At 45.3% G+C, this 72,089-nt stretch overlaps 1 long non-coding RNA gene across 1 annotated transcript; it reads left to right on the top strand.

The window, feature by feature from the left end:
• Positions 1 to 13,292: 13,292 nt before the first annotated feature.
• Positions 13,293 to 69,589, top strand: LOC147731523 (uncharacterized). The gene is made up of 2 exons (XR_015308644.1): positions 13,293 to 13,359; positions 68,473 to 69,589. It is a non-coding gene; the product is annotated as an uncharacterized LOC147731523 (long non-coding RNA).
• The last annotated feature ends 2,500 nt before the right edge of the window (positions 69,590 to 72,089 follow it).

Raw genomic sequence — 72,089 nt, 5'->3', positions numbered from 1 at the left:
TTAGATTATTAATAATTATTATTGATGGTGTTTTTATCTTTCTGGGGTCTTTCCCATGGTTGCAGGGTGAAGTTTTTACTTGGGAAACAGCAATGTTTCAGTTGTCTTCTAAGAGTTAATGTTCCTTAATGCTTTAAATATTGGCTGATAGTGAGTTTCAGAACTTGGTGACTTGCACTGAAAAATCAGTACCTCCTGTGGGTTTCTTATGGTAAGGTAGCATGATGTTCTGCAGTGTACGTTTTGAGTGCAATGTCCTGTTTTGTTTGTATTGCTTAAACTTAACGTGTAGCTATAGTAGTCTTTTTCCATGGGCCTTGAGCATTGCCCTTTTAGCTGTATGTATCCTATGGAATGATTGTATGGCTGGAGTCATGCTTTGTCTTGGGTGAAGGTGGACATTTTTTGGATTAGTTGTGTTTTGCATATGATGAATATGGGTGCATCATTGCCTTCTCTGGTGATACAGAAAAGCATAGAATTATTTATTCAGGTTTGGCAAGGCGGTTAGGTAGATGTTGAATAATGGAACCTCAATGATGGACTCTTGAGGGACGCCACAGTTCTTGGTGTTAAGTGCTGATGTGAAAGGTGGTCGGCAGGGCCGGACTGGCCATAGCGGGCACCGGGCAATCCCCCGGTGGGCCGCACGGGTGGGGGCTGGTTTTAGGCCCCTGGGGGCCGTTTTTGTTACAGGGCCGTTTTTGCAGCATAGCTGCAAAATCGTCCCTGTACCAAAATTGGAAAAAAAAAACGGCCCGGCAAAGAGCTTGGCGCCACCTCCAACCCCCCCGAGTGGGGAAGGGGGGTGGGGGTCGGACGAGCACTTTGCCATGGCCGGTTGTGGTTTCCAGTCCGGCCCTGGTGGTCCGTAAACCACACTTAGTCTCTGAGGTAAGAATCAATCCATCTCATGATATTTTCATATATTCTAAGATAATGGAGTCTTTTTAATAGTGTTAAGTACTGAACAGTGTCAGAGGCAGCTGATAAAACCAGAACCAATAAGGCGCCCACTCCTTTCCTGCCCACTGTGAGTTTTAGGTCATCCCAAGAGGATATGCTGACTGACCTCTGCCAGGTCTGAAGCTGAACTATTGGTTTGGCATCAAGTAATTTTTTTCTGTACATATTGAGAATTGAGTAAGCACTGCTCTTTCAAATATTGTTCCTACGAATCGTCCATTTCATATAGGCCTGCATTTTGCTGGGTCAGCTGGGTCAAGGCTTCTCTTTTTGAGGAGTAGTCTAATGGATGTGGTTTTCAGCTCATGTGATAATGAACTTCGTTCCAAGAACTTCTTGAGTAAGCTTCTAGCTATACAGTTAGTGGCAAGTATATCTTTTTTTTTGTATTTGTTTTTATTACATTTTCGACAGAAAACAGAACAAAGGCATGGAATGCCAACATGGAGCCAATTGTAGCATACATTAAGTACATAGTACATATGTCAACTCGGAATTTCATATCCCAGCACTCGTTGCATACATTAAAAACTTGACTGACATAACAAAAAAAAAATAATAATTGGGGTCATAGTTCAAGGACGAGAATTATGGACAATGGTGGAGGTTATCAGGGTCAGCGTATCCAGTCTATTACTCATCACTGCAGAGATCTCCTGACTCAAACACATAACACACAGGGGATGCCAACTCTCGGTCTTCTGAGGTAGCATCGAAGTACATTCTACATAAGTCTATGCAGTATTATTACATTTCTGACTATATCTCAACACATCCTTCATCCTGCAGCGTCTGATTTGTGGACAACCGTGACCATTCCAAGAAAGGCCCCCATATATCTTTCGGGCGACATGTGGAGGGCATTTGATCCCAGAAGAGGTTTAACTGGGTGTGACCATAAGTCACATCCCTTAGCCAAGCTTTGAAATCAGGTACTCGCTTTCTACCCCAGCGAATAGCAACTTGTCGGCGAGCATAGAGTAGCAGAAGGGCATGCAATTGCGCTTTTTGGGCACAGTGTCTCGCACATATCCCAAAATCCCCAGCATCGGAGATGGTGGGTCATCTCTACTTATTATCTGATTCACTGCATTAAATATTTCACTCCAAAACGAATGCAGGTGCGGACAATCACACGCCACATGCAGAAAAGTAGCCTGATGCTGCCCACACCTCCAACACCTAGCGTCTTCTCTCAACCGCTTGCGATGAAAACTAACTGGCGTCCTACAATATCTATGCAAAAACTTGAATTGAATCAGTCGCAGTCGGTAATTCGGGGGCAACTCTGTCAACTGACTACAGCAATAACCCCACTGCTCTTCCGTTATCTGTGGACTCAATTCACTATTCCAAATCTCCATCGACTTAGGCTTCAAAACTGGATAGTTTGACTGCATAATCGTGTAGAGTCTTGTTATCAGTTTTTTGGCCGACTGTGACTTAAGTACGTTTTCCAGTGGCAACATGGTCGGGGCGCTTCAGGGAACTGTGCATTCATCGCACGGCAGCATGTGCACAGCTGGTGATATAAAAACCGTTCAGCAAACGGCGCTACACCGTCGTCAGTATCCAAAGGGGGGGCCTGAATGTGCCTTCTGGGTAAAGGTCAGCGAATGTATGTAATTTCAGTGTGGCTGTCAGGGTCTTAGCAACACCTCGCTCCATACATGCGAACATGGGATTGTTGTCCAATATCATTGATGGCGCATACAGCGTAGTCACGCCTGCACGTTTCTGCAGCTCACGCCACACCCAATATAACGTTCCAGCGGTGTCAACATCTTCCCGTGGTCGACTAACATTACGATATAGCGCCACCACCAACGGGGTCGGAGCCATGGCGTCCCTCTTAACCGCAACATGGGGCTGGAATGGGGTCTCATGCACCCAAAAATGAAGAAACTGAGCTTGTGCGCACAGGGCATATAAGTGCATATCAGGAGCCCCCAATCCCCCCTGTCTCAATGGCAGAGTAAGGAGATCCCAGGAGACCCTGGCCTGTTTACTCACCCACACCAACGAGAGCACCTGCGAGCGCAACAGTCCAACGAAGTGTTTAGTAAGTGGTATCGGCACGTTCACGAATAGGTAAAGAAACTTAGGTAGTATCACCATTTTTGCCAGCGCCACCCTACCTGCCACAGACAAGGGTAGTTTAGACCATAGAGCCACCTTGCCTTCTAGCCATGTATAAGCCCTCCCAAAGTTCAATTTCCATATATCTTGGAGGTTACGACTCAGCCACACCCCCAAATATTTAACTTAGGTAGCTTCCAAGCAAAGGGGGAACTCAGAGCAGACCTCCCTCGTTCCATCAGTAAGAGGGAAAATTACTGATTTAGACCAGTTTATATTTATACCTGCAAATCCTCCAAATCTTATGAACTCCTGCAACACTGGGTCAAGATTTACCTCCGGGTCAAGAAAATAGAGGGTGACATCGTCTGTATAGAGAGATATCACAAGGCTACACGTGCTAAATCCTATTCCTCTAGCAGTGTGGTGCTGTCTTATGCGTGCAACCAACGGTTCCATAGCTATTGCGTATAATAACAGTGACAATGGGCAGCCCTGCCTCGTGCCTCTCGATATGCGAAAAGGACCGGACACCATGCCATTGACCCTTACACGTGCTCTAGACGCCTCATATAGTAGTTTTATTCGTTGAATAAATAGGGGACTGAAACCTATGCTTTGCAAGACCAAGAACAAATATGACCAATCCAAGGAGTCAAATGCCTTAGTGGCATCTAGGAAGATTTCCGCAGCCTGTACACTAGGATGCAAATAATGTATGACTGAGAATAGTGTGCGCAAGTTATGCGATGTCGATCTTCCCAGGATAAACCCCGATTGGTCAGGGAGTGCGATCATCGGTAACATTGGCTGGAGGCGGTTTGCTAGTAATTTTGCATAAATCTTAGCATCCACATTTATCAAAGAGAGCGGTCTATAGGAGTCCAGCTCAATTTCCGCTTTGTCCGGCTTTAATAGTGTAATTATCATAGCCTCCCTCATTGATGGGGGTAGAATTCCCGTTTCCAATGCTTCCCCATATACGGCCAGCAGTCTCGGAGCTAGCTCCTCGACATATGCCTTGTAGAAGGCAGTGGTCAGGCCATCCGGGCCCGGAGCCTTATTAAGCGGTAAGCTCTTAATCACTTGTGCTACATCTTCTTTCGTGATAGGTAGATCCATGTATAGTCTGTGGTTGTCATTGAACCACGCTACAACAATAGAGTAAAAAAATTCCTACATATCACTATGTTCCGGAACCCCGGTTGTCTGGTACAGAGTGAAGTAAAACTCTTTGAAGGCCTGCAGCACCTCCTCCTGACCTCTCACTGTTTCACCTTCCATACTATTAATCTCATGAACATAGGTGGTCCCTGTCACAGGTCGGATCATAGCTGCCAGTGTGCGTCCCGGTCTATCACCTTCTCCATACCTACAGGCTTCTGCATATTTCCCAAGAAATGTAATTTCTCTATTTGCTTCCTCATCAAACTCTAGCAGTTTAGCTTATAAAAAGCCTGCTGTTTGCTGATCCCCACACATACACATCTTTTTGTCTAGCTCCCTGATCTCCTACTCCAGCCCAGCTAATGTCCCTGTGATGGCCTTTAGCACCCCGCCTGCCTCGTGATACACTGACCTCTTATGACGAACTTGAAGGCATCCCAAAAGACTGCCTCAGTCGTTACAGACCATTCATTTGTTTCAAAATATAGCTCAATGTCCCTTCAAATTTCCTCTTTGAATGCCTCATCTAGCAGCCCGTTTGAAGTCAAACGCCAGGTAAAAGCTTGGGAGGGGACATCCGGCAATGACAAACGGATAATACAAGGTGCCATATGGGCCACCTCCACCGTTCAGGTCGCAACGTTACGTGAAATTAACCAAAGGTCAAACCTGGACCAGGCCTGATGTTGAGTGGATATGCACGTTCCTTCCTTCAGGCTGGGGTGTCTTTCCCTCCAAATGTCTAGTAGTCCCCCGTCTGCCATTATATCCTGAGGGCCATACACGCTTGTGGATGCAACGATTTAGTGATGCCCTTTCTATCGGCCTCATCTGAAAGTACTGCATTAAAATCTCCACCCCATACCACAGTTTGGCACCCAATCCCTCTAATCAGTAACCACAATTGTCAGAAAAAATCTGGGGAATCAGTATTAGGACCATACACTGCAGTAAATGTTATCTCCCCACCCCCCAACCTTCCATTTAGTATGACAAATCTACCCTCCGGGTCTACTTGAGAGTATGCACATTTCCAATCTAATCCCCTCTTAATAAGAATAGCAACTCCCCGTGCATAGTTTGAGTATATTGCAGAGTATACCTCACCCCAACGGCTATTCTTAAGCCTCTATGATGGCGTCACATTTAGATGCATTTCCTGTAAGAAACCAACATCTATGGAATGTCTCACTGAATATGCATTGACTAGTCGCGCCTACGGGCCATCATTTAAACCTCTGACGTTCCAGGTGATAATGTTCAAAGGTTGTCCTTGAGGTAGAATTACAATAGATTAACTGTATAGTTTGTACCCAACGTTATGCAACTTTGTTCTGGTAGCATTACTTTGCCGCGCATAGTGATTTGACTTTTCGGCTCAAAAAGAAAAACAATCCCATCCCAATCCTGCCCACCACCCACACCAACCCCCCAATAAGGTTGTAGTATACCCCTCCCATGCACAACTTTAAATAACATCAAACAGTTCTTAGGGAACCTTCCCATGGGGGCAAGGGTAGACCGGCATACTCCCCCACTGTCGCAGGGTGACCAGGGTAAGAGCCAGTGCTTGCCACACAAAAGCTATATCGGCATTGTTTTTGTAAAAAATATCTCATTCGGTATTGGGGGAGAATAAAACATGGATTTTCAACAGCGGACCACATCACAACATATCCAATCTCAAGATAATGCAACACATGCAATAGATAACCAACCAATATTAGCTCTAGCAACCATACAGAAATCCAGATCAATCATTGTTTCAATAGCAGTTCAGTCATTGTCACTTAGCCTGCCAGATTGGGAACCATTTTCCGCATTTTTCTTCTTAGACCCCTTTCCAGCGACATGTTTAGCACATTTAAGTGCAGATTTTGCGTCCGTGAAAAAGTGTGTTGTACCATCATGAGACACTTTCAGTTTTGCCGGGTACAACAATGAATATGGAATTTGCGCTTGCAATAAGAGTCGTTTGGCTGGTAGGAACTCCCGTGTTGCCGCCTGTATCATCGGGGTTAAGTCTGGGTAGAACGAGACAGAATTGCCTTGGTGCGTGATCTGGCCTTGTTCCCACGACAACCTCAGAATGGTGTCTAAATCCTGGTAGTTTAGCAACTTTATTAATATTGGCAGAGGTGTACTTCCCACTGGCAGTTTTTGGGCCCAGTGTTCTGTGTGCTCTTTCCACAGTAAACACTGCAGAGAGGTGTGGGTCAAACAGTGCATGCAGCATGTCTGTCATGTAAGTTTCCATTTTTGACATGGCTGTCGTTTCCGGTATTCCCGTCACACGCAGGTTACTCCTACAAGAGCGGGTTTCTAAAATATCATTTTTCCCATGTATGACTCCCAGCAGTTTATCCATATGCAGGAGCTGCTCTTTGGTTTCCACCTGAAATTCGTTAAATTCCACCTGGCGGTTCTCCAGACTATCTAGCCTCATTTCATGCACTGACACTTGGGTTTTCACTGTGTCCAATTGGTGAGTCAGTGCATCCAGTTTTGAATCAATACTCTTGAGACTGGACCGCATTTCTAGCAGCAGGGCCTTTACATCTTAATCTCCCGCTCCAGACTGCATGTCCGTGTCTGTGCCACCCTGTGCCCCTGCACCTGTTTCGTTCTGCCTAGTCGAACATCTGGAGTCAAATGTGATCTCCGGCTGCCTTTGATCTTGTTTGCCCATAGTGCCCCCAGATGGGCCCTCGGGTGTCAATTAATGTCACCAGGAGGGGGGCGATATGTCATAAATTCAAATGCTGTGCGCGCTCTTGATATCACCCAGGTGGTCGCCTAACCGATGCGGCGCCCCGCAGCCGGCAAGCCGGGAATCAGAGCCCAGATGTCTGCACACACTTCCTGCAGCGCATCTGAATTCAACAATTCAGCAGTGTACACCACCGTTTCTCAGGAGTGCCGCCATCTGCAACAGGAGCACCAGCGCAGTGTGCGCGCAATAGTTCTCAACCACGTCTTTGATTTCACAACGTTTTCTTATAATGGTGCCGCAAACATTGATCATCAGTGCCCCAGGCAATGAAGGTGTACCTCTCCAGCAGGTAGCTTTCAGCTCCAGGCACCCTAACACTTCTTCCCCAACATGCGCGTCCTGAGTTTCAGCTCCAGCCAGCAGCCACGGGACGCGCCAGTATCTGCGAGGCCTAGTTTATATCCAATCTATATAAACAAAGTACATTATATGCCCACTGTGAGCACAGGGCAGTAGTTAGTGGTGCTGTCCACCGTCCGGACGAGATCCAGCCAGACGTGCAATGGAGCAATACCTCCAGGCAACCTTAAGCAGGCCAACCAAGCCCATCGCTCACAGCTCCTCGTGTTCCTGGCTTGTGGTGCTATCCTCAAACCATCTCCAAGGATTCACAATGAGGGCAGTTTGATTGCACAAGTGCCGCCCACGCTATCCACATCAGCGCACTGTCCATCTGCAAACGTTAGAAGACTGGCCCGCCGGGCGCCGCCATTTTGTTCAAGTTTAGGCATATTAAAAAAGTTGTTTCACATGTACTTTCTTTGCCCCAACTGCAACTTTCCACTCAGTTTCCGCAGCTGCACACCCCATCCGGTCTGCTTTGTGGGTTTTTTTGGCGAGTTTGTGCAGTTTCTGGAGGTCGGCGCCCCTGCGGCCACATCCAACCTTGGCGCACCGGGCTCGATTTCGGAGGCAGCGCCGCTACCCTTACTTTTGCGACCGAACCTCCGCACGGGCTCGCCCCTCGTTTCGCCAAATCTCTGCAATGCAGCTGCGTCTCTCACCTCCGCTCTGCCAGTATGTGCACAGGTGTCTCCCCCACCGGTTTCGGCGTTTATCACATCAGCAGTGACGTCTTATACAGGATAAATTTAGGATTATTGCCCCGGTCGGCGGAGCACGCTCAGAAAGCGGCCATCTCGCAGTCGATCATAGCTTTTTCTGAAAGGGTGTTGAAGGTATGTAGAGATGGAAGATTGTTTTAGTTTCTTTTTACATTGGTTGGGTCATGTTTTATGGTGGTGTTGTCTGAGACGTGCCTTAGTTAATGTTCTATCTATTTATGGAGATTTTGTCACAGTTGTTTTGCAATTGTGGTGTTTCTGTGCTTTAGCACTCTGAGGTGCAGAATTATGTTAGAATCTTGTGGAGTTCCTTAGAAGGGCAATCAGCAGGAGTAGTGATGCCTTTTTATTGCTCTGATGGCTCTTCTTTTTCATCTCATGAATGTATTCACATGTTGTAATATGTTGAGTTATATTGTCATTCTTTTAATGGGTTCATTTATCCACGTGGGTTTTTCGGTGGTTAACTTTGGATGTAGCCCTTATTGGTTTCTGTTTGTTCAGAGCAGTGGAGATCCAGTTGTAGAAGTTTTCTATGTCTTTATTGGGGAGTTATGAAGATGGTTGTTGAGTTTGTGGAGTTCTCGTTTTTTTACTTCTGTATGAGTATTTGTTGGTAGTGGTTTTTGGTGTCTTTCAGGTGGTATCATTGATGGGTGTGTTGATCCTGAAGATGTTGTCGTGGTTGCACCTTATGAGGGAGTTATCTATAGCTGTGGTCTTTCTCAAATGGCCAAACGACATTCAGAATGTGTCTGGTAGGGTAGGTTAGATGAAAACTATTTGCTGGAGGATGAAGGCCTCAAGTGTGGTAGTGATAGCTGTGGTTATGGCTAGAGTGTTCTTGTCAAGCCATACATTGTCATCTCCTACAATGTATAGGTCTGAGTAGTGCCACTGGGTCTTGGTCAGTGTATATATTAAAGCATCTTTAAAATTTGCATTGCTGTGTGATGCTTTATAAGGAAGGAATAACGGATATTTGGAGTGGGGTATCATGTTATTATCAAGGAATCCTTGGTGTGGTTTTTGATGTGTGTTATTGTTAGTGATTGTTTTGTGGATGATGGTCAGAAGCTCTCCCGTTTTGCTATAATTTTAATAATGCCAATTTTGTTGATGATGCTAAAACCAGGTGGGATGTCTTTGTGGCGTATGGGTGAAAAATCTTAACTGAACCAAGTTTCTTTAATGGAGGTTTTGTTTCTGAGACTAGATCAAAAATGTTGAAGTGATTTTTATTCATGGACCTAGCATTGAAGAGTATGCATTTTAGTTCCTTTTGATGTCATGGTGCTTTCAGGGTGAATGTTTTGTCTAGGATAGGAGGAGGCACAGGGGCATAGGGAATATTTGTGTTGGTGAGTTGAGGGGTAATCTGCTTGCATCTTGGGAAGGACATGGAATGAAGTTTGTGGGTTAGAGAATGTTGAGGTTTCAGAGGTGTGTCCATGTTTGTAGGCTTTTTATGGAAGGTGGTGGTGTTGTAGCTGTGTTGGCTGGTGGTTTGAATGGGGCATAGTGGGTTCTTAGGGGAAGGTGCTGCCTTGTGGATTTTATTTCTGTATTGCACAGCTTTTGTCATTTTCAGATGTCAGGCATTTTCTTGGGTTGTTCATCTCATATCATTGGTCTGCTCCAAACAAACTGTTCTCCAACCCCATTTTTCTTCTGCATCATTTCCTACATCTGACGCTTGTGGTCGTTTAAAAGCATGCTATCCCACAGGGATAGGAACTCCCCATAGTGGAGGTAAGAGAGCACCAGTATCTTTTTAAACCCATGCAAAAATTAGGTTACACTTTTAGACTCTCACTTTAGATTCTCTGTACTGTATGCTTGTATTCAAATGTGTAGGCATACTGGCTTAAGCTTCATCCTGTTCAGTTTGGTCTACAATGTATGTGTCAACCTATTAAATGGAACTGTAGGTTTGGTCAAGACCATTTCCTCCACCCGGCACTCTGTGTTGCTCATGTTTAACTTAAAAGCATCCACATATGTAAGTGGTCATAATTGTGAGACGTATTCACAGGACAGGTGTGGCAAAGGCCTTGGGAGAGAGTGCCGTAAGCATATTAAAGCGATATTAGAATGATTTAGGTTGATTATAAATGTTTCTGATCTGACACTAGATCCAATAAAGGCATTACTGTGAACTAAACTACATTCAAGAAACTAGAGATGTTAGAATTTGAGTTAGGGCCATTAAACTTTCAAATAAGCATACCAATTACAAAGGCCTTTTCATAGGAGCGTAAGCTCCCATGACCTACTGGGCAATAACATCTTATTATCAATAGGAACTGTGCTATGTCACCCATTTTACACTAGTAGACACAGCATGGTAGTTGCATCTTCACTGTGATTCATTTGAATGGGAGACATGTCATACAGAGGACTTCACCCAAGTTTCCCTGCTATTACAATTTGATCATCTGTCATATGATCTAATCCTCCGTGTAGGAACCCAAAGTTTGACATAGCAATCTGTGCAAGGTTCAAGTTCCAGGAGAAATACCTAACTCCTAAAGATAGGTGGGCAGGCAATGTTGCTTGCATGGAACCTCATTTCTACTGCTCCAACATGCAGCATTATTCTCGTCTTTGTTAATGGGAGCCAGACCAAGCATAGCATCTCTCAGCCATTTAATCGGCCAAGGCTAAATAACTTTTTTTAACTTTCAAGTAGTTGAAGAGAGAAGGCCTCACTTGTCCATCAACTGTCATTTAGCATCTAGACGGCAAATCACTTCATTCACCCAGGTGGAAAGATGTTTGCAGATAGTAAGATGAAATTAGCAGTTCATTTTTAATAAGCATTGCGAATAGCAAAAAGGTTTGGTTTTAATGTAATAAAACATGCAGCTTTAACACATTTGAGGAAGAAACATGGGACGCAGCTAAAAGTAAACCCGCAGGGCAGTAATTGAATAGTAGTCACTCATGTGGTTTAAGGCAAGCAATCGAGTGAGAGCAGAAAGATAGATGCAAATAGTCAATAGCTTAGGTGGAGAAATGAATACTCCACTGGGCTGTGCCAAGACATGATTGACAAATCTCTAGTCAATGGCTGAAAGAGGATGGTTAAGGAATGCAGTGGCTGAGAAGGGTGTTCCCAAGCCTACTGTATACATAATGTAAGCAATTGGTCTATTTGACAGCTTCCTTGTTAAAACCCAGACCTCAAAATCAAGAATTCCGTTGAGGGGTGTTTTCTTTAAAAAGTAGGCCTTTCCACCACAAAGGTTCATCCTTTGCCTGCAAAAGAGATATTTTAACGTGAACGATGTATTAAATATTTTAAAAAAAATATGGCTGTCTAGATATTTTTTGTTAAGGAAGCACTCAGGCCCAGATTCACTAAAAAGTCACACAGCGCACCGAGGCAACTTACTGCACTGCATCCAATGCAGTAGGCAGGAGTGTGCCATATCTTTTAAGATATGGCGCATTCATGCTGCTCCTCTGCGCTGGCGTACCACCTGCTGCCTAGCACCAACCTTAAAGTAGTCACTGTAGAAAACTTTTTTATCGCCAGTTATGTTTTCTTTGTTGTTCTCAAGCAAGTATCCCAACTCTTTCGTAGACCATTAAATCATTTGCTCGACTTGTCTTGAGTGCGTACTCCTTCATTTTTATTTTTATTTTTGCCATTTTTGCATATTTCTTCTCTCTTCAGATATTCGTGTTCCTCTCAGAAAGATTTGTTGCACAAATCTCTCCAGGTCTCACCATATGTAGCTACTGACTAGTGGTGCTGTATATAGTCTCATGTGGTTCCATGGTCATTTCTGACAGTATTTGCTCAAACGCTGTAATTTCTTAATTTCTTCAGCGCAGGGTACTGCCTTAAATTACTCTGCCTTTTGGAAGGCATTCCATGGGTGGAGCGTAGGTGTTCCTAAACATCCACCCATTGATTTTGGCACATTCCTAGAGTTACAGATTCTGGTAAACCAGGGAATGCGTCAACATGCTCTGCCTTCCCAAGGGAGGGGCAACAAGGAGAAATATCTTGACTTCTACTCGTTTGATGACAGGGAAAGAAAGAGAAGTGCCTCATAGGACTGTTTTTGTACAGGACGGTATGCCTTCCTGCACAAAATCTAATCTGCCTGCAACACAGAAACCCTGGTGCAAGGGTGCCTGGTCTGACACTGGGCAGCAGATTGTGCACCGGTGCAGGCAGAGAGTAGGAAAGAGCCATATCATGAAAGATTCGGCACCTTTGCACCATGGTGAAAGGGTGCGCCTGCATTACAGGAGGGATTGTTTGTGTGCATGAAAGAACACCTTTCTACACAAAAACAATCCTTACAGGCATTTTCCTCTTTCTATGTGTCATGCAGAATGCAGCACGTGTACAAAGGGCAAATAGCAAGGAGAAACAAACATATTTCTCCTAGTTACGCCTCTGTTGAGAAGGGGCGCCATTTTGACGCATTCCCAGGTGTACTATTTGTAGTAGATCTGGGAAATGACTAAAATCCATGGGTGGGTGCGTGGGAATGCCCCCCCCCCCCCCCCCCCCCCCCCACGGAACGCCTTTCCAATGCAGAGTAACATAAGGCAGCGAGTGACTTGCGCTGCCTTGCGTTACTCTAGATTTACTAGGCCATGCAAGGTTGCTTTACCGGCTTTCTAAATCTGACTTAAGGTCTTTGGTTGCCTTGCGTTGCCTCATGTCCCCTTGCATGAGACAAGGGCATCTCAGCGCAAGCCCTTAATAAATCAGGCCTCAGTCCATTGGATAGCGACAGAAGAGGCCCCCAAACGATACAGCAATTCTCATTTTTCAAGGAAGACTAACCCCAAAATGTGCATTCCACTGATTCTAACTCAAGTTCCCTTTATGGACACAATCCATAGAAGAGTGAAACTGCACCCTGGTGGCTTCCATAACACTCTTCGCTCTCAGTCAGCTGACAAAAATAATTTCTACAGTACATACTTTTAGCGGAACAGCTGCGGCATAATTTGTTCATTGCACTCCAGTAATGACCTGTTTGTCGCACCCTATTACAGTGTAGAGTAAAATCCGAAAACAACCATTCTTCAAAGAGAGCCAGCTGGAGGCGACATCGTAGTTTATTTGCATCTTTGATGTGGTTTGAATAATTGAGTATTTACGCTGCGCATAGAGAAATACGGTAATAAGGGATTATGTGCAACAACGCTCCATGCTATTTAACAGACTTGTTTATGTACTCCTATTACAGATTTTGTTATCTTTGTTTTACAGTTGCTGCTAATTTGCAGAAAATGGTGGATGATCCCCTGACATTCAAATCATTGACATTTAAGCTGGTGAGTAAGACTATTAATGGCAAAGAAAAAGAGCGGTTTGATGATGCAATTACATCCTTTAGATCACAAATCTGTTTTCATGTTTATCTTTTGCCCTCCATCACTCTGTGCGCGTACCATTGGTGCACTAGACAGCATGAGCGAAGTAGGCCCAGCACTCTTGACGATTCTTTGAAATAAAGACGTGTTTATGCATCTTCATCTTCCGGCTGCATAGAGCCATGCGTGATAGCACTGCCTCTCAGGAGTTCTGAATTAATTGCCATTTTGGTGTTAAGCTGGTAACGTTTTCCCCCACAATTGAAAGCTATTGAAATGTCACTGGATGTTGCAGTGATGATCATTGGAGCCAGCTGATGGGGGTGGCCGTATTCCTGCTCTCTCATTGCACTGGCCCACTATTGTGCTGCCTAGTGCCAACACAGGCACCCTTGCGCTACGGTGCAAGGGTGCCATTGTTGCAGGCAGGATTGTTTTTGTGCAGGAAGGAGGCCTTTTCCTTACTTTATGTGTGCTACAGAATGATATATCAAGATATTTCTCTTTGTTGCACCTCTGCCGGGAAGGCGTACAATGTTGATGCATACCCAGGTATGCCTGTCTTGGGAAATCTGGGAATTCTATTTATTTATTTAATTTGAAGGTTTTATATAGCGCGAACCAGACTCCTGCGAGTATCAGAGCGCTTTACAAGTCATAAGTAGAAGGCAAGATATAGCATACAGAGATCTATGTGAAGATGTTATACAAAGCTCTTAATCGAAAGAAAAAAATACTAAGCTAGCGAAAAAACAGAAGGACGAATATGGAGCGCAAAAACACAACAAAAAATAAAATAGATGGGTGGATGTGTGGGAACACCGATTCCCCACCCAAGTAACATCTTCCTATCACAGAGTAATGCAAGGCAGCAACTTGCCCTTCATTGCATTACTCCAGATTTACCAAGCCACGCAGGGCCATGCTAGGTGCCTTGCAAAGCTTAGTAAATCTGACTTACATTTTGCATTGCCATAGCATCACCCTGAATAATGCACAGGCAATGCAATCTTTTGATAAATCTGGCACTAGATTGGCATTCATTTAGATGGTCATCTTGTATTCTCTGACTTCAATGTTTACTCATTCAGAAGGAAGGGGTACCCAATTTGTGGCCAGGGTTACCTTTGGGTCTGCATCTATAGTCTTCTCTCTTTGTCTTACAGATGGGCTCGGTTAGCCTTTTTAGTTTTTTTATTTGATCTTTTCAATGACTGTTGTGCTTTAGTGATGACTTAAGAAAGTGTGTCATGGGTGATTTTTGTAGGTGTCTTCCTCCTGGTCGTTTGCATGCATAGTTCTTCGCATTGGTTATATTGTGACATACATTACATTCCTGGTTACTTGATGCCTGCATACTTCGGCTGCGATCAAGGATCCCTTTAATGCATTCACTTGTTGAAAACTTTGTAATCACCAGTTATATTGTCTTCTTTGTTCTTCTCAAGCAAGGTTCCCATCTCCTTCATAGACCATTACATCATTTGCTCTGCTTGTCTTGAGTGTGTACTCCTTCATTTTTATTTTTATTTTTGCCATTTTTGCATATTTCTTCTCTCTTCAGATATTCGTGTTCCTCTCAGAAAGATGTGTTGCACAAATCTCTCCAGGTCTCACCACATGTAGCTACTGACTAGCGGTGCTGTATATAGTCTCATGTGGTTCCATGGTCATTTCTGACAGTGTTTGCTCCAACGCTGTAATTTCCGTTTTTCTTCAGTGCAAGTTACTGCCTTAAATTACTCTGCCCTTGGAAGGCATTCCATGGGTGGAGCGTAGGTGTTCCCACACATCCACCCATGGATTTTGGCATATTTCCAAATATACAGATTCTGGTAAACCTGAGATTGTGTCAAAATGCTCTGCCTTCCCAAGGGAGGGGCAACAAGGAGAAATATCTTTACTTCTCGTTTGATGACAGGGAGAGAAAGAGAAGTGCCTCATAGGATTGTTTTTGTGCAGGAAGGTATGCCTTCCTGCACAAAATCAAATCTGATTGCTACACAGACACCCTTGCACCAGGGTGTAAGGGTGCCTGTTTTGGCACTGGTCAGCAGATTGTGCACCAGTGCAGGCAGAGAGTAGGAATGAGCAATATCATGAAAGATACGGTACATTCCTGCCCTTTCTCGCAGCACTGCAAGGTGTTGCATTACATGAAAGAATTATAAATCTGCCCTTACGTGAGAATAAAGTAATCGTGACTAGGTGAATGAGTCAAATAATTTTAACTGGCCAGTAGCCTTTCCTGGTCACCAAAATAAAACATTTCCTATTTCGAGCTTTACCATCAAAACCCAACGAACTCACAGAAGCTTTGTACAACAGATGTATGGCCTTGTGGAGCCCTCCTCGCTACAGTCTGCTGCCTTGTCGCACTGAAGGCTTTGGACTTTCTTTTTTAAGGTTAATTGCCAAGGTAATTCCTCTGACTGGGTCAAAACTGGTCCCTGTATCAGACCCGCGTAACATCACAGTTGATATAAAATGATGCCTAGGTCCTGGTCTAACCCAAATGATTGACCGCAGTTGGCAGTTATCACTTTTGGTGGTATTTCTACTAAAACATCTAAAAATTCATATATCCAGTTTCCCTTATTGAGTTTATGTCGTTTTAGTGTCATTTTATTTATTACGGTATGCTCTAATTGTTCTAGAATGTGTTTTGGGATCTTTATTGTGTTTGCATTAGTTTATTACGGTTTCTGTACTACATAAATACTTTAGCCATTGCCTCTAAAGTTAAGCCTATTTGCTCTGTGCCATACTACCTGAGGGTTGAGCTCAGGCATATTTAGTGACTTTAGTGGTTCACCCTGACAAGGATTCTGTGCCTCATTTATAAGACTCCTTGAGCCTCCGGGATGTCACTTTTTGTGACGCTCCCTGGCACAGAAGCCTGTGTGATATTTATCAAGCAGCACCAAGCCACTTTATTTGGCTTATTGCTGCCTGATAAATATCGGTCCCTTTAATGCAGTTTTCTGCTTTAAAGGGGCGTGCAATGGGTATTGCTGGGGGCATTCCCAGCAACATCCATGGAGAGGCAAAGGTGAGGCACGAGGAGGAATCTCTTTATTTCTCCTTGTTTTTCTTTTTTCTGTGTGCTGCATTCTGCAACACACATAGAAAGAGGAAAAAGCCTCTTGTGATTATTTTTCTACAGGAAGGTTTCCCTTCCTGTACAAATATAATCATCCCGCAACACCATGGTGCAAAGGGGCCTGCCTTGGCACAAGGCAGCCCATTGTGCACCGGCGCAGGCGGAAAGGACAGGAATGTGCTGTATCTGATAGATAAGGCACATTCCTGCCCTTTTCTTTTGCTGTAGGGCAGCACACCAGGGATGCCTGCTGTGCTGCCCTATGTCAAAACCTCAATAATGAGGCCCCCTGTTTGTTGCTCAAGGTGGCTAGTCACTAACCTTCACTAACAACCCAGTTTCTTACATTTGTGAGTGTAGAGGGGTCCAGGACATGTGTTCTACGGCACCATGCACTGATTTATTTGCATATATTGTCTTTCTGGATTCTGGCTTTTGATTTTGATTGGGTCATTTTCAATTTTCCCTAAACTCACTCTTTCCCTCCATTTTTGCACCTGGAGCTCCTGGTAACATGAAGGTGGATCTGAAAAGCATGGAGAGCCTCAAAAATGTAGATCTGAGAAATATGTGCATGGATAGGGTGCTAAGGCTGAGCAGAAACTCTAATAAGATGGACAACCGTATAGTCCTCAGGCTGTGGGAAGAAGTTGGGCTGCTACCATCCACCCCGCAGTGGCATCCAAAGCTGGAAGCTTTGGATCAGCCCACACTATCAGCCGACACTTTGTCCCAATCAGAGCTGGACGACATACAGGCAAAGTGGGATTTGAGGTTATAGCTGGCTACCCTAGCCCTCGAGGAGAAATTTGACTTATGAAAGGCCTTGCTGGCCAATGACAGGAGCCAGCTCAAGATCGACCTGGGTCTAGGAGGGCCTATGAGTCCAGTGATAATGGTGGCAGCAACAATGTGGTGCCTAGGAAAGGTAAAATAGTCCACATCATCAAAGACCTGGGGCTTAGCGATGTGGTGGGAAATGACCTAGATAAGTGAAAATAATTTTATGTGCTGGCCCTACATATGGATAGAGACCCAGAGAAAGACAGAAGAGTTAGTCTCTGGAAGCACATGCCTGTTGCTGCGAAGGATACCTTATTCGCCGTAGAAGTAGCTGGCCAGATAAAGTATGGCTCAATGATGGAATCCCTTATATGTATGTTTGCTCTAGCCCCTGTGAAGTATCGCTTGAAGTTCAGGGGTAGTCTGAAGCAATCACACCAGTCATGGGTAGATTTTGTTGGCTCATCTAGTAAGGCACCGAATGATTGCGTGAGGTACAGCGACGTAAAATATTACAATGGGCTGTGCAATCTGATTCTTAGAGAGCACATTCTGAGTAATTGTTTTACAGAATTGCACCAGCATCTGCTAGACACCAGGCTTTCTGTGCCCAGATAGCTTGGAAAAGTAGCTGACCAGTGGAGCAACACCATGCTGTCAAAGAAGGTGGGGTACACAAGAAAGCTGGATCGGGTTGCCACCAGAAAAAGAAAGAGGGAATCAAAGATAACCAAACAGTCCTCTACAAGTCCTCAAAAGTATTTCATTGGAAGGTAGTCCCATTCCTCTTCAGACCACAAATAGGGAGGTTTTAGAGGGAAGAACTCACAGGGGACTTAGGAACCCGGTTGTGTGTCTGCTTGCAGTCAGGATACAAGAGGGGAGATTACCATTTCCCCCCGAAAAAATTCCCCCCTCCACTAGTTGACCTACCTCAGGACTTTCTAGTGTAGTGCTGGGGGAGGAGATTGTCCCAGTTATCTTTGTTACTAGTGGAGATGGAACCCCATGTTCCCTGGTTGACAAACAGATAACACCCCAAGCCCATATGCCTAATAACACTAACACATGCAAGCAGGCAGTGGCTTTCCATCAGTGAACGGAGGTTGGATGCTCTGCAAGACACAGGAGCCAGCATGACAACCATCAGGTGTAAGCTGGTGTCTGCAGAGCAGGATGTCCTCAATATACTCCACCAAGTAGTAACAGCTGACAACCAGGTGAAGCACTACCTCGTGTGTGAGTATTGTGGTGTATGATATGGTATGGGTGTGCGTCCTTACCACATAATAAACGTGCAACACTCTCCTGGGTCCAGTCAGTCTCATTTGTAAAAGCCTGTAGCTTAAGCATGGGTAGCTGTGGCTTCCAGAAGTAAGACACAAACAAAGGGACTAGTTTAAAGCATTTCGAAACAACAAACAACGAAATATGAAAGTCACCCAACAAATATAAAAGAAATCTGACACCAATTTATAAAAATAAATTACATTTTTATAGGTTTTTACCCACCAGAATGAGACAAATCCACAGGAGGGTTCTGGAGATATTAGAGTAAAATCTCTGCATTTTAATCGAAAGCTCAAACAAGCAGTGGTAGACGTAATGTTTAGACACTTTTGAAAAGTTTGAAAGTGTTGTGTTTGACTACTCCAGCCAGTGTAGGATGACCAGATATAGCAGGAAGAAGGTCAGGAGGGCCATTAAGGAGTGTTTGGGCAGATAACTTGTAACCAAAGCATCTCAAGTCCAGTTCCATTTATTTACATCAAATCCACTGTAGACTTTAACGCAGTGGCCCTGATCCCGGGGATGCAGGATGCTGAGGATTCTGAGTATGCTCTGGGTGCTGTGCAGCCATCAGGGGTGTCTTTGCAGTTATTCCTAGTCCACCGATGAGGTAGGGCAACTTTAGTCACAGAGGTCGGGGTCCCACAAAGTCCTCCTTTTGTCAGTAGAAGGCCAGCTGCTGCTGTGCTACCGGTCTCCATACAAAGCAGGTCCAGCTGTATCCTTTGGTGGAAGCTTTTGTGCCTATGGGGGAGCCACTGCGCTGTTGTCTTTGCCTATTTGTGAGGAGCTGATCGAACTGTGAAGGGACTTCAGGTCCCAGGGGGCCACAGGACACGCCACACCTGCCCTACATCGTCCACAGCAACAGCTATTTAACAGCTTGGCCGCTGCGCTGTTGTTTTTGCCTAATTGTGAGGAGCGGATCAAACTGCGGAGGGACTCCAGGTCCCAGGGGGGCACAGGACATGCCACACCCGCCCTACATCGTCCACAGCAACAGCTATTCAACAGCTTGCGGAGCCGCTGCGCTGTTGTTTTTGCCTAATTGTGAGAAGCGGATTGAACTGCTGAGAGACTCCAGGTCCCAGGGGCCACAGGACATGCCACACCTGCCCTACATTGTCCACAGCAACAGCTATTTAACAGCTTGCGTAGCCGCTGCGCTGTTGTTTTTGCCTAATATTGGGGAGCAGATCGAACTGTGGAGGGACTTCAGGTCCCAGGGGGCCACAGGACATGCCACACCTGCCCTACATCGTCCACAGCAACAGCTATTTAACAGCTTGCTGCTCCCGCTTTCCGGGAGACGCTGCGCTGTTGTTTTTGCCTAATTGTGAGGAGCGGATCGAACTGCGGAGGGACTCGAGGTCCCAGGGGGCCACAGGACACGCCGCACCTGCCCTACATCGTCCACTGCAACAGCTATTTAACAGCTTGCCCGCTGCGCTGTTGTTTTTACCTAATTGTGAGGAGCGGATCGATCTGCAGAGGGACTCCAGGTCCCAGGGGGCCACAGGACACGCCACACCTGCCCTACATCGACCATTGGCTATTAAAGAACATCGTCATCCCCGCTGCGCGGAACGCACGCGGGCGCGGGCCGGCGGAAGCCCTGACCAAGGGCGGGCCCATCAAAGCCCGTCAGAGACTGGAGGAGGCTGGGCTGGGCCACCTCCCGAAGATTGATACATTTGTAAGGCCATTAACATTTTGGATTTAATTTTTTTACTATTGTGTTTGACATTTGCCTTATTTTGTGAAACAGATTAGTCTGGCGACGCCATATAATGCAGCATATAGGAATAATCGCGTGCAGGGAAAGGGAGAAAGGCAATGACAGGCGGGACTGTTACTGGGACATTGGACCAATTTATAACCAGGGCCACATCAGTATTAGAGCATGAAATAGCTTTGACAGAACGTTGCTTTTCATTAGAACCTATGTATACCAGGCAATCGTCTTTGGGTGGTTTAATGTTAGCCACTACGCCAGAACAAACAGAAAAACAAATCTAACATCATGATATTAAAGTGGGAGTTAGTAATGATCACCAGTCACAGGAGTCGCCTGGTCCACCTGTGACCATATAGGCTAGTTTTATTGCCTTAACTAATGATTCGGTTTCAGGTGACACATCTAATGAAACTGCTCCGCGTTTCCCCACAAGGACCACAGCTAAAATTAATTCTAACGCTCAATCCTTAAAACAACCTTTAGAATGAGGACCCATTGTTAAGAGGAAACGTGGAGGGGGTTCTCAGAAGGGTAGTTGTCCAAAGATAATAAAAACATCCAGAATAACCAAGAACGCTGGAACGTCGACACTGGTTTTACCAGCCATTACACCTTCATCGACATTTATCCCTTCGTTAAAGATATCATCTGCAAAGTTGGCCGATCCTTCTCCGCTCCCGCTTCTAATTGCAGAGGGATTTTTAGAGAAGGTTGAGCAATTGATCAAGTCTCTAATGTTACCTTTGCTAGAGAGGACACAAATGATCAGTGAGCGATCGGGGAAACTTGAACAGTTAACTTTGGTATACTGAAAAAACTTGCTGAGAGCATACCCAATCAAAGTTTAGTAGGAAACAATACAGCAGGAGAACTTACAAGTACAATTGCCCCACTGCCCATTCTGACTATAGCCCCCTCCCTGTCAACAAATGGAACTAGTCAAGTTGATATAACCACAGAAAATAGGACATTGATCCCAGCAGGGGAGGGACGACAAGGGGTGGGGGTGTGGGTTGGTAAATTAATATGGGGATGTCAGACAGGTTAAAAAAGCTATGTGCACTGTCAAGGAAACAACAAACACTGTAAAACGAAAGAGTATTTCCCCACGTATTGATTTACCACCGGAATCTTTCCCATATACTGTTGTGTTATCTGGGGTCCCTGAGTTGGACAACGATAAAATAGAAACTTATCCCGAATTAAAAAACAAGGTAACCTTTTGGCTAAATAAGAATAAACCCCTCCCATCTCATATATATAGTGAAATCCTGTACGTTCGAAGAATAAGTTGGGTGGGCTATAGATCAAAGGACCTAGTTGGTGATTGCATCATTGTTAACTTTAGGGATAGACGGGTGGTCTGCCATATTTGTGATTGGTACCAACAAAGAGGAAAGGGTGGTATACAAACTCTTGATCTAAGTTATTCTTATCCCCCCTCCTTTTTTGCCCCACAAAATATGTATCGCTTAGGGATACAGCGAGGTGGTCCTATGGTTGTGCACAAAACCAATTTAATATCCCTACGTTTAATCATTTCTATACGCTTTATGGGCTTGAACGGGTAGACTGACTAAGAACTGGGAACCCTATTGTCAAAGTGATCACTAATTCATTAAATGTAATACATTTGACTGGAGATGCCCCAGTAGGAGTAAACTGCTTACTAGTAGATCATATGGCAAGATCTGGGATAATTAATCCTGAAGAGACTGGTGCATTGAAGGGAAGTGATATTGTAGCGAATATCCAGTCTGGTAATCTACTAATGTTAAGGATAACCTTGGTTCTATAGGCCAGGCAGACATTACAGCTAATAAGGGCAAGTGGTCGATAATGTTCTGGAATGTAGCAGGCATACAAACAAAAGTGTCCAATCAAATCAGGGTTAACCTTGTAAATGACAATGATATAGTGAGTCTACAAGAAACCTGGGTTAAAGAGGCACATCATTTTTGCGGTTTTAAAACGTTATTCACACCAGCGATAGACTCAGTATATGGCAGGGCTAAAGGGGGGCTGTGTACTTATGTATCGAACCTGTCTAAATGTGACAAAATAGAGATACCCTTTAACAATAGATATTATCACGCGGTTAGGATACATATTGATAAAGTGCTTTGTTTGATTATCGTAAATCTTTATAATAATGCTCCCGCGGAGGTAATGGATGAAATGCTGAAAGCATTGTGTACAGATATTAAAAGTTTGTTAGGAGGGAAAGCTAAAGAAGTTTTTGTCATTTGGGTAGGGGATTTTAATTGTTCGTTATGTAAAAGAGGAGAACAAGGGACATGCAGTATAATGCTGAACAATGAGACCAGTTTAACGCATTTTGAACACACTGTATGTGGGGACCTCTTGAATGAAACTATGTTTTCTTGTGACATGGGCTTTGCCAATAGAATTTGTCAATCTGAGGTCCCTTTTTGTCCCACATTCAATGGCAGAGGTGTCTTCTCAACAATTGATTTTATATTGATATTGGCTAGCTACGGAAGACAGGGTAAACATTTTAACACTCTAGATATTGCATTAAGCGATCATTTTCCTCTAAGCGTGGACATTTTAAATCCCCATTATGAACCGGCTAGAGATAGTACATCAATGCACCGTATAGGTAATATTGTCCTGAATAGACAAAACGGGTATTCCCTAAAATGGACTAAAGTGGGTCCTGAGGATTTCCTCCATAATTTAATTAAGAAATGTGAATTTAATATTGATGCTTGCCTGGATGAAAATTCTGACAATTTTTTAATTATTAATTTTTTTATAATTATTGCCACACATATCAAAAATAGTCTCTGGTTAAAAACGAAAAACCCTAAAGAAAATAGAGCGAGTTGGTTTGATACAGCTTTCACTAAGGCATATTCTAACCTAAAGCATGCCTTAAATGTCCCTGATAAAAATCGGATCTTAATTAGGGAGCTGCGAAAGGCTTATAAGAAGACTCTGAAAAAGAGAATGGAAGCTATGAAAAAAGAAGCTTGGGAGACTTTGTGTGAGCCTTCTTTGAATAGAGATACTGCAGCTTTCTGGAAAGCAGTGAATGCCCCTTTTTTAAATGATAAACAAGAGGTCAGGGTAGAAATAGCTATTTCTGAGAGCGAATGGGTAAAGCATTATGAAGATTTATATAGTGCTTCGATTCCATCGGAGCAAATACCAATTACGAATGTAGTGGATAAGGAGACCTCACATACCAATAAGAAAATGGATCTGGGTATCACCATGAATGAAGTGACCCTAGGTATAAACGCTAGTTTGGGAGGAAAGGCCCCGGGCCCCGACGGGGTGCTGGTTGACTTGTACAAAAATAACATGGACTTATGGGGTCCACTTCTTACACAACTGTTTAACGTATCTTGCTCGAATGGCTTGTTACCATCATGGTTTGAGTCCATTATTGTACCTATATTTAAAAAGGGAGATAGAACAAGTTGCTCGTGCTATTTCCCAATATCATTATTAGACTCAACCATTAAGATTTTTGGTTGCTTGATTTTAAATAGATTGCAAATATGGGCTGACGAACATTCAATAATTAGTGATCTTCAATATGGATTTAGGAAAGGCCTCGGCACTATTGACCAGGGCCTTAATTTGCACTTTCTTTTAGAAAAATACACCAAAGCTAAGGGAGGTCGCATATTTTTAACTTTTGTTGACTTAACATCAGCGTTTGATTGCGTCACCCACAGCAAGCTTTGGCTGATTATGGAAAAATTGGGGGTGGAGGAAAACATAATCCATTTCCCTAGGGAGCTTTATACGGGTGCACTGGCCACAGTTAGATTTGGTAAGAATGGAGAGCGCACTAAGGGCTAGATGTAGGTAAATTAGATTTACCGATTCATAAATACTGAATTTTACCGATTCGGTATTCATGAATCGGTAATTCTAATGTAGGTAATCATTCGGTATCAAATACCGAATTGGTAGGATTCGGTATTTACCAATTCAGTAATTACCGAATCGGTATTTGCCGTTGATTCCTATGGGCCTTGAAGCCCATAGGAATCAATGGCAAATACCGATTCGGTAATTACCGAATCGGTAAAAATACCGAATTGCCAAGGGGGACAGAGTGTCACTTTGACACCCTCTAGCACCCCTGTTTCTGGCTTGTGTGCTATGTGACACACATGCATGCCCTTAGGGCATGTATGTGTGCCACATGGCACAGGTGTACATGCACAGATGTGCATCTACACAGGAATTCGTTATTTACCACCCAATAGTATTGGGTCGTAAATAACAAATTCTTAAGGGCCTGTGGCACTGTTTACTGTGCCACCTACATCTGGATTTACAGAATCGGTAAATTTACCGATTCGGTATTTTACTGATGCGGTAAATTTACTGAATCGGTAAATTTACCGATTCTGTATATCTCTAGGCCCCTACATGTCAAACACCAAATACCGGTCGGTAACGGCCGAAATCGGCCGTTACCGACCAGTATTTGGTCTCCTACATCTGGCCCTAAGCCTTTTAGAATTGCAAGAGGAGTGCGGCAAGGATGCGTTCTTGCTCCCTTCTTATTCACAATCTATATTAATGATCTGGAAAGAACATTGCTGCGGGAGTGCAGGGACATGCCTATGATAGCGAATAGATCTGTTCCATCACTATTATATGCGGACGACGCGGTCTTGATAGCCCGAACGCCCTTGGCCATGCAAAGGATGGTTACATCTTTCTTCCATTTTATGAGTAACTTGGATTTGAGAATTAATTGTATGAAAACGTCCTGTATGAATCGTGGTTCCGGGGCAGATAACAAGAAAAAGTAATGTACATTAATTCAAAACCGTTGGATTTTACCCCAACTTTCCCGTATTTATGTATATTGTTCGATCAATCTGGTCTATGGAATAGTGCAATAAAAACAAGAAGGCTGCTGTTTTGTAAGTCTATAATGCCCCTGACAAATTTTACCAAAAAAATTGGTAAAAAACCGATTGGGGAACTTTTATGCGTTTATATAGCGACCTGTGTAGCAACCGCCATATGAGGTGCAGGAATATGGGGATATGTGAAATCATTACAGATGGTGGAAAACTGCTTCATAAGATATCTATTTGCAGTTCTGGATATTTTTGTAAATTTGTCACGCTGAACTTGGATAACCGCACATAGAAGACATTATTAAGGTACAACCGGTTCTCCTGTGGCACAGGATATGGACTACAGAGGAGTGCGTTTTCAACAGTTCTATTTTGAGGGATGCGATGAGCCCCGATAACGTCAGCAAGATGGGATGGTTACGCTATGTAAAGACGTTTCTCATACAAATAGGCCACCGTGATTATTATGACGATCCCTTATTGATGTGTCATGTTTCTAGGAAAGAACTTAAAAATCTTTGTATGATGCACCTGGAAGATCTTAGAACCAACATTGAAATGACAAAAACACAGTGGTTGCTCATCAATCAACAATGATCACTAGCAATATCCAACCATATGTTAAGCTACACATGAGTGACTTTGAAAGGTTTCTGCTAACGCGTTTTAGGTTAAATATCTTATTTAGACTTTTAAGTTTCCCCAACATGAATGACTGGACAAAGCCACTCAGTAAATGTCCATGTGACGACCTGTCCAATCAATCGGACATGCATATCGTGTTATTTTTTAAATGTTATACAATTCCAAGGAAAAGATGGATTGTGCCCATATTGAAAAGTATGGAATTTAATCAGTGTCGCCCTGCTTTTTTAGCTATCAAGAAATTAGACAATATAATAATAATTGCATCTGTCTCTGTGTTTAAAAAAAATGTTTTTAGATCACAAAAATCAATTCATGTATGAAATTTAATAAGCCTATTTTTTACTGTATCATGATTGATTTTATATATTTTAAATTGGGATTTACCAATTGTACTTTTATGGTTGTTCTTCTGTATAATAACCAAATAAAGTTTCTAAGTAAGTACGAGTATGCTCTGGGTGCTGTGCAGCCATCAAGGGTGTCTTTGCAGTTATTCCTCAGTCCACGGATGAGGTGGGGCAACTTTAGCCACAGAGGTCGGGGTCACACAAAATCCTTCTTTTGTCAGTAGAAGGCCAGCTGCTGATGTGCTACCGGTCTCCGAACAAAGCAGGTCCAGCTGTATCCTTAGGTGGAGTTTTTGTGCCTATGGTGAGACCAATCCAGACTCAGACAGCACTCCCGGGTCCAGCGGACTCGGTGCAACTTTTGGCTACCGAGGATCAGTCTTTCGGGGTGCCCAATGGTGACGATTCCAGGAATGTTGCTACCAACTTTCTGCATGGGGTTTTTTATGCATTGATGACCTTGTTGCTGGTTCCAGGGAGTCATCTGACTGAAACTTGAAGTCACTTCTTTGGCCTGGAGCAACTTTCTCTTGAGCCAGGAGCCACTGACACGGTCCTGTCTGCGCTAGCCCAAGGTGTGGCAGGTGCAGTCCAGGAGATGGTACAGCCTCTCTTGCCAGGTCCAGGGGTCATCACTGCAGTTCTTCTTTGGTCTTTCCTCCAGTTTTGACTTAATCTAAGGTTCAGTCATTCACACTACTGCCCAAGAGGGAAGAAGGCTGTCCGGTGGCTAGCAACTGTGTGAGGCCACCGGACCAACTGGGCTACAGAGTGGCAACTTTCTAAAAGTTGCCTTTCCTAAAAAGTGAGATTAAATTCAATGTGTGCATCAATTTGGGTTTAATGCCACGATTAATTTGATACCTCGAAGTACCCATTTTGGTAGTCCCATTCAGAAGTTAGCCGGGCTGAGTTGTCCCCCGGTAACTCTGCTTTAGCCAGTTGGGCTACTAACGTTTCCACGGTGAAAGCGGCAACTTGGACGTTTTGCTGCCAGGACATATTAAAATCATATGTTCTACTTAATATTATGCAGCTCCCTGCCTCAGGGCTCCATAGACCTTACTTAGGGGGACTTACATATATTGTTAAGGGAAGTGGGGGCTCTATCATTGGTTTGAATGGCAAAGTCAAACTAGCAGTTTAAAACTGACCTTCCAGGCCGCTGTGGCAGGCTGGGTACCTTTTTGTACTTGGTCACAAACAAGGTGGCACATCTAGTTTTAAAGCCTTGGAGGACACTCTGTTTTACATGCCCTGGGTACTCTTAGGACCATATCTTAGGGACCTATTGGTAAGTCAGCTTATGGCAATTGGGGATAGCCAATTCCAGATATACTTTGTAAAGAGTTAGAACACTGACACTGAGATCTGGTTAGCAGTCCTCTGTGCATTTTCAGAGTCAAAACACCAGCAGTATCAGTCCAAAACATTGGGGGTCATCATTGGGAATTAGGAATTCTTTACACTGTGGCAATAATTGATCTGGGGTGGGGTGGGGTCTTTGGCTTTCTAAAAGTATCTAGCTATGCCTGTAGACTGTCTGCTGGGGAATGACTTGGAGCAAACAATCTGGAGAGAGGTAGGGCTCTGGTCACATGTTGGGATTCCCTGAATGGGTGCTCATGACCATACAGTCCATAGTAGCTTCCCACCAAGAAGAGGTGTGAGAAACCAGCCTTTAAGATTCCCATGGTCTGGGAGGAGTTCAATCCTGAGAGGGAGGACTGGTACCTACAGGGGATGGATCTCAGGCAGGTAACTCAGGGCCCGAGGGACCTGCCTGAGCTTGCTGTGTACAAGGTGGAGGAGTATCATCCTAGGCAGAGATCTGCAAGGTGCAGAAGGAGGGCCCCACTCTCAAAAGTCTTAAGCGATATGTAGAGGGCCAGAAAAATGGCATCCCTTCTAATGATCATCTCATTTATTGGGAGAATGGTCTCCTGTGTAGTGAGCATAACGTCTCTGCCTGGGTCAGTCCGAGTGTTAGTGCCCCCAAGCTATAGGGTCTTTCTACTGAAGCTGGCTCATGATATTCTCTAGGCAGGACATCTGGGGCAAGCCAAACCTTTTGACAGCCTTGTCACCAACTTTAAGTGGCTGCACATGATGGTTCATTCAAATGTGTACTGCAGGTCCTATGAGACTTGCTATGCCAATGGCAGGTTAGGTTGGATGCACAAGGTTGCCCTCTCGAACACACTTTGAGAGTGCTGATGTAGACATTGTTGGGCCTCTAGATCTGAAGACAGCCCCAGGGCACAAGTATGTCTTGGTGTGGTGAACCATGTCACTCTGTACCCTGAGGTTGTACCCATGAGGACAGCGACTGCACCTGTTGTGGCCAGGCACAGAGGGGGATATTTTCCCACATGGGATCCACTGAAGAGTGTCTGCTAGAGGCACAAACTTCAAGTCAGTGTACATGCTTTCTGAGTACTTTGGATATCAAATAATACAATCCCTTTAATACTTTTTAATACATATATTATTGGGAAGCTCGCTTTTGGATAGTTTTAAGAGTAGTTTTTAACATTTTTTAAATTATCTTCTGGCTTTTTTAGTTAGCTTTTTAGATATCGACCCTTGGTATGAGGAGTGGGTGTTATATTCCCGTGTTAGGCCCATCTAGCGAAGCAGCTTATTTCTTACATTGTCCTCACAATTAGCCTTTACAGCTCTAACTTTATGCACACATTAGCACACATGACAATGTTGGATTAATTTCTCCGAAACTAAAATTGTTTTTACATCTAGTTTCGCACAACATTTTCACAACACCCTGAACATCATGTGCAATGTCTCATTTCGCTCTACATACAAATGTTATCACTATCTTCATCCACGGGGTGACAGGGCTTTCTACATATCCATAACATCACTAATCTATGCACACATCATAAGGCTGCTTTCTATTATAAAAGATGAGCATCCCAGTAGATTAGCAAAGGCGGTACTTCCGCTGACATTGAGTGTCCTTGCTTGCTGAGAAATCACCACACAGCTGTCTGACATCTCATGAAGGGTGTCCAGTTTGTGACCAAGACGAGGTCCTTTACTCAGGTAATGGGATTGTATTGCCCCTTGTGGGGATTCTTGGCTCTACACCTACACACACTCTTTGTGCACTTAGAGTAGGGTCTGCATACTAGGAGTATGCTAGCGTACTGCTTTGTTTATATGCCTGCATATATACATTGTTTAGCAGTTAGTACCTTGGTAGAACTATATCTACTATTTACGCTTTTGGTGTTTGTAATCACGTTTATCTGCTTCTGTCTACTGATCATTTCATCAAACGTATTTTAATGAAGAATAAATGAGGTTCAATAAATATTGAAAATGTCACACTGTGTATTCTCTGTATATTTCTCTGAGAATAAGTGAGCATGAGTGACTGAACAAAAAGATTCTATATGGTTCTCACAATCCCTGAGGGGTCAGGGTTGTCATTTTCAGTGGTTGCCAGAAACCATTCACTCCCTGGTAGGTTGGGGGGGGGGGGCATCATCGTAAGCCAGCTGGTCTATAGGCCAACATATCCCATGGGGATGTCTGAAATCAGTCTTGACACCAAACCTGTGGCCACCCAGATGTCACTGGTCCTTTCCAATCCACAGAGTGGGGGCAGTAACCCCTGGCACATAGTAACCATTCTCTACTCTTCCTCTCATCAGTGCAGCTCCAAACTGCCACTGATCCTCCAACCTAGGGTCCGCACCCTCAGGCTGACCAGAAGTCACAGGCGAGGCTCTCCTCTCCCTACCTCCTCTATTGGGGTTCTGTACCCTCCTCCTTAGAAAGGCACCCCCAAAACACAATTCTCCACCAGCTGAAACTTCCTAACAGGAGGCCAGCTCGCTCAGGCCCTTGGAGACTCTTGTCTTCAGAAGAAAAAAGCACACAGCACAGTTCCTCTTCAAGCAGGGGACACAGCACACAGCACAATCCTTTAGATATCTCGTCAGTAGAAACAGCAACTGTAGGTCAGCCCCCAGACACACAGCAATGGCAGCACTTTTCCTCAGTCTTCTTCAGCTGTTCTCTTTGGCAAAGATTCCTCTTGATCACAAAGTTTCCTAGTCTCTCAACCTAGGGCCTAAAGCCTCAGGTTGCACCAGGGTCAAAGGCAAGGGCTCACCCCCTCTGTACCCCCTTTGAGTTCTGCACCCTCCCACCTGGAGTGTTACCCCTGGAAGCCAGAAGCGGTAAGGATACTGGTTACAGATGTCCTTCCCTCCAGGTCAGGCAGCTCGCTGGATGCGGCGTGCTTCAGGAGAACCCCCACTCCTTGGGGGTTCTCTCCTCACTTAGCAAGGCGGGCTCCTGGCAGTCTGAGGAGCCCGGGAGGCTCAGAACGGCTTTTCCGGCGGGTGGGACTTCCTCTCCCTGCCCGCTGATCGCGTCCTAAGGCCCGCCCACAGTCAGGCAAGGCTGCCTGACTTCCTGTTTATAGGATTGGGCCACTGTCCGGGGTGGGCATCTGCCACCAAAACAATCACATAAGCGGGGTGGGCACACACTCATAAATAAACAGAAGCGGCCATGCGGGGTGGGCACCTGCTATTTTATATATATATATAAAGCAGGGTGGGCACCCGCTCGGCATGCTAAGAATGCGGGGTGGGCACCCGCTTCAGGCAGCATCACAGGGGATTCCCTCTAAAATAATGGGCAGCTCAGCGCTGCGCTGCGCAGCCCACGCTCTCCACTTCTTTGGGCAAATAAAGCACAGTGCTCAAGATGCATCCCAGCGCTGCAGATGCCTCCCCTTCCAGGAAAAAAAACAGCAAAGTGCTCACGAGGTGCTAGATGCAGCAAAAAGCCTTAAAGGTCCTGGAGGATTAACATAAAAGTGCTCATAGGGCGCAAGAGTCCTCCAGGGTCAATGGAAAGTTCAGGGGAACAGCTGGGCCCAGGGAGGCCAGCACACAGGGCCCTCCAGCAGGGAGTCAAGCCCTGTGGTGGCTCCTTCTGGGCCCCCAGCATTTGCAAGCCCCCAGCAGTCCAGAAACAGCACGCTTACATGGGGGCACAGCCCCTAAATTTATAATAACATTTCCTTTGTCTGTAGAACAGGGCTTTGGGGGAACCAGATGCAACTGGTTCAGGGGGGAATTGGAGCACTTTGTTTACAAGGCTCCTCTTCCCCTTTGTCAGGTGGGGGCTTGTCATCAGACACACTACAAAGGGGCGGAGCCAGCATTGTACAGGCTAGGCACAGGCCCATTCAGGGACCAGGGACTACTCTTCGCACTACTCCAAATGCGGATGTCCCGTTCAGCCTAGTGCTGACTCACCCTGCCCCTCCTGAAGCTACACACACCTCACCAGCCCCTGTCACTGAAAAGCCAGACATGCAATTCACATCAAGCAGGCAGACACATAACACACAGAAATACCAACTTCTAAAAGTGGCATTTCTAAAATAGTTATAATAAATCTGCGCACACCATTGCATAGCATTTATTATTACTATTTCAAACATACCAAACTTGACTAACTGCTCCACTCATATCAGGAATTACCACTGAAACACTTATCAGGGAATCCCCAATGCATTTCTATGGGAGGGCAGCCCCACAGTAGTGAGAAACCAAAATGGCTGTTTGTCACTACCTGGACATATCACACACTTAAGGTACATGTACTATCTTTTACCTACAATGCAGCCTGCCCACAGGGCTGGCTAGGGCCTTCCTTAGCTGTGACTGACATGCAGTAAAAAGGGGTCACATACATGGCACACACTTTAGGTGCCACGTCACAGTGGCAGTAACACTACGTTCACAGGCCCTGCAATGGCAGAGGCCTGAGATAGGTTTGAAAGGCTACTTTGGTGGGTGGTGCAATCTGCGCTGGAAGCCCACCAGTAGCATTTAATTAACCAGCCCTGGGTATATGAGATACCACTTTACTAGGGACTGACAGGTAATGTAATAGACCAACCTTACCATATTTATCACAGAGAGCACACACACTTTACACTGAACAGCAGTGCTAGAGTGCCCAGAGTCCTAAATCACCAACATAATGTCAGACAAAAGGCTAGGAGAAAGGCAAAAAGTTTATGGATGACCCTGCAAAAAGGGCCAAGTCCAACATTTGTGTTGTCCAAACAATGCGCAGATCCTACGGATCAATAGGAACTACACAACATATAAGTGTGGGATGCTCTTCATGTTTTCCACACTATAACATTCCCAAACCTATGAGCATACCTGAACCTCTGAGAACTAAGTAAAATGCCCTATTACCATGCCTACTATTTGCCTGCTTAGAGGTACTACAGAAAGGAGTGACTTTCCGCCCCACTTAGTTACTGTGTGGGCACCCATATAAGAGGGCATCTAGGTCGGGAGAAAAGAGGAATGGGAGAAAGCCTCTTGCCCTTCACAAACTGTGGACAAGGACCAATGAGATCAAAGAAAAGAAGAATTAGGTCACCTCCTTGGTGGACCTCCAGTTACCCAGGAACCCCTTAAGGGTCCTGCATATCAAAAGGTTACAGTTACTCTTTGAGAGGTCAGAGATCACCATTCTCATGGTGACCAATGGTAGGGAGGACGAGGAGAGTGAACCCCCACCAAGACTTCCTCTCATACAAGTAGCAAGATGCTTCAATTGAGTAATCCTCTCCCTCACTTTGACAGAAGATTGGCAAAGGAAATGTCACCAGCTAATGGGGCAATTCACCTCTCTATTCAAACTGACCCCATGGCCCTCCAAATGGTGTAACCTTTACCTTAACAAAGGAACAGCATGCCTGTCAAAAACAACATTTATAAGCTACCTGATGAATTAAGCCAGCCTTAAGGATGATATGTCCAAGATGTTGGAGATGGGGGTGACAGAGCTCTCCTGTATTCCCTGTTCCAGTGCAATGGCCTTGGTACCAAAGGCTTCCCCACCAGGCACCACCCCAGAACTGCAGTTCTGTATGAATTAGAGGGGACTCTGTTCAGCCATCAAGACTGGTGCACTCCCCATACCTAGAGGTAATGAGCTTATTGATAGGTTAGGGGCTACAAAGATCCACAGTACCTTGAACTTGACATCAGGGTATTAGCAGATTGCCCTAACTAAAAGTGAAAAGGGGAGTCTGGATTCACCATTCCTGAGTGACATTTCGAGTTCACAATAATTCCCTTTGGGTTAAAGTATGTCCCTTCCACCTTCTAAAAGTTGGGCAACCCAGGTATGGCTGGTTAGAAGGAATCAGTGCTTCCTAGCTAAACAAGATTATAGACTTCAGCTCCAACCGCCTGAAGGAAGTTCTTAATGGCCGGCAGACATGCTTGACTAGGAAGGCCATTAAGTGCCAGATAGAGAAGGTCTCTGTTGTGTTCTTGGGCCACCAAGTGGGGGGTGTGGGGGGGGGGGGGGGGGGGGGTAAGTAGGGGGAGGGTACTCACAACCTCCTTTACCGAAGATTCAAATCATCCTGCCCTGGGAGCCTTCGAAAACAAGTAAGAACTTTTCTGAGTCTTACTGAGTATTACAGGAGGTTTGTGAATGGGTATGGAACCATTGATGCCTCCCTGACTGAACTTATTTTCACCAAGTAGCCCAGGAGATTTTGCTGGACATAGGTGCTTGAGTAATAATTTTACACCCTGAAGGACGCCATGTACCAGTACTCATCGCACCTGACTTCAACAAGTAATTTGTTGAGCAGACAGATGCTTCAGAGCAGGGAATTAGGACTGTTCTCTCACAGCTGAATGAGACGGTACTAGACTAACCTGTAGCCATTTCAGCAGGAACCTACTACCCAGGGACGAATTTGCAGCAGTGTGGGTTCTTATGAAACTGAGGTAATACCTGTTTGGGGCTCATTTACACGTTCAAACAGACAAAAGGTCTCTCAGATCGCTGGTGTAAATGTAAGGTGAGAATCCTAAATGTTGGTGATCCTTCTTTCTTCAGGGTATGACCTTCATGGTGAAACCCCACCCTGGGACAGACCATGTCAATGCTGACGGTCTTTCACAGTTTCTCTCCCCTAGCGTTGAGAACTCCCCACCTTCTGCTTTCAGGGTTCCTTGTTGCAAATTACCATATTTTTGTGTTGGGCAGCCCAGATTCATGCCCTATCTGTTTTGCTGGCTGTCGAACTCTGTGCACATTTAACATTGTTGAATTGGGCTAACGCTAATTGACCTATTTATCTTAATCTTTAGTACCTAACACATGATACATGGTAAACCCACGGGCTGCAATTTAAACATCACCAGAAGACTGCAGCACCTATTGTGCCATCTATTGCACAGGGAATGCAAACCTTGTATTTTTGCCTACCATTGTAGCCTGAGTGAAGCAATTTTTAAACTGCAATTCAAACCACCAAAATAAACCCATTTGAGAGGTCTAAACCCGTTGTGAGTACTTATTAGTCATCCCTAAGTAGGCCTTATAGCCTATAAGGCACGATGCTTGTATTTAAAAGTAAATCTGATATAGACAGCTAGCCGCAGGGTCCTTAACTTAGAATATCCCCGAACGTCACACTGGATCTGGAAATTTTTTGCAGCAGCACCTCTGTGTTTTCAAGCCTCTTTTTCGACGCTTCGCGTCAGGAGCAGTGTGCGATGCCTTCGGGCTTTAAAACTTCTAATTCCTGTTCGCGGCAGATGTCCGCGACGGATCCGCATCTTATTTGTATGTGATGTCTGGGTGAGCACCATGACTCCACGGACTGCAACGCCTGCCAATGCCTTAAGCCGAAGTCTCGGCGGGAGCGTGGCAAGAAGCTTCTCTCGGAACGGCTGTCCTGGTCAGAGTAGTCTCGTCCCCAGGCCTCTAAATCGCCAGCAGGTCTCTCTACTCTCCAGTTCCACCGTTGAACACCCTCTGGTGCCCGGGGCCATTGTTCGCCACTTGGTAAGTTGAGGCCCATGTCGCCAAGGTCTTCGACCTCCCTTTCTTCTGTTGTCAGGGGCACTGGTTCACGGAACATTCCGGACATGCGCTCCCGACAGTCGCCCCCCCTCTATCCACCCTATCCCGGTGTTGGGGCGACTCGGGCCCAAATGAAGGCATAGGCCGCGGCTGTGCAGGCCTCCCTTGGGTCCTCTCTCATTCCTGGGGCGTCCTCTGGGCCCCTGCTTCTTACGGGATCCCGAACGGACTCGCCGGTGGGTACATTCCTGGCGCCAATTGAGTCTTTGCCCCCCAGAAACATTGGAGATGTGGTGTTGATCGGGCGCAGCCTGTGTGGGTCCCTCTCTACCGTCCATTTAGAGTAGTCAGGGCTCGGCCCGGCTGGGTCGCCCTCCACAACCCACAGCTCCTCTGCCCCGCCGCATGGCCCTGCTGGGCTCTCTGTGGCATTGCAGGTGGTTGCCAGTGCTCATAGCCCTTCCTTGAGCACACCCCAGCCTTCCGTTCAGGCTGCCGCCTGTCTGGAGCCGAGATCGACGACTCTCCAATGCCGTAAGCTTGCCTCCCTGGCTCCGCCTCCCCTTCTTTCTCTGGAGCCTGTCGTGATTGAGTCAGGGTCGCACCGGTGCGGCGCCGAAAGCTTGCCTCCCCGGCACCTTCTCCTTCTTCGGAATGAGAGCTTGTTGTGGTTTCGGCGCCGGACGCCGCTGACTCGATGCCGGATGCAGCCGAGTCAGTGCCTGACGAGGCACAATCAGCACCGACATGCGTCGTTTTGGCGCCGAGTCAACACCAGGTTGCGGACTCTTCTCCGAAGGCCTCTGGAGAGAGTACTGGCAAGAATACTTCCGGCGTCGCCGGGCGTGAGGGCGACACCAGAGGTATTCTTGCCAGTGCCCCCCTTGGAACTTGTGGAGCCTCCTCAGGAGCTCCCGGATCCGGCCGGCTCTTCGCCTCCCCAGGAGCCCCATCAGTGGGGCTCCCTTCAGTGGGGCATTGGTTGCACCCTTAAAGTCTTGTGAGGGTTAGCTTACAACCCTCCCCCACTGATGAGCTGTTGTCCCCTCCACAGAGGGCTACCAAGGCTTGTGCAGCTTTTCTGAAAGTGGTCTCCTTGGCCATTCACATTTTAAATATGCAACCCCCTTCTTCCCCATTGTCTGTGGACCCCTTGCTTGCGGTTCTTCACCAAGGGTCCAGGAATATGGAGCCGCTTTTCACCTTTGAGGTTTCCCTTTATGATGCCCTTTTGAGTACCTGGGTTTGGCCTGCTTCAGGTGATACAGTAGCTCGTTCAGTTTTGCACTGCCACGTCCTGCTCCACATAATCCTGTTTGTTTTTTTGTGCACCCTGATGCTCAGGGGGTTGTTTTGAAGACTGCCTTCCCTTCCCTGCCTTCACTAACGCTTCCTCCCTTTCGGGAGTTCAGATGGGTTGAGTCATGGGGTAGGAACATCTTTGCATCCACTAGTGCAGCCCTCCGGTCCTTAAATACAATGCGTGTTTTGGCTCAGGCTACTTCTGCCCTGTGGGACTCTGCAAAGTCTTTTCTTTCTGCCACCTCTGAAGGTGCTCGCATTGACCTCCTTCATCTCCTCCGGGATGGCCGCGACCTTGCCGAATTCACAATCCGCTCAGCCTTGGATACTGCGGATTCTTTAGGCCGAGCTATAGCGTGTTGTATCGCCTTAAGGCGTCATGCTTAGTTGCGAGATAGCGTCTTCCCTGAGAATATCCGGGAGCGACTGGTTGACTTACTCTTTCATGGAGTTTTGCTGTTTGATGCTCACGCCGAATCAGCGGTACACTGGCTCCTTGCGGGCTTTCGCCCTCCCACTTAGGTCTTCTTAGGCCTGTCTTCCGTGGTGGTACTTTTTCATTTAGCATCCTTTAGATGCGATCTGTGTTTAAGATGGGAAGTAAGCCTTAGGTCTCCTTTTTGTATGGTCAAGGGTAATTACCCTTTTATTGGAATCCCTTGGATGCATTTTGCTTTGAGCTGACTGTTGGCCTGCTGTGGCAGTGGTCCACAGGTTGCTGTGTGTTGGACTTGGCCCTTTTGGCAGGTTCACCCATAAACATTTTGCCTTTTTCTGTGACCTGATATTAGTAGTTTGTTGCCTCTGCGCACTTTAGCCCTGAGGCCCAGTGTAAAGTGCGTGCGCGCTCTAAGTGCGTGTGGTGAGATTGGCCTGCCCTCCCATAGGATTGCATGGGGGATATGTGTGTCCATGATAATTCCTGGTATGAGAGGAGTGCAGGGGCGAGTTTATTATGTATGAACTCGTGAGAATAAATGCTGCGCAATGGTGTGCGCAGATGTATGGTGACTGGTGGGGAAATACCACTTTTAGAAGTTGGAATTTCTGTGTGCGGTGTGTCTGCCTACCGATGTGAATTGCATGTCTGGCTTGTGATTGACAGGTGCTGCATGGTGTGGGTGGCTCCAGGAGCCAGGATGAGTCTGCCCAGTGGTGAATAGGGAAATCTGCATGTAGATGGGAGGGAGGAGTTGCACCTGGGACCTGATTAGGGCTGTGCCTTCCCTCCACAATGCTGGCTCCGCCCCCTGTGGTACGTCTGATCCCCCACCTAACACAGAAGAGAGGAGCTGAGCAAAACAAAGTGCTCCAAAGCTCCCCAATACCAGAACTAACTGGTATCCCTAAACACTGTGCTGTGACAAAAAGGGGAAAAGTAGTATAAATATAGGGGCTGGGACCCCATGAAAGTGTTCTGTTGTGCTGTTCCTGACTTGAAGGCCTGCTGCTGCTACTGGGCTCCAGGAGGAACTGTCACAAGGGACTGCCTCCCTGCGGGGGGCACTGTGTGCTGGCCTGCCTGTGCCGAGCCTTTTGCCCCCTCTAGACTTCAAACTTTCTAGCGCCTTGGGAGCGCTTTGCCTTTATTTGGAAGAGCGCTTTTCTCATTATTTGCTAAGAGGAGCGCCTCGTGGGCACTATTTGTTTTGAATTGCCAGCAAAGGAGAGAAGCCGGCATTGGCAGCGTGAGGCTGCGAGGGAGACCCGACGTGTAGGATTCCCTGTGCTCCGCTGGTAAAGCAGGAGCCCACCCTGCGCTTTGTGGGGAAAAGTGTGGGAGACTCTGTCCTAGTGCCTGGAGAACGATTTTCTTTTTGACATGCAGCTTCTGCTTATTGGAATTAAGCAGGTGCTCACCCCGCTAATTTATGCAGAAGACCAAGCTGGATCCCACCCCGCATCGGTACCTTGGAGGTGGGTGTCCACCCCGCATATTTGCTGTTTTTTTTAACACCCTGGCGGGTGCCCACCCCACAAGAGACTTTATTTCAAAATAACGGGAGCTTACCCCGTATTGTCCTCACACAGCCCGGTCAAACCAGGAAGTCAGGCGACCCTTGCCGAGATGTGGGCGGGGCCTGACCAGGAGAGCAGGAAGTTCTGGGCGACATAGGAGGAAGCTGCGAGAAGACAGGAGCCCACTCCAAGCTGAAGGAGTGAAGAGCGCGGCGTGGTGAGAGGGACCTCCCCGTGTGGAGAGAGATGGAGCCCCGCAATGCCGCGAGAGAAGCAGGAAGCAGACAGGAGCCTACCCTGCACTCCTGTGTATGCTGCAAGAGCCGAGCAGGAACCTGGCGGGAGCCTACCCTGCGCTGGCAAGTGGCCCAAAACCACGAAGGCTTTGCTCAGTATGGTGGGTGCGCCCCGTGGAGATAGGAGAGCCCAGTGCGCAGCACAACAACCGCCGTCGCCGCGAGACTGGAGGAGAGCCCGAGCGAGGAGCGGAGTTCTCCCAGAGAAGTCCCCGGTGATTGGGGCTTCACAAGGGGTGTTGGTGCCTATCAAGGCACCTTGTCGGTACTGGTTGCTCTTCACAGCTGCCCCATATGATAGAGAGCAGCAGCTACGGGTGGGGTATTGCACCTGACTTCAGAGTCCCCGAGCGGGACTCCACAGGGCACATGGTTGTTGCTTGTCGGTGCCACCCCAGTTCTTTCTCAGCTGGAACGCCGGGACGCAGTAATTTAGGAGTCCCAGAGTGGAGCCTCCCCGGCGCGCCGCGTGCCAGCCCCATTCTTTCGCTTGAGGACTGTTCATTTAAAATCCCAGAGAGAGGGCCCAGGAGGCACGCTGGTGTCCGGGTTCATTTTTTTACACCCGCCCAGCAATTAGTGGGCAGCTGCCATGTTTAGGCAAATTCATTGCGCACTCTACTTTGCTGCTTTTGCAGTCCGCCCTGACATTCTGGACATTGGGCATTTTGAGCCCCTGTGAGAGGCCATTCGGACTGGGGCCAGTTTCAGTGCGTGGTGCCCCTGATGGGGGCACACTGTTTTTATGTCAATTATTTCCTAAAGTGTTTTATGCTTGCGAGGCCTAGTGCTTCATATGGTTACTGCATAATGTATTCATACTGGTGATGCACAATGCGTTCTCATAATGTATTTATACTGGTGATGCACAACACGTTCTCCTAATGTGCTTATGCCTAATGTGATAATGCTGAGGTCATCATTGCACCAGTAATTACTGGTCGTGTTCTACGTCTATGATAAATCTTACTTTTACTATTTCTACTAAGTAATGATTCTGACGGTGGTCCGTGTGACCCTGTCTTGTGTATATTATCCCCTGTAAATACTGCCCAGTGCCAGTTGGCACAGTGCATATCGTGTGATTACCATCTAATGTGTTTTATGATAATACAAAAGCCATTTTTGATATAACCTTGTGTGCCTTGTGTGGAGTTCCTTTTGTGGTGTGCCTAGTGTGTTGCTGCTGTGTGTGTGTGTTGCACAAACGCTTTACACATTCCCTCCGGGATAATCCTGACTGCTCGTGCCAAGCTACCAATGGGGTGAGCAGGGGTTATCTTGGCATGTAACTCCCTTGCCCTGACTAGAGTGGGGGTCTCTGCCTGGCTTTGGCGCAAACCTTAGCCAACCAGAGATCCCATTTCTAACACTGTATCTGGTCCTCTGACTGTAGTATTGAGCCGATGGCTCAGCTCTGTAATTTTATAGAGCTCGGAACTCATGTTCACGGGTTCTATTCGTTACTGCGTTTGGCTTGGCATTATTGCCCTAAGAGGTGTTCCCCATTGTTTGGGGTGTGCATACTTCATGTGGGGTACTTGTATGCTATTACATAGCTCCGCTTATCTCACCTGGGCCTGGAGATCCTGTGGGTTCCACACGTCGCTTGGTGGTCCGTTTTCAGTCTTCCATGTTTTTCCCTGGTGCCATCTTCTATCCGCCATGGGTTATCCTGCCTGTGCCTTTTCCACCTCCTACGGAGGTTTCATGATCTCCCCTTCTAAAGCCTCTCCCGCCTGCCTTTACTGTACTAGGTATGATCCTGTATGGACATGTTTCATGATCCTGGCTAGATCTGTCTATACATACTTATATGTTTATACTTTTATCTATAAATGTCGGTTTCCATGATGTTCCTCTTTCTATTTCGCCACCTGTTTTCGAGGCTGCGAGGTCTGGACCAATATCTTCATGTGTGGGGGAGCTTTCTGAGTTGTTTGCAAGTTGCCCATAAGGTTCCTCCTTGCTTCCACTTACTGGGGTGTTTCCCAATTTGATAACTGCTCCCTTATTGGTGTTGGACACTGTATTTGTCTTTTTCTGGAGTGTTTGGTCTCGGATTCTGAGACTCTTCCTACTAATCTTTACCCTGGAGTTTTTGTGTTGCCACTTCCTTCGGATATGCCACTTTCCATATTATCACCTTACTATTGTAAAAGCTACACCTGCGGGACAACTCTTCTGCTGGCAGTGGTCCTTGGCTACTCCCTGCAGGTCTATATTTGTTGTTTCTCACTTTTTCTTCATACTGCCCAGTCGGGCACTTTTATGCTTTCTTGTGCTTTCTTGTGTACGCCACTTTGTTTCTATGGTGCCCTGCTTCAGCGGGCTTTGAATTGCTGCTGTTCGCCCCTGTTTCCCTTTTTGGGTTTGGGTGTGCCCTTGGCGTGTTTCCTGTCCCGCCTGCTATTCTCAACGCATTGCTCAATTTCTAGCTCTTGCCCTTGGGCTCCTGGCACCTGCTCCTTCAGCCTTCCTTCTATAGGCTAGTTTGTAGGCTCTGGTTTCATCTCTTCAGGTTCTTTTCAACCTTGGGTCAGTGTACTCATGGTGCGCCATTAAGCTGAGAGTGGCCCTTCTTCTTCTCTCTCTCTCTTTCTTTGTTCTGGTATATGGCTCATGCCGTTCTGCCTGTCATTTTTTTACGGGTATGGTGTAGCGCCATTCTGTCATTTTTAGGATGTCTGCCATTCCGTTATTTCTGCTTTTCCGAGCTGTATGGGTTGCTGTCTAGCTGTTCCAACACAGCCTCCCCCATTATCCGTCACTCTGATGCCAGATCATAGGCTTGGTGCTTTCTGTTGTTCTCTCGCATACCCACCTCTCATTTGCGGTATGGCTGTGGTATCTGTTCTAAGTTAAGCAATCTGCGGCTAGATGTCTCTATCGGATGTACGAGTTAATTACCTTCGGTAATGATGCATCTGGTAGAGACGTTATCTAGCCACAGATTCCTTAACGCCCACCCAGCAACCCCGCTCTGCGAGGACCTTGCCAAGTGGGGTTCTCCACTGGCCTCTTTCAGTTGCCATTAGGTTTTCTCTCACAGGTGGTAACATTGTTGTGTCTCTTTCAGAATTGCCATAATACAGCTGACTCCCTCCAAGGGGGTTCTTTCCTGTATAATGGTGCCTTTAGATTCACCTTCACAAGGAGGTTCATCTTCTTTTTCTTTTCTTCTCCTGCTGCAATCCCTCCCTTCTGCCTTCTCTATTGACTCAGGGTTCTGGTCTCCTCTACAGTCGTCTTCTTTGGGGATCTGTTGACCTCTGTTTCAGACCTCCATTACTATAGGGGCCGTGGCAGGCTTTTCATACCATCCTGCAGTGGAATGTTGTTCTCCTTGTGCTCCATTCTTGCTGGAAGATACAGTTCGACATGGTACTGACAGTCTATTTCTGTCTGTTGAGATATTCTTCCCTTGTACTCCGGGAAGGGTCTTTGCTTACTTAGTTTGCGGGGCTCTTTCTCGCAGCTTCTTCACTTACATGTAGGCAGTGTCTGATTCTGTCTTTTACGATTGTGTCTTCCACCATCCTCCTTCTTTAGTCACGGATTTCTCATCCCTTGCACACTGTTCCCATACTTTCACAGTTTGTTGTTGGTGGCTCTGCGTTGTGCCTCGGAATAGATTCTCCGTAGAAAACTGACGTCAGTGCGGTGCTGCTGCAAACCATTTCCAGATCGAATCTGACGTCTGGGGATATTCTAAGTTAAGGAATCTGCGGCTAGACAACGTCTCCACCAGATACATCGTTACTGAAGATAAGTAACTCGTACGACATGTAGAAAAATAATGTTAAGCATGTCCTGAATAGTGACTAGCCCTAAAAGCTATTTTCACTGTAGCCAGCCTGGCTGTCCCTAGAGAAACACAGGAATGTAATATTACATGTAATATTGCAATCTTCGGTTAGGAAACAGGTAGATGTTTCATTCTTAGACTTTTTGTAATATTTATTGAAAGCCCAATTCACTATTGAAGTCGGATTTTTTTAAATAAATATTAAGGAAAAAGGTACTTTTAAAAGTTACCTTTTTCTCACTGAATCATCTGTGGGCTAATTTGCTTTAACCTCCAGCTACAGCCCTCTGAGTGCTCAAACACTGAATCAGGGGCGAAAACTGCTGCCAGAGCAGAGACAAAGGCATGGGTGTTGAGAGGTGTTTCTGTTACTCTGATAGGAGGACACTTTCGGCAACACCCTTGAACTTGATTATCTTCAAAGGGGCTTCACCTCAAAGGCAATTGTCATTTGCCCCCTGCAAAGGCACCTGCTAAGTGACCTCAGTCAGCCAGGCCCCATAAGTGGTTTGAAGTGACCATGAGGAAGGGTTACTCATTTCCCTTGCTGCACCTCTGGTTCAACACACTGACTCTGCACAAGGGGAGAAGGGTAGGGTAACACATAGGAATCTTTACTTAATTGGTTAGGGAGGTGCCAGGAGTCTGCCCATGCATTGGCTGGTGCTTGGCATAAATGTGGCATTCCCTTTACCCTCCTCAGAACTCTACTGGACACGAGGAAGATCAGAAGAGGACCAAACCTGCTTTCTGAGATCTGAGAAGAACCCAGAAGGACATGACCTATTCCCTCTCTTGTACCCAGGACAAGGAAGAGGATACCATGGGTAAAAATGGTGACCTCCAGTTCAATCTAAAGGGACACAACAAGCTTTTCTAAAGATTCCCAGCTGATCAGTTTCAACTGACCATGCTCTGGACCCTGCCATTTGGCTGTGCTGGAGTGAGTCCTGACCCTGAAGTGCTATTGCTGAGGTTCCAGAACCGTTGTTTGGGTATGAGTGGCCTTCTCAAACTGCCGCTGAAACGTGACATGGAAAACCCTTGGTTTCCAAGACATCTGAAGGACCAGGACAAACCTGACAAGCTAAGGTGTGTTGTTGCTGAGCTGAAGATACAGGTTTTTCTTCCTCTGAACTTTTCAGCTGCAGCAAATGCAATTCATCAGGACCTGTGGAGAAGGTTTCTGACCATTTTAATCCCTCTCCAGCTACAGCCTGCTGCCTTGCCCAGCTTGAGGAACCCGAGCTCCAATAAAGTGACTTTCGGCCAGATTTACTTACATTTTGTCTCCTACTTACTTAATGGGGAGGAGCATTTCTTTCTATGTTGCATTCTCCAGTATACATAGAAAGATGAAAATGCCTCCAGGAATAGTTTGTAGGCAGGTTTTGTGTTTTTATTGATAACGCTTTACTAACTCAAGATAACACTTTGGTTAACTTTCCAAAGTGTGAATTTATAAAATATTCATTTGATTTCAGTTAGTAGTGACTTTTTGACAAAAACAATAGATTTGCCTTACATATGTTGATGTGCTGGCCTCTTGATTAGAGCCAGCAGACCAGCTGGCCCATTGATAGAGCCAATAGTTCAGCCCTATTCAAAATTACACTGTTTATCTTGTTACAAAACACTGTCACACAGTCAACCGTGCACGCCTGACCCCACAATTTGCATGGCCAAATGCCTTATGCTGCAGGGGTTAGGGTACCTTTAGGGTTGAGTGCAGAGCCTGGCTGCAGACCAGGTCATGCACCGATCCCCACACCACACACGGCCAAGAAAGATTTATTAACTAGAAGCTACCTAGGGCCAAAACAAATTTGGGTCCCTCAACTAGTTGGTAAGCAAAAAGAAAAGCTTTTATAAATGTGGAAAATGCAAAACCTGTCAGCATGGAATTAATACAACTAGATGCATGCTACCTTATAGAAATTAAAGAAGACTTTTGAAATATATTACCTTTGATACAGATGATGTGGTTTACATACTAGAATGTACCTGTAATAAAATGTACATCAGAGCATCACAAAGTTAAATTAAGAAGCTTGCAGCACCTACAGGCTATAAAAATTAAGGGCTACTCTAGCAAAATACTTTTAAGAGAAACATGGAGGAGATACCACAGATCTGAAGTACTATTGCATATGGCATACACACAAACGTCTCAAAGGAGGAAACTGGGGAATAAGACTGTGAAGGGCTTAACCCAGATTGTACACCTGGGTACAAAAGCAGGAAGGGGTCACAATGTAGATGCTGAGCTATATGTGCAACACCGATTGTACAATCTACAATATATTTAGTCAAGTGTTTCTAAAGCCCACCTAGTTAAACAAAAATATATTCCACTCATTTAGCCTTCAAAAACATTGGAAATTATGAGAGAGAATTTTACAATTAGGATTGGGAGATATATACAATATCATCATCTATATCATCTATATCTCCTGTCTCAGACATATCTTAGACAAATTAAATGCCCATGATAGTTTATTCTCACTGTATTTTCAACAAGCACCCACTAATCATATAGAGGGTTCATGCTAAGACAGGTACTTTGCAGGAACGTGCTTGCTAATCTTCATAGGATTCTGAAATTGAGTATGTCTTAATGCTTTCTTTATTTAAAAAATGTGATGTGCTATTTATGGATGCAAATCAAAAATGCTAAGCATCAACAAAACTTATAATAGACTCTGAGAAAAAAAAGGAACCAAGGTATTGCATGCATGGAAGTGATAAATAGCAATGAAGTGTCCACAGTATTTATTCAATGGATGAAAAGTGATAAGCTTTAGAGCAACACACAGTAACCTGTGAAACTTGGTCTTTATATGGGCTTACCTATGGAGGCGTTTGCGAACTAGTTCAGCGAATCATGATCAGAGGCTAGTTGTTTATAATAGAAAGAAAAATGGGACTATGCACTTGGAAAATTTGACAGCAGCAGCCGGTTGGAGGACTTCGTAATGCAGTGGAAGATTGCAAAGCTGGAACGTGTTAGCCAAGTTTTGGACTTAATTTATTTACTTCTTGAATTTGATATACTTTTGTGTCAATCATAAAATTCCACCTCTCCCTATTGCTGCATATCACTGTTTGAAGGAGATCAAGAATAAACATAGTTAAGAACTGAGTTATGGTTCTGACTCATAGATACAAAACCACTGAAATTTACCAGTCATGTTTACCAGCTGCACTTAACACGCACAACAACTTGCGTCGCCTTCCATATTGTCCTCTTGATACCTCTTTTCATTGTTTCTGTACTGAATGCAAATCCGCAAATTTCAGTGGTTTTGCATGTTTGAGCCAAAAACTTAACTTTTTAACTGTAGTTTGTTCAGTAAATGTAATTTTTTTTAAAGATGTACTTAATTTTCAATACCAGCAGCTTCAGGGGTTGGTGTTAAAAGAGGTTTGGGTGCAGGGCCTGGCCAGAGGATAAATACTCTGGCCAGTCCCGCTGAGCATGGTTGAACACCTGAAAAGAAGAATTCACTGCCCACAGATATTTCACCACCTCTAAGATAAGTTTTGACAAATTTTTGCCTGTGTCCAGGCGGGTATGGTTCTCTCCTGCGACATCATTGTGTTCACCCACATGATGATATGGGTTACAATTGCACTGTTTCTTCCCATGGCTTACCTGTTCTGTGTAGACTTAAATCTCAACTTGCTGCTGCCTATGTTATACCTGTCATATGGTTGACAAATGTATTTACTGCAGTGCCTCTGCATTATGGATGCTGAGTGTATTGTGAAGCCTCCAATTCTGCTGCTTCTCCTTACATGTTGTGTGTGCTAGTGAAGTTTGTACTTCTGCTACCAATGGTTTACCTATTAATTGTGAGGGAAGCTTGGATTACTGGTGCCTGTCTTGTATCTATAGAGTGGACCATTCACAAACTGCATAAAGTAGTATTCCAGTAATTCTACTCATGTACTATAAAAATAATGTTTACTAAGCAGCGGATGGAGACCCCCCACCCCAACCTCTAGCCCCCCTCCCCACACCACCACCTTTTATCTTTTCTGTGTGGTTATTTCTGCACTAAAAACACCTGTGTTTTAGTAGAAATTGCAGGCCAGACAAGGGGAAGTGGCTGTAAAATTGGGTTCCTTTAATACAAAATGGGAGGAGTTTAGGGAAAAGTAAGGAAGGTTTAAGGTAGGAAAGGCTACTACAAACATCTACCCACAAACAAATAAACTCCTTGCTGTTCACAAACTATGCTTCAAAAGTTATTGCAGCCAACAAGGTGAAAAAAGAAGCAAATGTTCTCCAATTTGTCTTGAGCACTGTGCCACGCATGGCCACTAACAGCTACTGCAACACTCCCAATATATATTACCTACTGGCGGTCCCCAGTAGGTAGTTACAGTTAAGACCTATTTTCCATACGAAATCCGCAACATTCTATTCCCAATATCTTTGGCGCCCATTGACGAATCGTCGCAAAATTTTCAAAACTCGTGGGGCGCTCCGGTCTGCTCCTATCATGAAAGTTTGGGGGTGATTTGTCAAGCGGGGGCCGAGAAAAAGGGGGGTCCCAAAACGTGTTTTCCCCATGTTATTTTGTATAGGAAATTTTAGACACGGCTACAGCCCGAACGGCTGATCGGAATTACACCAAATTTTGCAAAAAGGTAGCTCTTGGTTCCGAAAACGGCCTTTTTTTAAATGGTGTAAATCCGTTTGGTAGTTCCTGAGAAATTCAAAAAATAGTGGTGAGAAAATCATTTTCCCATAGGAAACTTTAGACAGTGTTATACCAAAAACTGCTGAACGGATTGACAACAAATTCGGCAAAAAGATTCTGCTTGGCTCGGAAAGCGACCATTTTAAAAATGGTGTAAATCCGTTTAGTAGTTTTTGAGAAATTAAGGAATAAAGATAGAAATATCTGTGGCTGCTGTTGATCTGCTGACCCTCCCGAGCACGAGCTTTATGCTAATTGGCTGTCAACACTCCAGGAAGTGCTGGCAGCCATCTTGTGCTTCGGTAGAACCGATGCACAAGAAATCACTCAAATCACTCAAAAAAGTGCACAAAACGCAAATGGGGGGCAGGGTAGAAACAACCTGACTCCCTAGGCCTGCTTAAGGGGTCCCACAAGGACCCCCAGGGCCCAATTTTAAAATAAAAATTTTAAGTCACGGGATGCGCATAGGATCCGCGCATCCCGCTGCAAAAAAAAAATGAAGCGCGGGCACCAGCTCTTCATTGCTAATTAGCTCCCGGGGGGCCAAGTCCCGGGGTCAATGTGTTTAATCGAATGGGGGGCCCAGAGGGGCCCCCCAGCCCTGGGGACCACCACTCCCTGGGGCATTTCTGAATTATGGGGGCTCTCAGGCCCCCCAGCCCCAGGGACCGCCTCTCCCTGGGCCTTCTGAATACATCGGTGGGGGGCTCAAAGGCCCGCCCAAGCCCCCGGGACTGCCACACCCTGGGGTTTTATGACCGTATATGCGTGGGCTCATGGCCCCCCACAGCCCTGGGGACTGCCACCCCCGGGGCTAAAAATAAATTATTGTGTAGCCGTGGCACACGGCCCCCCGTTGCCCCAGGGACTGCCACCTGGACATTTTTTTTATAAATAAACCTGTGTGGGGGGGCTTGACGCTTCCCCACATGCCCAGGTGACCGCTACCTCCCCGGGGCACTACGTTTTTTTATTTGGGAGTCCGTTATGGACACCCAAGCCGCAGGGACCACCCCCCGCCGGGGCTTTAAAAATGTTCAGAGGGGGCTGCACGGCCCCCCTCCTAGAGCCCTTGATGGCCCTGGGGACCGCCACCCCCTAGGGTCGGCTCCTGCAGTGTCCCGGGGTGCCCACCCCCAAGACACTGTAGTTTGCTATGGCAGGGCGGGAACCTAGCGGCTCCCGCCCTGCCATAGCAAACTTGGTTTGGATTTTCTAAGAGAGAGCAGGGAAACCTGCTCTTTCTTTCAAAATGCAAACCAAATTACTTTTCCACATGGGGAGCTGCATCTTAGCTCATCTAACCTGGGCTTCTATTGGAATTCTATAACGCATATTAGCAAGCCCATTAACGCCGTTTTAGCTGTAGTTTCCTTCCACTAAAATGGCGATAATTTTAACAAGGTTCTTGCTAATATCCCCCATAATTCCTATACACTAAATACCACATACTTTCTATCTACATAATTTCACTGCACATCATACCACATAATTCCACTACACACAACGTACATCCACTTAAAAAAACATTAGTAAAAAACATTTACAACGCCAATAGCACTAATTTTCGCAAATGCAAAACCTATTACATTTCAAACCCTTCTGTAACTGGTAGTCGCGTTCGCAGACTAGTGGAGAAAGGGTGCTGGGCCTCCGACCAGCGCTCAGGAATTCTGCTGCGTAGGACTTACAGGAGGCTTCTAGGCCCCCAAAGTCCCTCATGAGTAAATTGGACTTCACCCACCCATCCCGTAGTCTGCCAGGAGGTGCATTTGCCGAGTGGTGGAGGAAGGGGGGAATGGCCTCTGAAGACATCTCAGCAATCCCACTGTGTGGAACTTATTGGAGGTAACAAGAGGGGTAGTTACCCCTACTATTACCTCCAGTAAGTCCCACACAGTAGGATTGCTAAGTTCTCATAGCAGGCCAAGCCCCCTCCCTGTGAGGAAATATAAATTTTGGTCAAGTTGTGTTCCCTAGCGTGTACCCCACCGTCTCCATGTACGAGTTAAAGTGCATGTAACTTCCCTCCTGTGTCAGCTATAAAGACGCAAATACATTTGCGTCTAACGTTAACATGTCCTCTTTCAGACCCACCCTGAATGGGTTGGATAGTCCGTTCCTAAGTATACTATGCCAACGTCTTTTTGTAGTGTACTCTACATGTTTTTCAGCTCTGGCAAAGTAGGCCCAGAATATCTGCCATCGAGCCTTTTTCTTCCTCCTGACTCTGAAAGCCTCAGCCCAGGCTGCCCCCGTACCCGTGAACTCTGCCTTACTTCTAGCGCGGCCCTTCGCGCTCAGCTCAGCCTGCTGCCTGCCAAGATTGACTACAACCTTCGAGTTATCTGTTCCGCTCCTCAAAAAATACATTCCTGCCTACTAGCTTCAGTAAACATTCCCCAGCTGCAGAACCAAAGGGCCGGCCTGTCTCCGTGCAAGTAATTCATAGCCTCTGTTACCATGCTCCCATGGAAGGCCCATGCCCCCACGCTTCTCATGCAGACACTCAGGCGCTTATACACGCACTTACAGTCAGTATAGAATAACTTCTGCCCCAGAGACCTTTCCGCCCAGATAGCTCAGTTCCTAAAACACCAGATATCAGATATGATAGAAGCACAAGTTGATCTGACATGCCAGACTTCTGTCTCTTTCCGTCAGTGCAAATGTCAAGCCCCCCTGCACCCTCCAGTTTCACGTCAATCACACGTCATGCAGCTGCGCGCGCATCCAAGCCTCTGATTTCTGCTGACATTGCAACTTTCTGCTTAGTGCCACCCCTTTGTGACACCTATCTGTGACGTTTCTAGCACACACCTTCAGTTACGCCTAGTTCACGCCTTCTGATTACGCACTAGTACCACGTAGATGCTGTGATCTTGTCTACTCTCAGCTGTTACGCCTACTCTGTTACTTCCAATGATGTGAATTAAGTATATAAGCTATGTATTGTTAATAAAACATTGCTCTATCCCTTCTTCCACCCCTGTGGTGGGAAGAACATGATATCCTGGTCTTGACCATTCCTTTTTAAGGAATAAAACCCCTAAGAACTCTAACACCACGGACTCTGTCTTCTTTCTTTCCGATTGAGTTTTATTGATTAAGTACTTACCTGCATAGAAATTACGACGGTAAATTATATATTTACATCATTTTGGCGCCCGAACAGGGACCCCTCCCCCACCTCACGCGCCGGTTGGTGCGTTGTAAACTCTGTCCCCTGCCATCAGTTAGAGGGAAACTACGCGTACCAGCAGGATTTCCTGTATCTCCCTCTGGCCCACGGAGGTGACGAAGATTACGATCAGTACCCAGACGAGGCGGTGAGGAGTGCGGAGGATCCCGACCAGAGCCCAGCCGAAAGAAGCAAGGTCCGAGGTGTCAAGAGGCCCACCAGTTTTCCGAAGTTTTCCGAAGTTTTCCGAGGTTTTCCGAAGTTTTCCGAAGTGTCGAGTCCAGTCGAGTTTTCCGAGGCCTTCTGTTTCCGTGCTTCCCGGTGAGTACCATTGCTGGGACGTATCTAGACGGGTTTGGGTACACAAGTCCGGTCTGCACTGTTTTTAGACAGTGTATCTGTACTGTTTAGCAGTACATCCGTTCTGCACCGCTTTAGCAGTGTATCTGTGCTGTTTAGCAGTACATCTGATATAGGGGGTAGTTATATAGGTTTCAAAATGTCTTTTCATGTGATTAATGTCGTGGTATGAGTGTGACTGTTTTCTAATGTGCATTATTGTGTTCTTGTATAACTAGCTGCATTCAGTATTAAGTAGTGAGGATCGAGCGTTCAGTACCGAGTAAACAAGATGCCGTTTTTCAACAAGTTAAAACAGATAGGAACTAGGAAAGGGATACTAGAGGAAGAAATTCCTATCCCCCCTAGGGACACCCCAGGTAACTTTATGTACCATAAGCATGGCATAGATGCCATATTATATCTCGATTTATGGGCTGACTATACTAAACACCTAGACGAAAGGCACAGATGGCCCGTTACCGGAACATGGCATGCCGAATGCATCATGAAGGTAGAGGAAGCACTATGGAAAAAGAAAGCCAGACAATCTCAGAAAGACGCCATAGAGTTTTGGCGTAAGGAATCACATAAGCGTGCTGAAAGAGCACTACGTAGAGAAGACAGACTTAAAGAATCAGAGAAAGCCCAAGAAAACGAACTAGTTACCGAGGGGATCCGAGTAAAATCAGAACAAATAGACCGCGCACGAAATAATCTCGTAAACGGTATGTATCTCGCGGCCGAGGGTTCACCTGAGGCCATTTCAGAAATACCGAAAGACCTGCCGCCACCATTAGTTCCAACTAAAGTAACTCATAGGACCACTAAAGACATATTCCTGAATTCCTATCTAGAGGATGTAGCACCTGCTTACACCAACCTGCCTGTTCGCGCCCTGCCTACCGACGGGGACGGGGGTGGTAACCCGCCCCAAAATCATATTCTGCCAGTATCGCGACAGATCTCCCCTGTTCCACCAGCTCCACCACTTCCCGTACCTAAAGTTGATCTACCGAAACCACTTCCACCTGATCCTACTAAAAGACAAATTCAAGTTCAGGTACAGACTCCACACAGAAATAATGCTCAAGCTTCCGCCTCAGGGGGTGCGACGGGGGGTCTTCACACCCCGCCACCGACACGCAGGTTACCGCTCGGGGACTTGCGAAATCCTTTTTCGTTCAAATCACCCCGTCTTGACATGTTTAAAGAAACTATTTCAGTTTGCAGATATGATCCAGTACCCGGCAAAGACGATATAATGGTGATGGCATCACTACGGTTAAGATCTGCTACTGATTTCCTGCTGTGCTATGTAGGAATGAAGGAGCGCCTAGATAGAATATATGAGTTTGTTCAGACTGGGAAGGACCCCGACAGTATTAAGGATGCCATGGAGCATCAGAAAGTTGACGTTCAAGCACAGATACTACGTTTTTTCATAAACTGCCTAATAAGAGAACGAGATAGGCCTGGGACCGATCAGAGCGAATTAGATGCACTAAACAAGTGGCGTCAAAATATATCTGAAGGAAAACACGACAAAGGGACTTGCATAGCCAGTATGTACAAGAAAATTAGAAAAGCAGTGATAGAAATACACCTAAAAGAGAAAGAAAAGGCTTCCTCCGAGGGGGAAGAAGAACATGAAGTACCAGAAGAAACTGTAGACACTATAGCATATGTAGGTAAAGGAAATTACCTTAGGAAAGGCATCCGTCCAGAAAGTAAGAGAGTCCTTTTTTGTGCCTTAACAAACCCGAATTCTGCTGAACATCAGTTTCAGGAAACTGATAAAAGGCTTCGAGATCGAGTAGGGTACCATGTACTGAATTCTATGGATGAACAAGAACTAGCCCGGTCAGCCATATCATGGGCCGAAAATCCAGTCATATATAATGATGACACTGTAGCGCAGACATTCCTGAACCTCTCCCCAGACGAGCAGAAATTAGCAGGTGTATACATGATTCAGCACCTCCTTATAAAGTACAGAAATCAGCATTCTGACCCAGGTCCCTTACCCGAAATATTAGAAGCACTACTCATGGATAGATGGAGAGGTTTAAGTACCAAATTAATTCAAATGATTCTAGAACAACACCATAGATATGACACTTTCATAAGCTCCGAATATGCTCCCGCCCCGCCCCCAGAAAGGAAAATGTATCATATGGAACGTCGGCATGGCATTGAAAGTCAGAACCCCTTACGAGAAGTACATCCAGTTATGGGTGAAGATCGAACCTTGAAACGCGTGTATGTACACACGCCACTGACTAAGTTGGAGCTGTTAGAAATGAAGAAACTAGTACCCTGCCATGATAAAGATCCTGCAGGTTTTCACAGAGAGCTTAAAGATATGCTACTAATGGGAGATTATACGTATGACGATATCATGAAAATGTTAAAAGTATTACTGCCCACGGGCATCTACGAGAAATTAAAGGAAAAAGAATGGGAGGTGGGAGACACAAAGATTGCATGGGCAGAAATAGAAGATGAAGAGAACAAGCGGGTCCCAGGGGTAGGCCTTGGGGAGAAAACTAAAGCACTGCCAGGTCTGATAGTACAGGTTATGCCAAGATTATTGACAACTAGAAAAGAAGACTGGGATGCAATCTCAGCATGTAAACAGAAACCCGACGAAGATACTAGTGACTTCTATTCAAGATTCGAGAAATGTTTCATTATTAATAGTGGTCTTAAACCAAGTAGCGAGTCGTACCCGCATCTTTTTGTATCCAAGTTAGTTGAGAATTCCCTGTTAGCAGTTAAGAATCGTGTATACAAGGTTGAGAGTACATGGCAAGCAAACACGCCATCACAGATGTTACAAATGTTACAATACCATCAGAACAGAATTAGAGAAGAACAGGATCAGGAACAAAAACGTATGAAAGACACGAAAATGAAAATGTTAGTAGCCCAGTCGGTCCATACCAACGGGAATAGTAAGGGTACGACCCAGACAGGTCACGTCGCAGTTCCCGTTAAAGGGACATGCAACTATTGCAAGCAGCCAGGTCACTACGTACATGAATGCCCCGTTCTGAAACATAACATAGCAACAGGTAAAACTAAAGAAAGACCGCATCCGCCTAGACAAGACCACAACCAGCATCAGTCTTCACAAAATATGCAGCCCATGCAGAATACACAGCCTACGCATGCTTCTTCACCTACCACACAGACAGTAGCGGTATCACAACCGCAGCCCATTGCCGCGTCTCAGCAAGTTTCACAGCAGATGTACCAGTATGCCCAGTCCGCTTACCCCGATTATCCACGATATACATGAAACAGCCTAGAGAGGGAGTTTGGCTTGCCTCTTATTGAGATTCCTGTAGATCAAGAGGGTCCTTATGTACACAGTCAAGTATTGGGAAAAGACAGAAAGTTTTTAATTGACACAGGGGCAAGCCGCACAACAATCAGTCATAATGAAGTCCCAGGGACACCCCTCTCAGGCTCACAGAATGTTTCCCTTGGTTTTTCAGGACAGCCCATTGTAAATGAAGTATCTGAACCAGTCCCCCTGGCTGTGGGTCCACTATCACGTGTTACAGACTTGTTACTTACGAAATCATGTCCAGAAAATCTGTTAGGAATTAAAACACTGAAGGCTCTAGGAGCCATAATTTGCTGTTCCCCGGAGGGAGTTAGACTCTTTCTGCGGGATTTCAAGGGTCATTATATGTTGCGTGAGTTTGATGTCAGACTGAAAAATGTACCAGACCACCTGTGGGCAAAAGGCCCAACTGATGTAGGTTGTATGCACATTACCCCATACCGTGTTACACTCAAAGAAGGTGTAGTTCTACCACGAATCAGACAATACAAATTACCACCCGATGCTGTAGTGGCTTTACTGAAAATCATTGAAGAGCTCATTACCCAGGGAGTGGTCGTAGAGACCGACTCCAATATTTGTAATTCACCCATCATTCCGATTCTTAAACGTACTGATCCCAATGCACCGCCAGTATATCGGCTGGTGATTGATCTAAGAGAACTGAACAAATGCATTATTCCACAGTACCCTGTGGTTCCCGACATCTCATCCTTATTGACTGCTATCGATTCAGAAGCAACGTTCTTCACTGTAATTGACCTCAAGAACGCCTTCTTCAGCGTACCTATTGATCCAGAGAGCCAATATCTCTTCGGATTCAGTTTAAATGGACGCAGTTTCAAATTTTCGCGCGCACCTCAAGGATTCACAGAAAGCCCCAGCATCTATAGCCAAGCACTGAAACGACAACTTGATTGTATCACAATGCCAGTTAACACCGCTTTACTGCAATACGTCGATGATCTGCTGATCACCGCACGAAGTGAGCCCGAATATGAACAAGCATCACTGACAGTTTTACATTTTCTGGCAGACAAGGGACACAAGGTGTCTCCTTCGAAGCTACAATTCTGTGTTCAGCAAGTTGTGTACTTGGGTCACTTGCTGTCCAAAGTGGGGAGACAGCTCACCCCCGATTGCATTCAGTTAATTGCAAATATGCCACAACCCCAGACACAAAAAGAAGTGCGGGCCTTCATAGGCCTCACCTCGTACTGCAGACAATGGATTCCTCAGTATGCATTTCTAGCTAAACCACTGATTCAGTTAACCACGCAGGAGGCAGCGACTTCGACTGTCCTTCCTTGGACTCAGGAACATACACAAGCTTTTGAGGAATTAAAGAAAGCTTTATGTCAAGCACCAGTTTTAGCGACACCATGTTACAGCAAACCGTTTACACTTTTTGTTACAGAACGTGATGGTACAGCATTGTCTGTCCTCACTCAAGACCAAGCAGGTTCACATAAGCCTTGCGCTTATTTTTCCAGTACATTGGATTCAGTAGCCCAGGCACTCCCTGCGTGCTTGAAGTCAGTAGCAGCAACAGCATTAGCAATCAGACAGAGCGATTCAATTGTTCTAGGCCATCAGTTAACAGTACAAGTTCCACATTCTGTAGAGGTTCTTTTAAACAGAACCCAGACTCAACACTTGACTATAGCACGACTGACAGGTTATGAGTTAACGTTATTCCAGCCACACATAGAAATCAGACGTTGCAGCATTCTGAACCCCGCAACACTGTTACCTACAATTATGACAGATCCAGCCCCGCATGATTGTATAGAAATCATTAATGCAGTAACAAAGCCACGACGAGACCTAACAGATGTTCCCTTGACGAATCCAGACCTGACACTTTATGTGGATGGTTCATGCATGAGAACGAGTACAGGAGAGTTAGTGGCCGCGTATGCAGTGACCACTGAAACTGAAGTCAAAGAAACACATCGTATTGACACACTGACTGCTCAAGCGGCAGAGCTCATCGCTCTGACCCGAGCCTGTATACTAGCCAAGAACAGAAATGTTAACATATACACTGATTCCCGTTATGCGTTCGGAGTCGTACACGACTTCGGAATGTTATGGCAAGAACGAGGTTTCTTGACCTCTCATGGTGCCAAGATACAACACGGTCCCCTCATTCAAGCACTATTAGAAGCAATACATCTGCCCTCAGGCATATCAGTCATGAAGTGTAAGGCACATACTAAAGTTACAGATTCTGTTTCCCAGGGTAACGACCTGGCAGACCAGACAGCAAAACATACAGCATTGACTCACACTCAGACAACGGACACGACAAAGACAATAGCACCGACAAATTGTATGACCATTAGGGATCCCGCACTAGATGTTATCGATATTCAGACACATGCTACCCCAGATGAAATAAAGAAATGGATTGAACTAGGAGGGATCCAGACAGATCAAGGTTGGATGACGAAGGGAAAATCTACATGGTTTCTCCCTGACTCTATGGTTCAAGTCATAATTAATACAGCACATAGTCCAGCACATCTAGGAGAAAAAGCAATGTTAGACAGTTTACAGAATATCTGGAGCAATAAACACTTACGAGCAGCAGCAAAACAGAAAGTGCGTACTTGCATGATCTGTTGTCAGTTCAATCCAGGTAAAAGCGTCCCTGTAGAGCAAGGTGGATTTCATCCTCCCGATCATCCTTTTGAAGTCCTCCAGATGGATTATATCCAGATGGACCGTTGTCGAGGATTTAAATATGTCCTCGTAGTTGTTTGTGCACTGTCCCGTTGGACCGAAGCCTACCCAGTCCCAGATTACACTGCTCCGACCACTGCCAAGCAGCTGGTTCGTGAATTCTTCCCACGGTACGGCATGCCTCGTGTCGTGTACTCAGATAACAGTCAGCCATTCTCATCCGAATTAATGAAACAGGTTTCCTTGCTGCTAGGATATCAATGGAAATTCCATTGTGTCCGACATCCCGAAGCCGCAGGCCTTGTAGAAAGGCATAATCAGACACTAAAGACACGTCTTGCTAAAATATGTCAAGAGAAAGGGGTCGACTGGATAGTCGCCCTGCCAGTGGCACTGTTCTATATGAGAATGGTTGCCCATTCGAGATCAGGACTATCCCCGTACGAAGTGGTCTTTGGTAGACCACCGAATATGTGGGGGACGCCCATTCCAAAAAAAATTACTGATGTTGATTGCAATATGTTGACAGATTACCTTGCCTCCTTGATGTCTGCACTCCAATCATGTCGTTCACAGGTTGCCGCAGCCTTCCCTGACAACACTGATGTAAAGCCACACGATGTCCGTCCAGGTGATCTGATCCTCATAAGGAACTTCGACCGGAAAAGTCCGTTGGAGCCCCGCTGGAAATCGCCGAAGACCGTTCTACTTACTACGAGGACAGCGGTGAAGGTTGAGGGCCGAAAGGGGTGGATCCACATGAGCCATGTCAAATTATGCAATGGACTGAAATCCGACCCAGGCTCGTCCACCCCTTCCAAAGACTGTATCGAGCCCAGTGACTTTGAAGTTTCCAAACGAGAGAAAACTCCCCAAGAGGAATACAGACTCAAGCTTCGATCTAGCAAGTCAGACAGTTTAATTGTTTAAGTCCTCCCCTAGGTGAATCGGTTAAATAGTTTCTGACATGTATCCCCTAGATCGAGATAGAGAGAGAGAGAGAGAATTCAAGAAACGTACGTACTGCAAATCACTGCGTAGTCACTGTATAGTGACATTGTTAATCATGTTTTTTCTAAGTATTCTGATAATTGTTGCGAGTGTACTTCTTCCAATCTATTGCCCTATTTTCAAGCGTGAACAATCTGCTTACAACGTTTCTGCTGAACACTCTTTTAGCGAGTTACCTCCACACGAACTTTCTTACAGACTTGCGCTGCGCAACAACACATTCATTAGTATGTTACACCACTCCCATCAGACTAATAACGCTACAAACTGCTGGATATGTGGCCGACTCCCTCCCTACCAGAATTACAAGGGAGCTCTGCCCCTTTTTCCGTACCCGTTCACTCACAACGGCTCCTGTGGTGCATGGTTCAAAATAATTAATTCCTTAGATTCTGATATTGCTGTCCTTGACGGGAGCTGGGTTTGGGGAAACCTGAACTTAGTCCTGCTCAACGTCTGTTACCCTGATAAGGAGGGACTCCCCATTAGATTAGGAACTGATCTAGAAAATGAAGTATATGGATTGAGTAATTACACGATTAACCTTATGATTCTTACTGTTGAATCCGAAGCTGCACCAGTCCTGCCCGCTATGCTAGTATTACCAGTCACTGGTGAATTATGTGTCAGAAAGAAAGGTTCAGTACACTTAGGTCATAGTAAATGTACTACTGTGGTCGAATTCAGTGATCATGGTAAATCATCCTTTAAAGTTACCCGTCATTCCTATTTTGTTTGTGGTCATACCGCATACATACGTCTGCCTCCAGATTGGGATGGTACCTGTTATATTGCATTCCTTCTGCCACCTGTTTTCCTAGCCCCTCCTGATTATCACAGAAACCCAAATCTAGTAAAGAATAGACTCCGAAGAGATCTCCCGCTTGTCGACTATACAGAAACGGCATGGGAACAGTACACCGATTTTAATAAAGGATTCTTTTTCTTTTTAGGTCCCGTCCAAAACAGTAAATTAATACGTAGATTAACTAGAACCCTTGAAGCTGTAGTACATGAAACTGCCTCCGCCTTAGGTAACCTAACAGAGGAGCAATCTGCCATGCGGGTTGTTGTCCTTCAGAATCGTCTTGTTATTGACGTCATCTTGGCAGATAGAGGTGGAGCCTGTAAGGTCATCGGGTCAAGTTGCTGTGTTTTCATTCCACAAAACGCGCCATCTGTATATCAAGCTATTACACGTCTGCATAAAATTGCAAATCAGATACATCAGAATCCAGGCACCTGGACTTGGTCCGGTTGGTTCTGGACAACGTTAACCGCTTGGGGATGGAAGATCCTATCCTTCCTAGGTTTTGGCCTTGTCATAGTATTCAGCTGCTGCCTGTGCCTACAGTGTGGGCCAGCGATATGTGGACTGTGTGCCACATCGTGCATTGAACATTCCAGTTTTCTCTCAAACAGACAACGGAAGAGAGACGAACAAATTATGTTACAAGAACGAACTGATCAATTTATGATGATCGATATATCATGAAGGGTCCGTAGGGAACAAGGAGGGAATGAGGAAATATAAATTTTGGTCAAGTTGTGTTCCCTAGCGTGTACCCCACCGTCTCCATGTACGAGTTAAAGTGCATGTAACTTCCCTCCTGTGTCAGCTATGAAGACGCAAATACATTTGCGTCTAACGTTAACATGTCCTCTTTCAGACCCACCCTGAATGGGTTGGATAGTCCGTTCCTAAGTATACTATGCCAACGTCTTTTTGTAGTGTACTCTACATGTTTTTCAGCTCTGGCAAAGTAGGCCCAGAATATCTGCCATCAAGCCTTTTTCTTCCTCCTGACTCTGAAAGCCTCAGCCCAGGCTGCCCCCGTACCCGTGAACTCTGCCTTACTTCTAGCGCGGCCCTTCGCGCTCAGCTCAGCCTGCTGCCTGCCAAGATTGACTACAACCTTCGAGTTATCTGTTCCGCTCCTCAAAAAATACATTCCTGCCTACTAGCTTCAGTAAACATTCCCCAGCTGCAGAACCAAAGGGCCGGCCTGTCTCCGTGCAAGTAATTCATAGCCTCTGTTACCATGCTCCCATGGAAGGCCCATGCCCCCACGCTTCTCATGCAGACACTCAGGCGCTTATACACGCACTTACAGTCAGTATAGAATAACTTCTGCCCCAGAGACCTTTCCGCCCAGATAGCTCAGTTCCTAAAACACCAGATATCAGATATGATAGAAGCACAAGTTGATCTGACATGCCAGACTTCTGTCTCTTTCCGTCAGTGCAAATGTCAAGCCCCCCTGCACCCTCCAGTTTCACGTCAATCACACGTCATGCAGCTGCGCGCGCATCCAAGCCTCTGATTTCTGCTGACATTGCAACTTTCTGCTTAGTGCCACCCCTTTGTGACACCTATCTGTGACGTTTCTAGCACACACCTTCAGTTACGCCTAGTTCACGCCTTCTGATTACGCACTAGTACCACGTAGATGCTGTTATCTTGTCTACTCTCAGCTGTTACGCCTACTCTGTTACTTCCAATGATGTGAATTAAGTATATAAGCTATGTATTGTTAATAAAACATTGCTCTATCCCTTCTTCCACCCCTGTGGTGGGAAGAACATGATATCCTGGTCTTGACCATTCCTTTTTAAGGAATAAAACCCCTAAGAACTCTAACACCACGGACTCTGTCTTCTTTCTTTCCGATTGAGTTTTATTGATTAAGTACTTACCTGCATAGAAATTACGACGGTAAATTATATATTTACATCACCTGCACCACTGTGCAAAAACGCTCTCAGGTGCGCTCTTGGATGGGGATTGAAGTCTCCTTGGGTGCTGGGGGTCCTTTAGGGGCCAAGTAGCCTACCTCTTACCTCCAGTGAGCCCCGACACAGTGGGCTTGCTGAGAGGTGGACAAAGGCCACACCCCTTTTCCTCACCACTCTGCAAACGTGCCTCCTGGCACATTCTAAGTTGGGGTATTAAGTCCCCTTCATTCCTGAGGGTCCTTGGGGGCCTACCAGCCCACCAGGTACCTCCAGTATGCGCCATTCACCTGGATTGCTGAGAGTGGTCTGAGGCCACGCCCACTTTTTACACCACTCTTCAAACACGCTCCTGGTGCACTGCTGTTTGGGAATGAAGTCCACTTGTGTCCTCAGGTCCTCAGGACACAAGAGGACCTCATCGCCCCACCAGCTGTGCTCCAAGAGGCATGTTTGCAGAGTGGTGTAAAAAGGGGTGTGACCTCGGACCACCTCTCTGCAATCCAGCAGTGTGGCACTTACTGAAGGTACCTGCTGGGCAAGTTGGACCCCAGGGATCCTCAGTATTCAAGGGGACTTAATTCCCTAACTTAGAACACGCCAGGGGGCGTGTTTGCAGAGTTGTGCAGGGAGGGGGCGGGGCCTCCGGTGAGATGCCAGTTTTTTTTAATATATATTTTTAGCAGGGGGGCCTTTTTTAGTTTTTTTGGGGCCCTGCGTACCCCATCTCCCAGGGCCTGACCCTTTTATAAAAATAAATATAAAACGGAAAGGGGGCTGGGCTCCTTTTTTAAATATATTTATAGGAAAGGGGGGCCACGTAGCCCCCTTCCCTGAGCCACTTTTAGCCCCAGGGACCCCATCCTCCGGGGCATGGCCACTTTTAAAAATATATATTTATAGGCCAGGGGGGTCGCGTGGCCCCATCCCCCCAGGTCTTGGACATTTTTAGAAATTATTTTGATATTATTTGAGGTAGGGGGCCACGCGACCCCCCCCCCCAGGCCAATTTCATCCCTGGTGACCCCGTCAAATGGGGCCTGGTCATTCTTTTTTTTTAAATAAAGAGAGGGGGGCCACATGGCCCCCCATCCCGGGCCACTCCTGGCCCCGGGGATCCCATCTCCAAGGGCTGGCCCTTAGCATTGGGGACTGTGGGGGTAGCCCCAATGCCCCCATGGTCCCTGCGGGAGCCGGCATTGCTTTTGGGCAAGGGGAGCTGCTAACATGGAGCTCTACTTGCTCAAAAGTAATCCTGCTTTGCTTTGTTGAAGCGAGGGCAGTTTCCTGCTCTCGCTTCAATGAAGCAAAGCAGATTTTGCTATGACAGGACGTGAGCCATGCTCCTGCCCTGTCATAGCAAACTGCGATGTCCCGGGGGTGGGCACCCCAGGACATTGCAGGAGCTGGCCCTGGGGGGTGGCTGTCCCCGGGGCCATTGAGGGCTCCAGGAGGGGTGCCTCGCAGACCTCCACTCAACAATTCCAAAGCCCCCGGGGAGGTGGTGGTCCCCAGGGCTTGGGGTGGCCCACGAGGCCCCCCTCATTAATAACGGAAGCCCCAGGGAGGTTGTGGTCCCCGGGGTTTGGGGGGCCCGCGAGGCCCCCCTCATTAATAATGAAAGCCCCAGGGAGGTGGTGGTCCCTGGGGCTTAGGGGGCCCTTGAGCCCCACTCAATTTGATTAAAGCCCCAGGGAGGTGGCAGTCCCTGGGGCAGCGTGGGGGTGTTGGGAACCCGCCAGCATTTATTGTTGTTCAAGCCCCAGGGAGGTGGTGGAACCCGGGGCTGCGGGGGGCACATGCCACACGCATACAATTAACTAAGCCCTGCTAATAGGCATTGCCCCGGGACCTGGCCCGCCCAGGGGCTTATAGAAAACAAAGCATGGGAGCCTTCGCTTAATTTTTTTTTTTCCGCCCAGATTCGTGCACCCAGCGCGAATTCGCCAGTTTAAAAATATGCTTTTTTGGGCCTGGGACTCCTTGTGGGACCCCCTGAGCAGGCCTAGGTGTTTCTAACCCGCCCCCTTTTTTTGCTTTTCATCTTTTTTTCACCCTTTCTGAGTCACAAGATGGCTGCTAACACTTCCTGGTTTGAAGTGTTGACAGCCAATCAGAGTGAAGCTCGTGCCCAGGAGGTTTTGCGAACCCTCCTCACTGCTCAAATATCGATATTTTTATTTTTTTAATTTCTCAGGAACTACTGAACGGATTAAAAGCACACTTTCTAGACCAAGACCTACCTTTTAGACAAATTTGGTGTAATTCCGTTCAGCAGTTTCGGCTTTAGCTTTCTCTAAAGATTCCTAATTAACATGGAGAAAACGAGTTGTGGGACCCCCATTTTTCTCGGTCCCGCTTGATGAAACATCCCGAAATTTTCAAGGCGGGACCTGACCGGAGTGCCCCATTAATTTTTAAAGTTTCAGGAAGATTCGTCAACTGGCTCCAAAAGTATTGGTAAATAATAAAACGCTTTTCATATGGAACATAGGTCTTAACTATAACTACCTACTGGTTACTGCCAGTAGGTAATACACATGTATACATAAATAAATATATATATGGATATATATATGTGTGTGTGTGTGTATATATATATATATTTTTTAATAACATTGGATGTGGTTAACTTATATACCTGTATAGATCACGAAGAGGGCTTGATGGCAATCAAGTGGTTTCTGGATAAGAAACCAGAGAAGTACAGGACACACAGTGTAATGTTACTGAGCATGATACATTACTGTCTATATCATAACATTTTCCTTTTCTCTAGCCAATTGTATAAACAGATCAGGGGTACATCTATGGGCTCGTGCTTCTCCCCCAGTTACGCGAACTTGTTCGTGGGCTGGTGGGAGAAGCACGAAGCTTGGGCAGAATGTAATGACTGACAACATTTTAATGTGGACTAGGTACATAGATTACCTTTTTATTATTTGGCGGGGGGATCGTACCTCGGCTGAGGATTACATCACCAAGCTAAATAACAACACTAAGAACTTGAAGTTTACTAGCACTATAAGTGCCACTAGTATTTGCTATTTGGATTTGGAGATTTATATAAAGAACAATACTCTCCAAACGAAACTCTATAGGAAACCGACAGCGGGTAATGCAGTTTTGCATGCAGCTAGTTATCACCCGAAGAGTCTCGTAAGAAATGTACCCTATGGCGAGTTGTTACGCCTGAAAAGAAACTGCTCAGTGGAAACCGATTTCCAACAAGCCAAATTTGAGGCAAATGACAGGTTCCTGAGTAGGGGATACTCCAATAGTTTACAACAGCAGGCTTCGACTAAGGTATCTACAATCAACAGGAGGGATCTCCTGGTGCCTAAAGCTGTGCCAAAGGTGGAGGACAAGGTGAGAATGATCACCAAATTTAATACCAGGTCTGGCGATCTAGTCCACATCTTAAGAAAAAACTGGCACATCTTGATGACTGACAGCATTCTGAAAAAGCATCTCACGCAGCAACCGTTAATAACTTATCGACGCTGCCAGTCATTATCAGATCACCTGGTCCGCAGTCATTATTCCACAAAGCTAAAGCCAGTTAATGTGTCCAACCTGAAAGGGTTTTTACCCTGTCTTCGCTGTAAAGCCTGCAAAGGGAGTAGAAAAACCTTAGCGTATCCGGATAGAACAGGAGAGGGTAGACCTAACAGAAAGATTACAAAATTGTTAAACTGCAACTCAGAATTCACCATCTACTGTCTAGAGTGCCCCTGCAAGAGAAGGTATATGGGGAGTACCATCAACCCCACAAAGCTTAGGATCCTAGAACATATGCGGGCGATCGCCAATAAAGATAGATCCTATCCGGTAGCTCGCCATTTCGCCGAATGTCACCAGAGCGACAGAGATCTGTTAAGCTTCTATTGTATAGATCAAGTAAACCGTCAAGAACAAGGGGGGGACAGAGAAAAGGCACTCAGGATCTTGGAGTCTAGGTATATAATCGATCTTAAAACCATGACACCGTGGGGCCTGAATAATGATGAGGAGCTGTGGGTCCACCTCTAATATAGACGCATTGGATCATGTATCTTTTAACTGTATATATCCATACTCTAACTGTAATTATGAGAAATTTAGATACTCCCGTTACACCCAGAATTGTCTACGGCTCGCCATAAGCTGAAAATTGAATAATAAGAGGAGATATGCCCATACAGGGCTACAAAACAGGAGATACCATAGTCAGTTATATTGAGGTCGATCACATCTATAAATAGTGCCAATTGGGAATGCATCCCTTCAAAAAAAACAACAAAAAAGAGTATGAGACATGGTACAATATTTGACCTTGAAACTGCCTATTGTGTCTCTATTAATCTCAATTCAATCGGTATGTATATAATATTATGAAATGTTTGTTATTTGTATGTTTTTTTAATGAGCACTAAGCACTTTGTATTTGATTGCGCGATGTTTTTAAACTATATGTTAAGAAATAACATATACTAAAAGATGGCCGCCACGTTGGCTATTTACAACCTCATCTCTCATCTATGTCAATGATTTGCGAAGTGGCCTATGGGTTTAAAATAGCGCTTTTTTACACTAACAAACTGACACTGACGAAGCTAGAGTAGCGAAACGCGTCTGTCAGGGGTGAAGGGGGGTTTGCAATAAATATTCTTTAATCGGATTCCAGTGTGCTCGCCATTCTTTCGACTTGGATACGTTGGAGTGTTTTGCAATATATATATATATATATATATATATCATCAGGCTCGTGGGGGTTGACCAACAGGTTAGGAAGCACTCAGACGCCAGGAGCTTTTCCCCGTAAGCTTTATTAACTGATGCAGCAGTCACGCACTGAATTTTAAAACAGCAGTCCGCACCCTGATGCATTTTGAATTCCTTCTTCTTCAGAGGGTGTTCGTAGGACAAAGCGCAACAACGCCACACCTTCCCAGCCATTAATCACTATCGTGAGTCCTGATTGGACGTCTTAAATAAGTGTTCACGCTGACTTCTGGGAGGTGAAGTTCATAATTCATTCCTCTGATGGTTGTGCTAATTGCTGCGATTAAAACTCTGGATGAGTTTCAGAACGTGACTGCTCTATTCTTTGATCCTGTGCGTCCCGTTTGCAAGGACCCTCGTAGATAGGAACCTCTGGGCCCCCGTTTCTTCAGAGTGGTGCTTCCCTACGGCAGGACGGCCGCAATAACATCAGGCTCGGTGGGGGTTGACCAACAGGGTAGGAAGCACTCAGACGCCAGGAGCTTTTCCCCGTAAGCTTTATTAACTGATGCAGCAGTCACACACCGAATTTTAAAACAGCAGTCCGCGCCCTGATGCATTTCGAATTCCTTCTTCTTCAGAGGGTGTTCGTAGGACAAAGCGCAACATCGCCACACCTTCCCAGCCATTAATCACTATCGTGAGTCCTGATTGGACATCTTAAATAAGTGTTCACGCTGACTTCTGGGAGGTGAAGTTCATAATTCATTCCTCTGATGGTCGCGCTAATTGCTGCGATTAAAACTCTGGATGAGTATCAGAACGTGACTGCTCTATTCTTTGATCCTGTGCATCCCGTTTGCAAGGCCCCTCGTAGATAGGAACCTCTGGGACCCTGTTTCTTCAGAGTGGTGCTTCCCTACGGCAGGACGGCCGCAATAACATCAGGCTCGGTGGGGGTTGACCAACAGGGTAGGAAGCACTCAGACGCCAGGAGCTTTTCCCCGTAAGCTTTATTAACTGATGCAGCAGTCACTCACCGAATTTTAAAACAGCAGTCCGCACCGTGATGCATTTCGAATTCCTTCTTCTTCAGAGGGTGATCGTAGGACAAAGCGCAACAACGCCACACCTTCCCAGCCATTAATCACTATCGTGAGTCCTGATTGGACGTCTTAAATAAGTGTTCACGCTGACTTCTGGGAGGTGAAGTTCATAATTCATTCCTCTGATGGTAGCGCTAATTGCTGCGATTAAAACTCTGGATGAGTATCAGAACGTGACTGCTCTATTCTTTGATCCTGTGCGTCCCGTTTGCAAGGCCCCTCGTAGATAGGAACCTCTGGGCCCCCGTTTCTTCAGAGTGGTGCTTCCCTACGGCAGGACGGCCGCAATAACATCAGGCTAGGTGGGGGTTGACCAACAGGGTAGGAAGCACTCAGACGCCAGGAGCTTTTCCCCGTAAGCTTTATTAACTGATGCAGCAGTCACGCACCGAATTTTAAAACAGCAGTCCGCACCCTGATGCATTTCGAATTCCTTCTTCTTCAGAGGGTGTTCGTAGGACAAAGCGCAACAACGCCACACCTTCCCAGCCATTAATCACTATCGTGAGTCCTGATTGGACGTCTTAAATAAGTGTTCACGCTGACTTCTGGGAGGTGAAGTTCATAATTCATTCCTCTGATGGTAGCGCTAATTGCTGCGATTAAAACTCTGGATGAGTATCAGAACGTGACTGCTCTATTCTTTGATCCTGTGCGTCCCGTTTGCAAGGCTCCTCGTAGATAGGAACCTCTGGGCCCCCGTTTCTTCAGAGTAGTGCTTCCCTATGGCAGGACGGCCGCAATCACATAAATAAATATATATATATATATATATATATATATATACAATGTATTTCATTACTTTAAAAAGTTATAATAAACCTAATTTAGAATTTAAATTAAACTCTTTAACTTTTGTTAAAAAAATCCAAATCCCTTAATTTAATTCTGTACTTAGCTTTTCACAACACATCACACATATTAAAAAATAAACCTATTACTGGATTGACAATTTTTTGTTTAAAATATTCTTGAAAACTTTTATAAATTGAATAAACATTTGTATTAATTATGTATTAATTATTTGGTCAATATGTAATTTAATGGACAATGTGCTGTAATGTTTTTAATATTTATTGCTTCATATTTTAGATTACATTAGTTTTAATAGTTTTTCAACCGAATATTAACTTTAATATTTTTCCCTGTAGTAGCCCATGGAGGGATCTGGTATGGTGGCCAACTAGTAACTAATAACATTTATGAATAGCAACTAATAGTAACTTTACTCTCATAAATCTTGTTGTAGAAGATTCCGTTATGGGTAAGAGACAGTCTACATCTACCTAGTCACCACTTAAGTGCAAATCTACACTCAGAAACCATGAGTAGCAAAATAAATGCAGTTTTGTACATAGGTAAAGTAAAGTAGTAGATCTGCACAAAGATACAACTACATTTGTAAATTTAGGGGCATATTACCAAGCAATAGCGATAATTATCGCTATTGCTTGGTTAGAGACAAAAATTTACCGCTGAGCTGCGGCGATTTTTACCGCAAATAAACCTTGGAATTACCAAGGTTTATCGCAAATGCGATAAAAATCGCCGCAATGCATGAATATCGCTGAAAAGTCAGCGATATTCATGCATTACCGAGCTAATGCTCTTAGCCATGTTATCCACCTCCCATTGGATAACATGGCTAAGAACTGCTCAGGGCAGGTGTTAGCTTTTGGAGGTATTTGCGCTTAGCGCGAATATCTCCAAAAGTTGGTAATAGGAGATAGCGATGTTAGCGACTGTTTTCAGTCACTAACATCTTGGCACGCCCACTTTGCATGTCATTAGTGATAAATATCACCGACATGCAAAGTGGGGCCGAAGATGGTCGCTATCTCCTACTAGCTGTCGCTAACTGGTGTTAGCGACAGCTAGGTAATAGGGAGATAATTTTATCTCCGCTTTCTTGGCTTTTAAAGCCAAAAAAGCGGAGATAAATCCCCTTGATAATATGCCCCTTAATTTTTTGAATCATGTCCTTAGTGTGCATAAGGGATATCTGTGGTGCATATGGCCGTGCATTGCCTATTCCACTTGTTAGTGATGCTGGCACTGCTGATGTGTGTGCTGTAATCATATGCTTGTCGTAGGTGCATGACTGTCCTTCTGTGTGTGATTTTGTTATTCTTGTGTGTGACTTTAACATAGAGTTTTGGAGTTTCAAAAATAAGAATCAATTTCTGACAGTGTTTTCTTGTGTTCTTCCAGGGCTCTGGTTGTGATGCTACTGAAATACCAGACGAGGTCAAACTAATTGGATTTGCCCAGTTGAGTCTGAGCTGATGTCTCCCGTTTGACAAGCTGCATAATCTGGTTGTGGAGAGGTCAGCTGCATTGAGAAGGGGAAGAGACAACGCACACTAAATCCTGCTTAGTATTTTAGCAAGTTACAAAGTCAGGGCATGAAACAACCGCAGCTGCTACTCAGAAACATGATAACGATTTCTTACCATTCCACTGGGAGCATTCCAAATCAAAACAGAAAGAAGCTGGGTTCTTACATGAGGGCGTTTTATTTATTGGTTGCAAACGTGTTTGAGATCTGAAATATATTTCTTCCTTTACGATACATTTCAGATCAGTGTATCAGTATGTCGGCTCTATGCTATTGCCTCTTCTGTGCATTATTTAGAAAATATTCTAATTATGATAGACAAGATGTATTAGCCAAATCGAAATTCTAATTTTAAATTGATTGTTGAATTTTATTTTCATATATATATTTATGCATTAAATAGCCTACCTATAACAAGTGAGACATTATATGCTGCTTACAATCTGTCCTTTAACAACAAATATTTCTAGATTATTTGCCATCTTTAGCTTTGGAAAAGAGCGAATTACGCATTAGATAGATTTTGTTTAGGCATTTCAAATTATTGCCCTACTGCTGAATGTCTAGAATGATGAAGGTGCCTTTAACACATTAACTTGTAAGACTGTGCCTGAGGATACTTACTAGGAGAAGATCATAACTTCGAATTTCAAATTTAGCACAATAAATCGAGTCCTTTTTGGGGCATCTAATTGCTTGAATACAGAAAATGTTGCCATTAAGCTAGTCTGCTTGGTGTACCATTCTTGTAACCCTTAAATGGCATGGACGAACCAAAGGAAAATTGACAAGCAAAATCCCAGGTGTACTTGACTTTATTAAAAGATATAAGGATGACATGCAAAGCCATAATAAAGTGAAAAGACTGTGCAATGCCTAAACGTTTTTGTAATATCTGAGAGTCAAAAATAACAATTGAAGGAGACTTTACTTTCGCTGATTTTGTGAAATCAACCCCATGAAATGAATAAACATTATTGGACTAAGGGCCGCAACTGTTCCCCCTCTTTATTTCATGTTCTATCGTGATCAATACAGAAGCAGGCTGAGGAAGAGTGAGTTTGGTAAACGAATCAGTAAAGAAACATTGACGGACCATTCTACCTGCTTTGGACAAACTGCACGCTCTCTATTCCCTTTGGTAAGGTAGCGTCCACTAAATTGCCAAATAAATAACAAAAAAAAACGATTTAGAGTACTGTGTAGCAAAAAGAGGAACATCATTATGAAAAAATGTAACCCCAATCTAATTTTTTTTAATCACCGTACCACCCTTCGTTTCACAGTACAACAACTTTATTGAATAAGGCAGTTCAGAACACCACCACAAATTAGCATGACTTCTGCCCGCCACCTCACAGTTTCCACGTCACATTTAGAGGTGAGGGACAGCTGATGTGTGCTGGTGAAGCCCCTACTTTCTCTATTGACAAACAATTATTGGTAGCGACCGTTGCAATACAGAGCTGTTAATGTGAGAGTATTGGGTGTATCTTCATTAGAAGCTGGCAGTGTGCTGTGTTACGCTAAAATTGGTAAGGCTGCGTGCCAACAGTTTCAAAACGCAGGGATATACTGTATTCACAAGAATACAGCGCAACACTGCGTTACCCCTAGTACTAGTGCTAAAAAAGCTGCCTAGCATCATCTCAAACAGCCTAGCACCATTTTGCTAGAGTGCCTGCGCTGCAGGGGCAATTGTTTATGTGCAGTAAGGGATATGTGCAGGAAGGGATACCTTCCTGCACATAAACGATTACAGCTGATTTGCTCTATCTATGTGTGCTGCAGAATGCAGCACACGTGGTTAGAGCAAAACACTAGGAGAAATAAAACATTTCTCCTCGTATCGCCTGCTTAAGAACAGGTATTCCCTGGTGGTATTTTTTGGAGATGCCCCATACCTTGTAAATATGGGGCAGCATCAAAAAAACAATTTGTGTTGCTGCGGAATGCCCATTGCATTCCCCTTTCATTGTAAGTGCTGCATGAATAGGGGCATTATTTACAAGGTAGCATTAAGCCACATTAAGTGGCTTTATGCCGCCTTGTCAATAAAGCGAAGGAGTTAATGCCACCCTGAATAGGGCAGTGCAGGTAATACAGATGTCCCTTGGCACAAGTCACTATGTGAGACAGCGTAGACCCAGACAGGAATAATAAACAACTACCCCACAGGTAAGAAGAAAGCTCCATTACAATCAAGATAATATTTTTATTCTATTTAAGAAATTAATATTGTCTTTAAGCGTTTGCTTGTGAAATAGAAAACAATTCAGAGCGCTATGGCTGCCTGCCCAGAATTTCCTTTTGATGAAAATTAATTTTGCTGCAACCGCAAACGAACCATCAGTGAAACAATCCGTAACAGTGTGGTGCAAGCGCCATAATACAATGGACAGTCCTTCACCGAGAAAGTGGCGATGAGTGTCTCCTCACATCTAGCAGCGTAGCAGACCACCTGCCAAGGTCTAAATGATCCTCTAATACTCTTTAGAACCGTCCTCCCTTGAAATTAGTGAGAAAGAGAGAGGTCAATATTTCTATCTTTTAAGACCTACTAAGTGATATGTCCAGACATCGCCTATCCACAAGGAAATCAGTAATAGGCAGATGTGCTATTTTAATAACTGTGGAAGCAAAATGAGCAGATCAGGACTACAAATAATAAAGTAGTAAAACTAATACACTCGGATATTCAAATCTAAATCCAGCTTTAATTTTAATACTTTCTGCTATTCACAAACGCTGATTGGAATGTGCATCTTTGTGGATTCTATGGAAAATCATGTGATTTTTCAATCAGGAATATCCATTCCCTTCGAAAAAAGTTTTCCCTGGCACAGAACTCTATGGGGCCTATTTACAAGCCTCTAATGCCAAAACAATGTCACTTTTCGTGACGTTGTGATGGCGATGAGGGCCTCGCCTTCTTTACAAGGCAGCATTAAGCCACTTAAAGTGGCTTTTTGCAGCCTTGTAAATAAGGCACCCTTTCACGCAGTGTTTAGCATGAAAGGGGAGGGCAGTGGGTGTTGTGGTGGGCGTTTCACTGCAACACCCATTGATTTTGACGCTGCTCCCTATTTACTAGTAAATAGGAGGCAGCTCCAAAATTAAGACACGGGAACACCTGGTATTAAACAGGCGAATCAAGGAGATATGCTTTATTTCTCCCTGTTTTTGCTGTTTCCATGTGTGCTGCCTTGGGGACCTTCCTGCACATAAACAATCTTCCCCTAAAACCAGGCTCCGTTGCACTATGGTACAAGTTAGCGCCAGCGCAGGGGGAGACGCAAAATATGATGTCTCCCTGCATTTCTAAAGTGACGAAGCATGTTGTTAGCCTTCCTGGCTTAACGACACGCTTTGCCACTTTAATTTTTTGTTGAAATCTGTTTTTATTATTTTTAAGAGAGTTTACATATGCATGACAGACAACATCCATCATACTATTTCCGACCACATTTAGAACCTTCTATCAATATCG

Source organism: Lissotriton vulgaris, chromosome 2_1 (assembly GCF_964263255.1).
Source record: "Lissotriton vulgaris chromosome 2_1, aLisVul1.2, whole genome shotgun sequence".
Classification (NCBI taxonomy): Eukaryota; Metazoa; Chordata; class Amphibia; order Caudata; family Salamandridae; genus Lissotriton; species Lissotriton vulgaris.
The sequence above is the reverse complement of the archived record's forward strand: the minus strand, read 5'-3'. Positions and strand labels throughout refer to the sequence as shown.